The sequence below is a fragment of the Drosophila grimshawi genome, unplaced genomic scaffold (assembly GCF_018153295.1).
Source record: "Drosophila grimshawi isolate 15287-2541.00 unplaced genomic scaffold, ASM1815329v1 contig_311, whole genome shotgun sequence".
NCBI classification, from domain to species: domain Eukaryota; kingdom Metazoa; phylum Arthropoda; class Insecta; order Diptera; family Drosophilidae; genus Drosophila; species Drosophila grimshawi.
This window is the reverse complement of record NW_025063098.1, coordinates 2,964,536-3,036,624: the sequence shown is the minus strand read 5'-3', so window position 1 is coordinate 3,036,624 and position 72,089 is coordinate 2,964,536. Positions and strand designations below refer to the sequence as shown.

Sequence of the window (72,089 nt, the reverse complement as noted above, 5' to 3'; positions counted from 1 at the left end):
ATCTAATTAATTATCAATTAATATATTTGTTTACTTATATGTAATAAATAAACATGTACAAGTACAAGATATTTATTTGTCACTGATTCTTTTTTTTCATTGATTCTGTGGTATATAATATTTTTGTTATTAAAATCTCTCCAAGGGTATATGAAAATTGTCCTATATTAAAGCCAATGTGTTTTGTTTACCTTTAGATGATTCAAATTATTTTGTTTGAGAATATAAATTATTTAATTGATTTATTTATATTTAAGGCGCCGTTTAAAAACCTTTAATATTTACATCATCATATATTTGAACTTTGCATTATGGCTTGTAAATTCTGTTGACAGTGTGCCAATGAGGGTTGCCAAATTCCAAAAACTGTCAGAAAATCCTAGAGAATTTGACAAATGTGAAACACCCAATAACAATCTGCAGCTGTCAGAATTGGGAGTTGAGACCTCGGCGTCAGAAATGAGTCCAAAAAACAAACAAAAAACACCGAAAAATAAATGACATTGACATTTTGAATAATGACACAGCAGCCACTGAAACTTCAAACCAATAGTTGATTGATTCCAGGACTAAGAACTCCAGCAGCGGAGCACCCCAACAGCTGGATATAGCTGAAATCCCAAGCCCAACCTAATGACAGAGATTAAGCAGCAGCTCTTAACTCAATATAGTTAAACAAGTTGACCTGAAGGGGGTCCGCTTGGAGCAACTGCGTGCCGTTTGCCACCAATCGAAATACTAATGAATAATGTCAAGGTGCTGTCAAGTGCATTTTAGACTAATATCATTAGAGAGCCATGCAAATCGCCAAGCCAAGCGGCCCAGCGGGGGTCTCAGAAAATAGCACTGCACATTAAAACACTAAATGAACAGGAACGACAAGGACAACGTTGCCAAGTGGCCATAATCACAGAGGTGCAATTTGAATAAAGAGCACAACACTTGAAGAGCACAGTGCAATTCCAGCTTCCAGTTGAACAAGAAGAAGATGGCCTTTGGGGTGCAAAGGAGCTGGTGGGTGCGGGAGGTGCGGATGTAACTGCAGTGCCATCAACAATAATAAATTTTGCGCACAAAGTGCCAAGTGCAAAATGAAGACAAAAACAACAATGCAATGCGACTGAGAAAGTAGTTGAAAAAACTAAAACTTGCACCCAGACTGTTCTCCATTTTTCTTTTTTAATATAAATTTCATTTTTCTTTTCGCCACGCCCATTCTGCGCGCTTTTCTCCGAGTTCAAGGTGGATAGCTCTGGCTCAGTGGGGCTGTGTCTGCGATGCTTTGAGTGTTGAAAAAACAACTTGAGATTGTAATTAGTTTTTGTTGCTGGCGGGTTTTATGTGCAGCGCGCCCAAAAAGGAAACTTTTAAATTGAACCGGCAATATAACACACCAACCCCACCAACCCTCCACACCATTAGTTCCCTTACAAGCGTCCAACTGACCAAGCAATACAAAATATTTTGCGGTTTTTTATAGCGCCGCCCGCCTCCGAATTGCAAATATGTCTGCGAAAAATCTCATTAAGTATACAAAGGCGAATAGCAAGCATAAAGCAACACCAAAAGGAGAGTAAATACAAATTATGAATGTCATTTCGGGGCAAGAAGAAAAATGTAACTATGTGCCATGCCCCCTAGCAAACGCTTGACTGCTGTGCATACTTGCAACAGGTGAAACCCCTACAGTAAGTGGACCCCATTGCAGCAGTAGCTGTAGTAGCAGCAGTGGGTCAAGTTTGAGTGGAGTTGCGGCCAGTGTTGGCAGTGCCACAATTTGTTGTTTTTACGATAACTGTAAAGTTCACCGAGGTCAGCCAGAGTGGGTCAAGTGTGGTCCTGTGCCTATGCCTCGGCTTGGGCTAACGAGCAGCTGGAGGCGTGGCCAGGACATTTGAATGCCTGATGCCTCGAAAATGAGGCTTATAATGTGCGTAATTTGTCCGCGCTTGTGGGCTCAGTCTCGCATTTACAGTAAACACAACTTTAATAGCACATTTGCTGCTGTTCTTATTAACGCTGATGGCTCCCTAGAAAAATGCTAATAATACGAAATCGTCAACTTTACAGTCGAAACTGAAAGGCGTCCACAGCTCTGCATAATTTTACTTAATTAACTTTCATATTTTTTGTTGTTTTCGAAATGTTAACGCCTGAAAAAGTATTTGAATTAAATTTCAAAGCGAATTAATGGAAATAGAATCACATTTTGAATATGTATTTGAGTAATTTATGAATGATAATGACATGCAGGATTTTGTCTTATTATTAATATTTAATATTTAAACATTATTTTATTTTTCTTTTTAAAATATTACTTCCATTTTTAACTATGACTTCTTACAAATAATTATTGCAAAATGAAAAACAAACTTTAAAATATATTTTTTTTTAAGTCCAAATATTTAATTTGATAGCTTTTCGCCCTTTTCTTATGAGATTTTTGTTAAAAATCACAATATATGGAACAAAGTCTAAAAAGTTTTGACTATGATTAATGATTAACCAAATTAAATGCAGTTTTTCAACTGGCAATGAACTGTGAAGCTGGCCACAAATAGTCCTTACAATTTTTAACATAATATTTGGCAAGAGTTTGCTTGTAATTTGAATTTAATGTGTTATACAAACGCGTTTAAGTATCATAGCTCTTAATCCAGTTAATCTGCTTGCTTTCTTTTATATTACAGCTTTAATCGCATTTCATTTGTTCAAGCATCTCTTTCAACTCTTTATTCACTCCAATTGTGGCACTTGCATCCTTTTGTCTTTTTGTCATTCGCCTCAAGTATTGCAATGAATGGCGTCCTCTTCACCCTCCGCAACTCATTCAACGCACAAACATTTTTTTTTTTTGACTGACCCGAGTGACTAAGAAATGGAATCTGAAATCCGCATAACCATTCCATATCTGAGACATATCTGTGTAACCAGACCACCGCACACACATCCACAGACACATACAAACAAAGAGCTCATATCTTAACGTGTACATTTTCAATTGTGTATCTGTCTGTCTGTCAGTATGTCAGTCTGCCTGTCTGTCTGCTTGACTGTCTGTCTATGGCTCAGTCTGCCAGACTGTCAGTTTGCCCGTCTACACAGCTTTCGCTTCGCACAACCTCAATGTGTTGCAAATACATCGGCAGCAGCAGCGGCAGCATCTCATTCAGGATTCGGCCTTGGCACCACACGCTCTCTGCCCAGGATCTGTGAACTGTGGTGTTTCTCGTGGCACCAAGTCAGCTGCCGTCTTCTTCCCTATCACTTATACCCATTCAGAGTCAGCAGCTTTAGTCGCATTACAGTTACGCTTAAAAGGTTAAAACGTTTTTTTTTTTTGAGGGGCCAACAACTGAGACAGAGTTCCGTAAATCGACTAATAAAAGCGACATTCTCAAATAAAATAATTCTCCATCATTATACCCTTGCAGATGATAGTAAAATGTTGTCACGGAGTCTCTCATTTAGAGAGCACATGCTTAATTAGCCTAAGTGCAGTAGTATTTTAATTCAGCATATTCTGGTCTGTGAGTGTAATTAGTCTTCGGCATGCCGCAGACAATTTTTATTCCTGTCTTTTACTTGATGGTTTGATTTTTGTATGCTTGTATGTGCCACTCATCCTGGTGTGCCTTAATTGAGCCAGTTTCTTTAATTAAACATTTAAATTTTTTAAGCTTGTCATTTTGAAAGACAAACAATTTCAAATATTGTGTGCAGCTTTTGACAGCCATCACAATGCCACTCAAATTAAAAATATTTAGATAAATATATATATATATATATATATATGTATATATTTAATTACATATATAGATTTAAATAAAAATGTAAAATGAAATGGAAAAATTGAATAGCAGCTGAAATGAGCGCGTTGCCAGCTAATTGGGTTGAACCGCAAATTAGCTGACTTAAACCTTAAATATAACTTAAATCAAAGAGTCATGTTTATTTCATTTCAGAAGTGCCACTCAAAAGAAAATTCTTATCAATACAACCTTTTCAATGATTTTATTTACTGAATGTAGAGTTGAGTTAAGTTGTTTCCTTTTATCCATTGAACCATTGAACTGAGCACTCAGAGATATGAAAAAAAAAATGGTTTATTATGGAATGCTCGTCCCATTAATATTATATTTAGTTCAAGAATGCACTAATGATTTGTGAACTTAGCGATTAGAGTAAAATAACTGTCTACTTCGTGCAAAAATGCAGTCAGTTCAATCGTTGCTAAATTGGTTGCTTTATGGACTTCAAACATTAATAATTGCGTTTATCTGAAGAAATATAATGCAAGTGGCTCGAAGTTGAAAATAGCAATGTAAGAAAATTGTTATTTAAATAAGTGACAGGAACAAATGGTTTATAAATTTATATTGATTAATATACAAATGATACACAGGCAAACTTCATTTAGCTAAACAGACTGCATTTAATCACACTAATATGATTATTTAATGCTTAGTTTAAATAAAAGACATTCACTCTAAGTCCACATATAAAGTAAAATAATTTAAAAAAAAGTATAAAAGCATAAATTTCTAATATTTACCGTAGAATATGATGTCAGCACTTAATATGTTGACATCTTGGCAATTTTGATCAGAATTGATAATTAATTATTGAATTATTGTAGTTTATCGTTTGCCAATACTGTTATTAGTTAAGAGCTCATTGTGTACGGGTCTTGGTATTAATACAACATATGATTAATGAAACAAGCGATATTTATAACGACACATAACGATGCTTGAAAGTGATGCGTTCACAATAATCTGTACCGACTGCGTGATGCTGTATTCCAAGTACAATAATAGCTGAAAATGGAAAATACACTTTTTAATTGTGGAGCTATATACTTTATTTATATATATTCATCTATTACTCTATTTATAACTGTCGTAAATTTAGTTCGAATGCGGGAATATGCCCGGCTGTGCTATTTTTTATCAAAGGAGATTATCATTATTAAAGGAGATTATCATTAATCTCAACTCAAAAAAAAATATATATCTCTGTCGTACACACTTTAACTAATATTCTCTTTCTTTCACTTGAGCATAGGGTGTAATAATTCAACGGTAATCGAGTTACACTAACGTCCACACGGAATAGCCACAGTCGACGTCTCTTGCTTCACAGTGTGTGTAGTCTAACATAACATGTATTACCACTGTCTGTAAAGAGACACTTACAATTATATACTTGTGTGGGTAAGTCCATGAACATGGTGATATAAATTACCCACTATGGTTAATAAAGAGAGAACAAGTATTTAGCAGGTGTACATTCAACGTCGTACATTGACCGCTTTAGATATTTACACTCTTGAGTCTGTTGCCGTTTAGACGATCAGCGCAAACAAGTTTGAGTTGTATGGTGAAGAGAATTTACTGTCGAACAAGTTGGGGAGGCAATTTTGTTTCTTTTCAGTGATGATCGTTCACTTTGTGCGCGGTAATGTTCTCTTTAAGTTTTCTCTCTTATATTCAGTTGCTCTTATGTTGTCTCATGTGCGTGCAGAATTGCCATATGATGACCGATCTTGTTTTCTGCTGTTGGCTATTCAACTTCTTTCTTCTTGTAGTGGCGCATTCTTCGAGAGCAACACACTAAGTTGGATCGGAAGAACTTTTTTACCTAACTTTCATAACAAGTAGCTTGACTGCAGGAAAAACTTTAGTTCTGCGTCAGCCATTGAATCGATAAGTTCGGCTTTCTGTTTCTGTGTTGAAATTAAAAAGTGAGATATATTTGTGTTCGTCCTCGCTATTGGTGATTCATAATTACACTTAGAAATTTAAGGGACTAACTACATTGCGCATATAGAGTTCTATATCGGAAGAGTTCAAAAATGTCAGTTGAAAATTATAAAAAAAAAAAATTGATTTGGTTTTGTGTATAAAAAACCAAATTAATAATAATATTTTAAAATTATTTTACAAATAATTGTTGTTTATATCGTAATAAAAATTGTATTTAATATTTGATATAATTTAACATCATTTGCATATTGTATAAATACTTTTCAAATTACATATTATTTTCGCTTAAACAATAATTTATACACATATGTATAGATGGATATTTAAATGCCTATGGGAATTGGCATCAAGCTAGAACCAAGCAGTCGGACGTAACCGATTGTGCGATACTCTGTACCAAGTGTTAGAGCATCTGAACTCATGTGGGAAAATCATTATTAATTAGAAAGCTAGTAATTGTAAAGCTGTCCTTGGTTTTAAGCCCATACTTTTTTTTAAGATCTACAATGGAGGAGTGGTTGCAGTGGGAATACATTTGGCTAGATATTTATAAGAGTGCAAAATATTCAAAGGAGAGCTTCAGGAATCGAACAAGCCTTCTTTCGCAGTAAAAAATAGTATTTTCACTCTATCAAGAGAGTTTATCGTCCAAGTTGGGAGTCTGTTGTTTCAATTGACAGACAGACAATCATTGCAAAGATAGCAGCATATTTTTTCTTCCGTCTGCGAACAGGGTATAAGAATCATTACCCTCACTTGACAGCTTAAGAAAAAAGCAATGCACTGACTGAAGAATGACTAAGAAAAATCACAAGAAAGAACAATGTTAACCGGTTTGTTCGAACCGCAGCGGCAACGGCGTCCGATTGCTATTGGTGCTCCATAAATGTGGCAAAGAAGATTCTGTAGGCACTAAACTGTAAGAGTGCAGTAAAAAAACTAGCAATTTCAAGCTAAGACAAATCACAAAAAGCAATAAGATTTTTTAATAAAACTTCCGTCAAAACATTAGCAAACGGTAGCGTGGTGCAGTTAAATTATACTGTAAATCACAGCTTAATGTTAGAGCTGACAAAGCAGGTGTAATTTTTTAAGACCTTAACATCTCTGCAAATCTTCTTTTCCGTCTGTCCACTACGTGTGCAAAATTCCGAAAGTCAGAAAGTTAGTAAATAAATTTAATTGAAGTACACTTAAATATGCAAATGTATAAATTTTGAATTGAAAATAGGGCAATCAAATACAGTTTAGAATGTGTACTTAGGTATATCGAGTGATGTCATTTCAAAGTCCGCAAAACAGCTTAAATCAATACAGGCAAAAAAAAAAAAACAAAAAAAAAACAATAATAAATAAATAAAAAAAAGAAAGAAAAAGCAAGAGAACTTTCTCCCATATGAATGCTGCGAGGTCGACTGATTTTATTCATTCACTCGATTTTGTGTGTCATGATGTGTTTAGATTTCAAATAGGCGTTTGTCAAGCAATTCTATGATTTTTACCGCTGTAGTTCCAATGTAGTATATAAAACCAGTTATTTTCAGTTTTTCTGTTAGCTTTGGTGTTAACAATTAATTAGAATGCTAATTTATGGTCGGAATCAGAGAAAGAAAATGTTAAGTCCAGCCCACCGTTACCGAAAAGTTGACCCACATCTATTTAGCGATTAAATGCGTCATTTTGAAAGCTCCAACCTTATCTTTTTTATGTGTGTATGGGTGCAGATATATGTTAGATTTCTAAATCAAGACTAGAGACTTCAGAGCAATTGGAGATAGTGAATGAAATAAATGATTTATTCTATTGCAAATATACTAAAACGTTTCCTGTTTCCAATCGAAAGATAGATCAAAGCAATAAATACGAATTGACATAATTTCCGTGCTAATCGAAGACCACACATTTCTCATGTGAGCAACAATCCGACCCGATCAATGGCATACTTAAGCCAGCACCAAACAACAGACATGTGGTTTGTGGCTTCTCTTTATGAATTTTATGCAACCGCCAACAAGTATATCGAGTATTTCTCTTAATGGCAGCGACAACATCAGCGTATAATAATTGACCTGATTATTTTGTGGATTTCTAAGCATTTTAGATGTACAGATGACCACCTCTTCAAGTGCTGGTGAAACTGAACAAGTGAACCTTTTCTGCATACCAATTCGAATGCTCCTGAAGAGAATAAATAAAGAGTTATTTGCATATAGATTTATGTTGATTGTGATATGTACATTGCGCATATGTTAGATTCATCAACATGTTAAAAGAAATTGATAATAACAGAACTTAAGACAACTGTATACAGAAACACAGCGTTTCCAATTCTCTCCAATAGATGCGGTTTTAAGAAGCCGGTTTATTTTGGTGAAATGGCGGTAGGTGTGTTCGCATGTTGGAGTCGGTGTGTATCAAATACCGTTGACTTAAGCTGCGTTCCCAATCAAGATTAAAGTGCATGCACGGTAAACAATTTATGTTAAGACATAATATCTTTTGATGCTTACTACTATAATCCAATTTTAAGAATCCAATGCAGTTAAAGCCATAATTAGAAAGGAGAAATAAAATCGAATTCTTAACAACCAAAAACTACTAACTTTCGAAGACCTTTGCTAGTCGTAGACAACTCAACCCAATTTATGCTTATGGGAGATCAAGCATTTTTTTTTTTGTTATTTTACATTTAAATTAAGTCAACATAATGAGAGAAAAAACATCAAAAGGCATGACTTGGAGTAAATTTAACACCGAAAAGAATACACCGAATAAAACTGTGGGTGAAGGGTATTTTTTCTCCAATTAAATATCATCTTAAATAGCAATACTTTTACGTTGAGTGAAATTTTTTTTTATATTTCTTTGCAACTAAGAAAAATTTTTTATGTAGAGTGAAATTATTTAAAATATTTCTTCGCAACTAAGACAATTCATTGTGGGTTGCGCAGCCAATATTATAGGAATCTTAATTAAGTTAATTACAGTAAAGTGAATTTTTCTCAAAGGAAGTATTATTTAAAATTTTAAAATTTATACGCCGAGTGACATTTATTTTTTAAACTTTTTTTCCCTAACAACTGAGAAAATTCATGATGGGGTTTGCTGTCAACATTATTGGCATTTAAATGAATTTAATTACAAGAATTAGCCAAGGCATTTAATTGTAACTTAAATTATTTGCTGTGTAGCTCTTTGGCCATGGGGCTCGAGCATTTCTTGTGTCAGCAGCTTGCATCTTGCAGCATGCAATTTTAATGTATGGCTTGCATGATGCACCACGCTATCGAAATGTATATATTTATACATGCTTGCATACACACACACACACACACACACACACACACACACACGCACACACACAAAGAGTAAAATTCACTGTTAGAATAACAAGTTTTTCGACCTGTGAGTTCTATTTTTAGTGGATAGTATGCGCTGGTGTATTTACTAGTCAGTGACCAGTCGTCACGGTTGGTAAACGTTGCTAATTGGAAGTTAGATGTGTAAAGAAAACCGAAAGAAAATCCACTTAATGTATGCTTATGTATGTATATAGATTATTTTTATGAGTGTTCCCTTAAGAAAGTACACAAGCGTACATTACTTGCGTCTGTGAGCGATTTTTTGTAAGTCGAATAAGCTGTGGACACCTGCTGTCATTGGCAAATGACAAATCAGCTTTAAATGTTATGGCTTATGGCGACTTTTGAGAAAGTGAAATTACGATGCTCTTTTTTAAGTATCTTTAACACAGAAAAAAAAACCAGTATGTGCGTTACTGTCAAAAAAAAAGCCGAGAGCGCCACATGTACCCAGTTTAATAACAGCTTAAAGCACACATAGACAATACTTGTCTTTCTCTGTTGGGAGCTTCAACAATACTTTGGGAACATCTTAGAGTAAGTCGCCAAGCAAAGATTTTGATTTTGTCAAGTTGCGGGTGCGAAATTTGCGACTAGCATATATATATATATATATATATATATATATATATAGGGTATATATCTGGTCGTGCCCTCTCCACAAAGGAAATTTAAAGGTTCACAACCTTTTTATTATCTTTACTTCCCCACTAAGTATCAAGCATTCTTGTTGGCCATTAACTCAGCAGTCGCTTCACAATTTTACTCACCCAACCAGAACAGAAGTCAGGTCACTCACTCCCCCAAGAGGTAATTGACTTTCTTGTGCTGTTATGACATAGTGTATCTCATAGTGCACAACGGAATCACCGCAATTGAAAAGGTTAACTAAGTTTTAAGACTGGCCAGCCTAAGGTCAATGTTGGTCATTTATTTTTTAATAACTTACAAAAATCAAGGCACAAGCAAACCAAATGCGAACTGACTTTCTATATATTTATCTTAAGAGCCGCCCATTCCTATCATTAGCTGACTTAATATATGCAAAACACATTGAGAAACTTCTTTCTCTGTTTTAGTGGTTTCTATATATCATAAATATTATACGAAACTGAATCGTATTTATGCCATTTAACTCTACAAATAAAATTTTCTAATTTTTTAGATACCAATTAGTCATAGCGGTTTATGGCCATAAATCAACATGTTTTACAAATGCATTGCAATAGTGGTATTAATGGTGTGCGTGACTCAGGCGCAGGAGTCGGCAACTGTGGACAGCAGCAGTCTTGATGTGTCTGATAAGAGCGAAGAAACAACAACAACAGAAATTCCATTGGGAATGGAGACAACAACAGAGATCTCTCCGACAAATGATATACCAGTAGTTCCAGCGATTGCGACTGAGAATCGAAACTCTGCGGTTGATCTCTCGGCCGCCACGGATTTCGAGTCCAAGAATCTGCCATGCGACTATGAGCTCGTTGGATTTGAAATTGTGACTGGGTAAGTGGGAATAAATTATTCCATAAATCATATTTAGATAAATTTTATCTTTAATTTTGGTTATTTTGAACTTTGCAGCTATGTTTTCTCCGCTCCTGGCAGACTTTTGGAATCACTGCCTGGTACCTTAATGTTAACTGACTGTCTGGACATTTGTCTCAAGAACAGGACTTGTCAGTCGGTAAATTATGAGACTGGGCTGTGCGTTCTCTTTTCAGCTAATGCTGATCAACTTCCAGGTAATTACTTGTTCACATTTATATTTAATATGTTTAGAAGAATCTTATAATTAAATTGCATTCATTTCATTTGTAGGAGCTTTAACAAAATCACAGTTTCCTGTGTTCACAATATATGCCCAGAAGTATTGCCACTCAAAAAAGCCATGTTTACGAGCTTGGTACATCGATCGAGTACAAAATTATAAGTTAAGGTCGGAAGTTAAACGCAGCGTATCGGTTTCATCACGGCGGCAATGTTCTGAATTGTGCCTTGACGAGAATGAGTTTACATGCAGGTAATAAAAGGTTTTAAGTACTATTTAAATATCTATATTTAAAATCCCTTGTTAACTTATTACAGGTCAGCAAACTTTATAAGGGAATCTGGTGTTTGTGAGCTTAGTGAAATGGACCGATCGACACTAGCTGGTACGAATGCCTTCCAAGCCATGGAGGGTAGTGAATATCTTGAGAATCATTGCATAGAGGAGCCGAATAAGCTGTGTGAATTCAAGCGATTGCCTGGACGCATTTTAAAGACTGTTGACTCCGTGTATCAGGAAGTGAGCAGCGTTGATGAGTGCCGTGAACTTTGTCTCAATTCTCCATATAGGTGAGCATTAACACAAGTATTTGATTAAACATATTTATATTCTCGATATATTCTCCTTTATATAGATGCCACTCATATGACTACAATGATACGGGTGACATGGTTTGTCGTCTTTCCCATCACAGCCGGGCAACGCTGACAGACGTTCAAGATCCTTACTTGGAGGTGCCCGAGGCATCGACATATGAGCTCGCCTCCTGCTATAATGTGACCATCGAGTGTGGCGGTGGAGAAATGCTCGCTCGCATTCGCACCTCAAAGCTATTCAGCGGAAAGGTGTATGCCAAGGGCTCGCCCAGATCATGTGCAATTGATGTGAGGAGTGCCCTGGACTTTGAGTTGCGCATGAGTTATCATGACCTGGAGTGCAATGTGCGCCAGAGCCAAGCGGGTCGTTATGTTAATGATATTATCATACAGCATCATGATATGATTGTTACCTCCTCCGATCTGGGACTGGCCTTGGCCTGCCAATACGATTTGAGCAACAAGTCTGTCAGCAATGGCGTCAACTTGGATGTTCGTGGCGATCTCCAGCCAGCGTTGTCCGAGGAAGTCATTGTGGACTCTCCGAATGTTATTATGCGTATCACTTCACGCGATGGAAGCGATATGATGCGCTCTGCCGAAGTCGGCGATCCCTTGGCATTGAAATTCCAAATCTTGGATGAGCAGAGTCCTTATGAGATATTCGTACGCGAACTGGTCGCTTTGGATGGCGTGGATAATTCGGAGATAACGCTTATTGACTCCAATGGTTGTCCCACAGATCACTTTATTATGGGTCCCATAGTGAAGAGTGCTTCCTCAACAAAGATTTTGCTATCCAATTTCGACGCATTCAAGTTTCCCTCCAGTGAAGTTGTACAGTTCCGTGCTCTGATCACGCCTTGCATGCCCACGTGTGAACCGATACAATGCGACCAGGAGGACACCAGCGGCGAATATCGATCCTTGCTCTCATATGGAAGAAAGCGTCGTTCATTAAATATAACAGGTGAGATCATTAATGGGTTTGACAGCTCTTTTGTAAACGCTCTTACTACTATTGGAATTCGGTCTTCCATTTTAGCCAATTTTGATATGCGACAGAAGCGTGAATTGAACTCGCCCGAAGAAATGCTACTGGTACAGTCAATACAAATAACTGACAAGTTCGGCTTTGATAAGCAGCAGGGTCGCAAGTCGAATATCGGTGAATATTCTGAGGATAATGAAACTGATTTTAAAACAGCTGATGCAGGACATGGTTTCTGTGTGAATGCCATTGGTGAGTGTTTTTAAAAAAACTATAAAGGTTTATTATTACAATTAAATCGTAAACTAAAAATTGAGTGAGATCTTAAATATTTGTTTATTTTATTTCATTTTCATTATTTCTCATTTTCTTTTTCTTTATGTTATTTATTATTTTGTAGGCCTTATATCTGCAGCAACATTTTTCTTGGTCACTCAATTGGCTATTATTGGCATTTGGACCGTTTGCTATCAGCGCCGGCAGAAACTCCAGTCGTACCAGCACTCGTATTAGACTCTTCAGTTTTGCCCTTAAATCGAACAAGTAAATTTCAACATAGGTGCCAGAAACAATTACCTATTACATGCTTATGTAGCTGCACTCGAAATTTGTCTTGTCTAGTCAGTGCTCGATTTGGGTTATACAATACATTTTTTATAAGTATATCGTGAATTGTTGGTTAATGGATACTAATATTTCAATACTAATTATTTATTTTATTTATCTCTTCAATACTCTACTATAATTTACCATGATTTTCCACACTTATAAAGGCAGTTCGACATCTGTATTGAACTCCCTTTGTGACTTCGGAAATAGATTAAAAGTTAGCTGACATTTCTAAACGATGGTAAACTGTTCATTTTTACTCATACAAGTTATTAATTTCTCTTATTGATCGATAAGCTTAGACAAATGGAGAACTATTCTTAAAGAATTATTGCGCAAGGCATCAATGATGTCAGATGGTATATATAAATATATTATTTCTCATTCATAAATGTATTTAATTTAATCAAAATAAAAATTCTTTAATATATATTTGTTTTTCTCGAAAAGTTGGTGGGATCTAATAAGATAAATGACCGAACACAAAGTGGTCAATTTGTAACAAATCGAGTTAACTTTTAAGTTGTCTTATTTGAGGCTAAAAATATGGACTTAAGTACATTGCTAAGCATACAATAACCCCCATACGTTTAGGGGCTATAAGATTAATGGTATCAATTATGCTGTATAGATTTCTTCGCAATTAATAACACAAGTATCATTTTGCAAATGCATCGTTTCAGAAGAGATATGAAATTTTTAATGTAAATGCCACTCGTTCAATAATACTAGTAAATTAGGAAACATATTTAAAGCTATCCTTTCGCCATCGCGTCCGCCCTTCTGTAATTTCAATAAAATATTTCAATGCAGAGCTGTGAACATATCTCGTGGCTCGCATATAGAAATGCTGCTTATTGGCTTGAGCACCAGTGTTGTTAGCCTATTTCTGGGCGCTGATTAGGCCTTCTATTGTTGGCCAAGCTGCTGAGTTCGCCGGCCGTCGCGCGTATCTCTGCTGCCAGTCAAGTTGAGCGTGGCGTATACGTGATGCCATGATAATCATGCTTATTTACAATAAATCTCAACTGAGGACTTCAAGTGTTGTGAAGTGTTAGCCGAGCACATCTCGCCAAGCGGCTCTGATGATTTATTTAATGCGTAATCTCTGCCAACGCCTGCCTGACAATGCCAACAACGGCATCAACAGCAACAGCAGCAAATACAACAGCAACAATATCATTATAATAATCATTATTTTCGCAGCACCTCGGATTATTATTATTATTTCGCATTCAAGTGCTTTGTTTGGCACCCGCTGCAAAAACAAAAATAATCAATTAATTGTGGATCTTAGCAACGAGCTACAAAGTTTTTGAGTTGACTCGACATAGTTCGCCAACATTTTGAGTCACGTAATTAACTTAGCCAGGACATCAATCAACAGCGAAAGCTGAGCCAATGCTCTGTCTACAGCTGGAGCGTGAGCACTTGAGCGGATAAACATAAATCTGTAAAGTTCATAGTATGGCCACGGCATAGTACCTCGGCTCCAACGTGTGAGGGGGTGGTGGTGGTGATGGCTGGTTGGCTGGTTGGTGGTTGCGGGGCTGGTTGCTGTGAGTATTATTGCGCTTGTCATTATCATTAAAGTGCTGTCACAGCGCTCAGGCACCAATATGAGGAACAAAGCACAGCTGCGACAAGCTGGTATACATAGATATGTATACCTACATACAAATATATATTTGTAGCTATGGATAAATACACTGACACCCACACACACACATACACACAAAGAGTGGGCGGGAGCTGGGCGAGAAAAAGTGTGAGAGCTAGTTGCTAAACGCTTCAGGGCATAAATATTGATTGATTGTTGTCAGACAAAGTTGTTGTCGTTGTTGCGTACTTTGTGGGCCTTGAGCAGGTATCTGTCTGAGGAGTCAACTTTGTGGCTGCTGCTCATCCAACAAGGACAACAACCAAAGCAGCTTAACGAAGCCACGATGCTCTGTCGTCAAACAAATAAAGTCGACTGCCTTTGATCTATGTTCATTGGATGCTAACGTTTAAAATAGAAACAGGTCAATTGAGCAATCATTTTGTATTTATTTCTGGTTTCTTTATGAGTCCAAGAATATTTCGCGTTAAAATTACAAAATCCCAACCAAGAGTATATAAATTATCATAAACAAGTAAAGCTGTTTGCCTTCCAGCCAAAGTAGTTGCTATTCGCATACATAAATGTACATATATACTTTCCTATATATTTCAACATATATGTTTTGAGAAGCGTGCAAATTGCGTTCTTGATGTTGTCACATAGATGCTGCAATCATAAATCATGTCATAAATGGCCTATATAAATCGACTAAAAATAGATGAAGACAGCGACCCTTCAAGCAGCCATAATAAATTCTTAATCGACATTGAGCTGATGGCAGCTTATGCCGGAACAGGACTTAAATGCAATCGAATTGAAAATCAAACAGATGAAGACATTTCGGCCACAATTGCAACAAAAGCGAGCGAACTGCGGTGAACCCAAGTACATGCACAGCCATTTTAACAGCTACACCCTTTGTTGCACCACCAGCCAGAAAAGTGGAAAAAAAAAATATTAGAAAGAAGAAAAAAGAAAAATGAGAATAGGAAAATAAAAGAAAAAGCGAACCATTTCAATGGGATTTACATTTTCCAGCTATTGAGCATTGCATTCGCTTTTAAACATAGCAGCAGAAAGCAGAAAATGAATCGAAATAGTTAAGTCAGCATAGGTCGCGCTCTTTTTCTGGTTGTGGCCCTGGTAGTGTTTCTGGTTCTGCTGCTGGCCATGGACAAAGAACATAGAACCAAAGACCGTGCCGCAAAAAATGTAAAAACTATTAAGCGGCATTAGCCGCGCATTGCTCTCGGTATTTGTGTGTCGTGGTCCTGCTGTTAGATCCACTTCTCATCCTGTTTTATGCTCCAACTCTTCTGGCTCTTCTGCGCTGTAAATCATTGAAAATATTGGGCATTTTCGACATGTCGATCACAATTATAAGTTGGAATTAATGGAGACGTTTTTATTGTTAATCCTTTTTTGGTAAAACAATGTAAATAATTTAAGTATTTTTACAAACAGTGCTTCTAAAACTTTGAACAATTTTGTACAATTTGTTTTTTATTAGATTATTTTTGCTTAAGCGCCAAGCTAGTTCTAGCAAATGAAAAAAAGTTATTACTTAAAAACGTATTTTATAATAGTAGTAATGTCTCATTTTGTCTTTTTATATTTTAATATTTATGTATCCCTTTAATTTTAAGTCTTATAAATTGTAACTTTAACTTTGATTTTAAGCCTATAATATTATTTTTATTTGATCACATTTTATATAATATGCATGTACTTAAATAGTTAAAAGACAGCAAGTAATTTTCATTACAGCGTATTTGCTTACCTGGCTGGCATATTGAGCCAGCTTAGCCTGCTCTTAGCTGCATTTTCCGTCCAACTTTTGATCGAATGTCAAGCCATTTGAGTCAACGTTGGTCGCTTCGCTGAATCGGTGGCATGACTATTTGACTCCGTTCGCCCGCTGCACCACTTACAATCAATTCAGCCACCATTTACACACATACACACATCAAGTCTTAAGCGCAATTTTTTGCTCACATCGGCAACAGGCTTTATATATATGTATGCACTTCCTTTACAGCTCATTCGTTGTCCTGCTGCACTTGCTGCTGCACTTGCAAATCTAATTTCATATTTTATGAAGTGGCGCAGCGGTTGAGCCGCAACACCTTTCGTCCTAGCCATTCTCGACAACTCCTCATTTTTTCCGTGCATTATTTTTACCGTTTGCACCTTGCGGATAGTTTCGTATCGTTCGGTTTCGGTTCAAACGGTTTCATTTCGACTGCAGCAGCCATTGAAATTGAACTGGAAAATCAATTGTTGAGCACATAAATTTGTTAGTACGAGAATTGCACCGTTGGGTAAAATTTATTTCTGAAAATTGCACTCAAAAGCGTTGCGCAAATAAAGTGCACACAATACAAATGCCGGAAACCGTCTACGAATGGACTCTTAAAGACAAGCCATTAAAAATAAAATAAATGACGAAAACAATACCCAATTGTCGTGGCTGGGCTTTAAGACTTGAGGTTTGTTGTCATATCATTTGCTCTCGTCTTGCGTGCCCTGCACTTCATTAGCGGCAAATGGAGAATCTCGGCTGGCTAAAAATGTCAACTATGCCATATAACAAGGAGGGACTGGAATACAAATTGCTGTTGCCTGCCTGCACTTATCTGGGTCTAAAACGATGCACAAATATTTTGTAGACACTTAAGCAGCTCAAATTACAAAAGGGTGCATATTTGCGAGTGTGTATGTGTGTTTGTGTTTGTGTGTTTGTGTGTCCTTACGTGTTGGTGTGTTGAAATATATCAGCAACATTGCAACAGAGGAGAATGGATAGCTGCAGCATTAACGTTTTGCATGAAGGTTCAAGCAGCGCATCCAAACGACTTTCAAAGGAAACGGAAACTCAAATGGCGACATTGTTGAAAACATGCACGTGGAACTTGTTACACAACGCAGCTCCAAGGTGCAGCATTCAGCAGCAGCATCTGTAGCAGCTGCATGAAATCTTTACAAAAGCGGCAATTCATTTTAGCATTTCTTGAATCCGAATGGCAAAAGACGTGCACATGTCAAGTGATTGTGACTCGGCAATGTGACCAGCAAGCCAGCGTCGGCAACGACTTAGATGTGGCATGTGGCAAGGGCCAAGACGCATGAGGTATGTGGCGAGCGGGTGCCAAGATAGCGCTGGCAGCTATTACAGCATACCTGAAAGCATGAAAGGGCTGACAGCTCTTGACAATGACAAAAGCGACTTCCAGGCAGGTGCTTTTTGGGGTTGTGATATTTGGGTGGGGGGGCTGATAAGGGGGATGGTTAAAAGGTTGCCTGTCATTGGCATGGCAATTCCTGGCCAAGGACCCAAACAAAGCTGACCAAAGCTGTAATATAAATGGAACAGTGTGTTGTCAGTGTTACAATAATCACAATAGCTAACTAAAGCAAATGCCTGTGTTGTATAATGCCTTGAGTATACGGTATACGGTATACAGCATGCAGTATATGTCAGGGGAGAAGGAGCTTTAAATGTGTCACCTGCAATAACTGTTGTCTATGTAAAGAACCAACTCCTTTCAATTACTCACAAAGAAAGATTGGTTTTACCATTTTCTCTTAATTATATTACACATAAAGGAAATATAAATTAATGAAAATGGTAATAACGGATCTGAGAAGACTATGCACACCTGACGAAATAAGTCAGATAGTCGTTACAGTCAACTGATCTTACTAAATTAAACTTCCGCTGACTTTTCCAAAATTCATTCCCAATTCTACAGTGATCACTAAATTTCCCTTTGACTGAAACTCCACTAAATTGATATACAGCATAGCTAAGACAAAAACCAAGTGAAAAGCTAAAACTGCACACGTTTCGCTGTGTCTCTCTTTTTTTTCACACTCAGTCAAAAGAGTCGCTCAGCTGACTTAGTTGCGACGCGAACCCGATAAATACAACTCTTCGCAAAAGCTGATCAAGTGTTTAACTCGCCGCAAAAATTTCAAAATTGATCTTTTGGACGGGCCGTTTAGACAACTTTAAGACAGCGACGGCGACGCCGACATCGACGACGTCAACGTTGCAGCGCTGCTGCTCTAGCCGGAAAGGCGATCTGTCAGCGCCATCAGCATTCAGTCGATATTCGTCGCTGGCTCTGGTAACAACACGCGGAAACATTTTGTGTGACGGGTAAAAGAGAACTCGCAACGAGCAAGCGGCTGACATAAAATCAAATTCAAATTCAATCAATTCAACGAGCATCAACGATAAATGATAGGTGTAAATTCAATTAAATTAAAAGCAATTAGAACGCGTCACATCGATCAGTGAATGAGTCAAGTTAAGCAAATGTGCTGTATATATACATATATACATATATATGTACATATATAATTGTTGTTGTTTGTGGCCCAATCTTTGGCTCTAGCTGTTGGCTAATTGTGCGAGTAAAAGATACAAAAACAAAAACAAAATCAGCAAAAACAGCAGCAGCAGCAACAACAACAACAACAACAAGAGGCAACGCTCACATTTCGCATGCGCAAAGTTTGTCTAGTTTTTAGAGGTGTATTAGTGTATCTCCACCTGCTCGTTAGTGTTCGTCTGTGAGTGTGAATGTGTGTGTGTGTGTATGTCTGCCTGTCTCAATCTTTGCTCAATCGCAATCTTTGGGCACTGCCAAAACTGGTTAACTAAAAGCAAACGTGTTCTTTACGTTTGTTGACTTTGCAATCGCAAAACGACCCGAAGTTACTCAGCAGCTCAACGACATATATACAAGATACTTACACACGCACACATAATACATAAGTATTTTGTTTACATTTTGTGTGCAGCAACAACAACAACAACAACAGCAGCTGCATTTATAAGAACAGGTAAGAAACCGCAAACCGCAAGCCGCAAACCTCATTACAATTGTAAAAGCGCGAAGACCTTGCGAAACTGCAACACAATCTCAAGGATGGTATCAACTTCAGAATATGATAATCCACAGCATTACAACAACAACAGCAACGACAGCAACAGCAGTAAGCAGCAATCACATCAGCAGCAGCAGCAACGCAGGCCGCTGCTGCTTCGTCAACGACCTGCTCCAATTCGATTTATGCAGCCCAAGGTCAACGGCAACCAATGGCTTTAAAATGCAAACTCAGCTGAAGCTTCACCTGTGGCTAAAAACTTAAATGAAGCTGAAGATATCCAACAGCAACGCTGAGATGGCTGCTTCTTATGTTGTTGTTGTTGTTGTTGTTATTGTCGTTTTTGTTGGCTTGCTTCTTATAAGCGTTTTGCTACCCTGTGGCCCAATATGGCTTGACGGGCTATAATAAATTTTAATGAGCGTATGTCAGGAACTTGCATAACTTTCAGTGACACTCAAAAGTTGCTTAACTATATTTTTAATTATTTAAAAAGTTTAAATATATATATTTATTTTATATTATATTATAAAATTGCCACAAAATTTGTTAAGTGTACTTTATTATTGAATATTTATTCCAAATTTCACAAAATCATTTTTATTACATATTATCGCTCTTCTGCTGTGCAGCGAAATTCTCAGTAATGATATACTGCGAATTCCACATAATTTCAAAGTGATGTCTCATCTGTGTTTGGCTTAACCAAATAAATTATTGGTGAAGGCTGCACAAGCCGGCAAAAAAATACGCTTGAATTTAAAATTTATTAAAATATATAGATACATAAATATATATATATGTGTATATATAAATATAATATTCTTGTTACTCACGAATAAGTTTTGCTCTGTATTTATATTTGACAATTGATAAATTAACTCATAATTAGATTGTTTAAATGGATTTATGCTCATGCATTTCTAAATACTTTTAAATTCAATTTAGACGTTTATACAGGGTATTTTGGCTTTCGTGCTAGCTTGCTCTTGCACGCGAACTTGTTTTTTTTTTTTTTTTTTAATGCTGTTGCTGCCGGGTGTTTTTTATGAATAAGCCAGCTATTGTTATAGGTCCACTTGGAACTGGATTGTATATCTGTGAAGGGTATTGTGACTTAGTCAAGGTATTTTGAATTGAGGAAAATAATGAAACTGCTTACTGCTCACTGACAATACAAGAAGCAAGTGGAAATAGTGCAGTTTACAATGGTGATTAAATATAATGTTAATGGCCAACTGATAGAGTTAAGAGTGTCTAGACTGCTCTTGAGAGTTCAATGAAATTCCTTGAACTCTGTGAAAATGCTTTGGTCTAGTCTTGCGTTCATACTATCTGTGTCTTCGCTTGTCCCTGGGTGACTGAGTGGTAACGATTAAGTTCGTTGTTTTAAATACGGCACTTAACTTTTCGCTTACACACAAACCGCAACAATGAGAGCAACTACTGTAATAACAACAACAAACGCAATAACAACAGCAACTACAACAATTACTGTAACCGCATTACTTGGCGCAATTAAACCGCAAAGCTGTATACCTGGCTTACTGCTGGCTGTTCAGTTGGCTCATTTGCCTGTTTGTTTATGGCATTTCAAAACCCAAAAAAAAAAAAAAACATTTTACACGCATACCCCTTTAAAAAGCGGTTAATTTTGTAGAACGTTATAGTCGCATTATTTTGGCTTGCGTAATTAATATATTACGCAATGATTATGCCTTAAAGAGTATTAAATTTTCGACACCTCTTCCGATTCGTTATTGCTTTTGTGGTTCCGGGTCCTTTTGGCATTGGACGTGGTCAGCGTGCCTTGGTTCGCCTCATTTAATTATTTCACATGAATTGCAGAAAAATGTTTATTACTTTGTCTGAGTCACTTCATAAAACGGTAAGCATTAATGCCCGATAAGAACGAAAACGAAAAATTAAAAAAAAAGAAATCAGCAACAATATTCAGCTTTTGTTTGCTATGAGTTTCGATTTTAACGATATTTTGTCATTGTGGGTCTTAAGTTTGACGAACCGGCTTTTTGCATTTTACCAGTCACTCTCATGTGAAATTTATGTTGATTATGCGATATATCGATACTTATTTAATTACATTATTTGCATAGTAATTTGCACGTCCGTTCAAGAAGAAATATCAACATTATTGCAATGTATTTACATTTTTATGTTCAGTTGATTGGGATTTTTGAATGTAATATTAAAGGAAATTTATTGTACAACCTTACCATATAATGTAACACTCCATGCAGAAATAATTTGAAGGCAAATTTACATATATTTAAACTGTTACCTTAATTAATTATGCATTATTTAATGGATTTCTGGACAAATTGAAATTAGTTTGTCTTCTCTTTTCCCAAAAATGTTAACTATTTCGGAATGTACTCGAAGAGAAATGAATTGAACATTTGGCTAGTTTTTGGCTGCAATCAATGGAATGCGTCAGCGCAACTAAAATTCATTTATTTTGCGTTACATTTCCCTTTTTAAATTTGAATTTTGCATGGACTGTCAGCACGTTTGCCTGCATACCATTTTTATTGAATTTTCTGAAGGCGTTGTGGATATTTTGGCCATTTGTTTTGCCGTATTGGCAATTGATTTATAAGTAGTTCAAGCAGAATTAAACCACAACAAATGAATTTTTTTTTTAAATTAAAAAATAAACATTAAAGGAAATATTTATATATATATGTGTGTGTTTATATGAATATAATTATTCAATTAAAAAGACCGCACATACAAATTACCATTTATAAAATGACAGCGTCCACAGGTAACCGCCAATAAAAATAATCAAACCAAATACAGTATGTAAAAAACTTAAATGAATAAAATATAAATAAATGAATTTTCCAAACGGAGACAGGAAACCAAATTGCATTTTATGAAATGTGTCCAATGATAAATTACATTTGTTTATTTGATTTAATTTATAAGCCTTTCAATGTCATAATGAGTGAGATAAAATTGATGAGCGCAAAGACAAACAAACCACGGGCAGAAACTACTCTGTTGGAATACATAAATAATATGACTGATATGCGATGCATGCTATAAAAATGGGATAAATAAAGAGAATTTACGTAAGATAAGCTGCTATTTAAACAATTCACACCCAAACTTATAAATGAACTAATAATTAACTTGCTTAAAAATCGATGAATTACTATCTTTAACATATTAAATTAATTATTTATTATATTATTTATTAGTTAAATTTTAAATCATTTGCATTTATTATCTCTTCAGCTGTTGCGCAAAAGATAATTACTAAATTTTAGCATATCATGCAATACCCAATCTTTTAAATGAGCTTATAATGAACTAGATTACCAATATATGACTTAGTGGCTATAAAATATGTATTTTTGTCAATGTTTAAATTTTTAATTTGCATCTATTAATTGTTCGTCTGTTTTTATTAAAGTTTATCAAAACATTCAATACTCCGAATTGTGTCTGTTAAGTGAATGGGAATAGTTAAATGATAGAACTCACTCCAAGTCCCAATGCGGAATTAGCCGCAATAGCCTGAGCGATAAACAATCAGTGAATGCGAAAATAGATTTTCCAAGTCATATTTTCTTATGCCTAAAAATACGGAAATCGTTCGGCAAAATGTTCATAAAAATATGCAAAGTTTTTGCATTTATCCCACAACGACAACGACAACAACTAAGCCACTTGTAAGGCAATGATGAGGCGCCACGATACGCATTCAAATTGCCACGCCCCCTACACAGATTTTGTGTGTGTGTGTGTGTGTGGCTGCGAGTCTTATATTTGACACATTTGCATAATCTGAACCAAATCTTTGGTAACAAGTAATCGAAAATAAATTTGCATGACAAATAGCGGCCAAGGCAAAAGTGAACATAATTTGGGGCATGTTGTGGGTAGCAGGACATAGTCTGACATACACTCAACAGAAATATGCACTTGATGCGCCATATCAAAAAACGTACAAGAAAATATTCAGAGCTACTGAGAGAGACAGGGAGAGAGATAGACAGACATATAGAGAGAGAAAGAGAGAGAGAGGGAGAAATCAATTTATAGAGATGCGCGACTTTTGCATTGAAGCGTACACAATTTAATCACAATTTAAATTGAAAATTCGCAAAAAAGCAAAGTGGAGTATTTTTTTCACTCTCTTCGGTGCGTATTTGTATCAGCAAATAGACAAACAACTGGCGTAGCCCGGTGGCGACAGCCAGAGCAAAAGCAACGTCGAATAATTGCCAAATATTTGCGTACATATGTAAAAGTAATATTTGCATATAAACAGGCATATGTAGCCGATTTTCATTTGATGTTGCCACGTTTATTTTTTATTTTGTTCGTAGGTGGCCACCCACCCCCTAATTTGCATACTATTTTAAAAGGTTGTCTGAAATTCTTTTTATTGCCACCTAAAGGTCCATAAAACATACGTGCATATAAAGTGAGGCTCCAAAAGCTGTGATTTCATTTAAATAATCGGGAAGCGCTTGATATTGATATTTGTGCATCCTGAAAAATACATATATTTGCTGGTAATTTGTGAATCGTTCTCAAAGAACCAACGCGGTTTCAAAACTAATGCTTGGCTGCCTATCATTATGAAAATATTTTATTCTCAGCTGCTGACAAGTGCTGAATAATTGAAGCTGGCTCATTTGAGAAGCCAAAATCAGCTTACAGCTAGTGCCGGACCAGCTCAATTTGAAACTTCAACCAATGCCAAGTTTGGAGTTTCAACAAACTAAACAAATAAAAGGAGAATAAAAAAAAATAAAGTCGCCAAGTTGAGCGTGCTCGACTCGGCGATAGCCTGTACCAAACATATATGTTTTTTCATATTAGACCAGATTTCAACAAAATGTGCCATTTATGTGAACCCTTGAAATCAGATTCTGATGATTATTGCAAAAGTTGCAAAGATCGCATAAGGGTGGAAAATAAGGTTCAAGACAGCAGGAAAAACTTGCATGTTTTCTGCTATTTATCTGTCCACAGCTTTTCAAATAAATCCAACATATGGGTATGGAATTTAAAAGCTTTTTAAATTTATTCTCAGCCATACAAGGCTATGCCAATTTTTTTATAGTTGGACTCTTCCTTCTTTTTTATTGTAGCATGCATTTACATTTACAAGCAGAACAACCTTTCCTTAGATTTTTTGTTGTGTATAGGGCATTTGAAAAGCCTAAAATAACGATTACTCACCAAGGCCGAAAGTGTGCAAACAAAAGCTGAAAAGTTGCTCAAAAGATAGAAGAGGAGTTTGCAAACCGAAATCTGAGACTTCCAAGCGTAACTGAAAAAGAGCTCAGAACTGGTTGTCGTTGTAGTCGCATTGGATTTCACTGAAATCCGCTCAACTGCAAAAACTGTGTCAAATGCATTCTAATCCGTTTAGATATTATTATATTTAATTGCTAATTGTTATGGTATACAAAATTTGGTGTGCAAAATTTATTAAAAGCGCTTCTCGTGCACAAAAAAAAAACCCTGAAAATTTTACACTGTGAATGATTGTTTGTACAATTTGTCCATGTGTGCAATTAAATAATAACTCTAAATTGTTGTTGTTTGTATTGTTTGTCATGGTATTGAGCTCCGTGTGTTAATATCTTGATTTTGTTTATTATAAATAAATACAAATCAATTAAATGCATGAACTTGCATAAAGCCGATGAGTTGGTATTAAACATATTGAAATTACTATTCATGTTGGATTGGCTAGCTTTAACTGCATGTGTATTTGTGTGTGTGTGTGTTTGTTAGCTTGTGTTAGTTAAATGACAGTCTATGCGACATTCATAGCGGTGCAGACAGTCGTTGGCAAATACGACAAATATTATTGCTCATAGCACAAAAACGATGATATAAACCAACTGCACAAAACGATAAATAAATATTATATTTTATTGGCTTTTGATTTCGCAATTGTCCTGCAACTGACCTTTTTTCGTTTATTATTTTATTACAGCAGTGTTCTTTGCAATTGCGCAATGCAAACTACGCAGCATTTAAAAATAAAATCAATATTTTATTAACAGACATTTGACATTTTATAAATTTACAAAATACATATAAGCACATTTTTCACAATAAATTGAAATCATAATAATATGTATGTTTTCGTCTGTCAAATTGATTGAAATCCACTTTCTTCAAAAATTGATAATTTATTTTATAATTTATTTATTCTAATTTCTGTGCTTTAAATTTTTCAAACATATAATTTGGTTTATACCTCGCTGACATCTTAAGACAACAACACCGACAAAAAAAAAAGCAATAAAAGCCTTTAAATATTTACACACTCACACAAAAGCACAAATAAACAAATACCCATACTTCCGCACCATCCTGCCGCACAGACGCATCCTTCATGCTCATATGCAAATAAATGCTAAACACTCTGGAGTGTGAGCGCAAACAGAGACGTGATGCGGTTGTGGGTTTTAGTGAGGGGCGCGGTTCGTGGGAGGGAGAGGTAGTGTGTACATTTGTACCGCCTTTTGCTTGAGTGCTTTGGTTTGCCATGATTTTCTATCGAATGCGTGGCTTTTAAGCAGCATACCCCCATGGCGAATACTTGATGGATTTCAACCAAAAATTCAATGTATGCAATTCCGTACGCTTTGTTTGTTCTTGTGTTTTGTTGTGCTATGTTCTGTTGACTTCTGTAAGTGACTGACGGTGTCAGAGAGATTTGTCTACGTTTGCTTATTCCCCAGGCCCATACATAGCCGAGCCGCCTCATATCTTTTTCGCACCACTTCTCTTGTAACAGCAGCCTGTGTCTTGCCTTTGTCACACAAATAACAGCAACACTTTCGCTGCTCTGACTGTGTCAGTGTCTGAGTCTGTGTCTGTGATTGTGTCTCTGTTGCCATATGCATGTCAGTGCTTGTCTAACCCTGCCGCCAGTCCCGACCCCAGACGCAGTTCCGATTGCAAACTCAATCCCAAAGCGTAACCTGAAACAAGCCCAAGCCAAACGCAATGCACTTTATGTTCTAATCCTGCTACTGCTGCCAGCGTCTCGAGGCTGTTGCTCCTTCTCAATTCTCTCTCCCCTCTCACTTCCTCTCATTTGCACTGCCGCAATTGCTTTTACTGCTTCTACTGCTGTAACTGCTGTTGCAGCGATTGTCAACGTCATCATCATCAACGCCTGCCCCTGTTGCCACTAATCCCTGTCAGGGTCCTGCCGACTCTTGTACTAGTTGTTGTTATTGTCAAGTGCAAATGTCTCTGTAAAATATGCAAAGACATAAATATTTCAATACGCCTGTCTCTGTGTTTGCATTTGAGAAAAACTACAGCTACAGCCCGTAATTGGAGATGAGCTGAAATCAGTGTATAAATGACTTTGAGACTTACGAAACTTGTGATCGAGTTAAGTTATTGCTGAGCTGTATACTTCAGATAGTTTTCTATCTGCCAGCTAGCTAGATTAAGCTGTTGAACTTAGTTCAAAGTTTTCCACTGACTAAAACGATTTAGAATTGCTCATGTGAATTGATTGGCTAAGCAGGAAAATTAATTACTTAATAATTATATAACAAAAATAATAACAAATAACACCCTATTAAGTCATAATATGTTACATGTTTAAAGTTCAGTTTCCAATCCTCACGTAATTTTAAATCAGTTCATTGTCCAATTGCAATTGGCGATCTTGACCTAGACCATTAACTTTAAGTCGCAATAAGCAATTAATTAAAAGTGTTATTTATCATCGACAATTTGTTGCATGACAAGCAATAAAAAAAGAAAACAATTACGATAATGTATCTGAAAGTACATTTGATTTCACAATCGTACCATTTTTCCACTACAAATATTTTATGAATATTCAAATGACTTTTTAAATATCGACTGAATTAATGTTTGAAACTTCCATCACTATTTTAGAATCAACTTCGCCCTGGACCAGTCTCAGTCTTTCTTTCTGTATTGTGTCCAGCTTGGGATCATGCATATTATTTATGGGTGTTCCAAGGTTAATTTAACAGTATGAGTTACAAACGACAGAGCACAAACGGTTGACAAACTGACCTCAGCCAATTGCATATGGAGTGCGCATACCAGATTGAATTTTTAGCTGGCATTTACAAATATGTACAAATATGTATACAATGGACCGAATCGAGTATTTTATTGCATATCTGAGCAAAGGAGGGTTGGGGAGGGATGAGGTCCCATTTAATATCATCCCTAATATGCTTATAAATTACATGCCAATTTGTAATAGACAAAGCTGCAATCATTTGCATACTTGATGCGGCATTGCTGACGTCGTTGCCATTGTTTTCAAACTCCGATTTGTTTGGTAAACAATGAGGAAAATATTCACTGTCAAGTTTGGGCGGTAGCTCATTTCGACTCATATATACACACATTTCTGAAACGTTGATTTGTAGTTATATACTTTGGCTGTTACTAGCCAGATTGTTTTTCTATCGAAACTATGCAATCAATGCGCGACCTTTGTTGGCTTTAGTTTTATGACAGTTTTGTTATAGGCAGGTTGACTAGCAGCTTGATTTACGAAAACCGGTTCGAGACACTTAGCCAATGACTGAGTGCAATGAAACTGCCAGTTGTTTTTTTTTTGTTTGGGATCCACACTGTTGAGGATGCACTGACTTGCCCCTGAGTTCAACAAGCTCTGTTGACTCTCGAGTGCAGGCGTTCAAAGTCGATGCACAAACTACTTAATCCTCAAGTGAACAAAGCCAATAATTGACAAATAGCTACTAATTTCAGAAGCTCGAAGTGCACATATCACTCACTCGGTCGAACCAACTAGTAAACTAGTAAGCTGAGTAAAGTTGCGTTTGGCCGATTGCAAATTACTGATTCTAGAGTTCAATAGCAACAAGGTCGCGACTGGCACTTGAGTGTGTGGTTAGCCTCTTAAACACCTAGCATTACTTTTGTAATTTAGTTTTATTATATGCCATTTTGTAAATTCTAGACGGATCGCTTATTAAACACTGGAAAAATAATGTGAACTGCATGTGAATGCAATTATGGCGAAAATCTATTATTTTTTAATGATAGAGTAACACACATACATATTTTAAAACTAACAAGTTTTGGTATACTGTTGATCAACTTGATTACAGTTAAAAGTTGAATTAAATCCTATGCTAAGTTCTAATGAATTTTATTTTTTTGGTACATTCTCGAATGTAAGTGTTCCGCTTAACTGCTTTATACGGCTTAACTGCAACGTTTCGCTAGACTGGCCAAGTGCGATTGTATCTCATATCGATTGCATCGTTGCCCATTTCGCAGTTGACCAATTGAACCTTATAACGGCAGCTACAAACTGGAAATTTGAAACAATTTTCAATTAACAACGCTGAGTCATGAAAAATCAGTTGAGGTTAACACAGTCACAGAGAAAAAGGAAATGAGAGAATGATAGAGACAGTGCAAACAGAAATGCGAACATAACGAATTGCAAATAGTACATTGTAAAAAAACAGCAATTACTGCATATAAAATTGACTAATTGCGTTATGACAGCTGCATTTGCATATCAGTGTAATAAACCAAATACTATAACTATGCAGATTAATAGCAAATTGTTCTCTAATTACTTGAGTTTAAGTGAGTACTCAAATTGTGCTCAGTGTAGTTCGGTGAAATTCGCAATCAGAAAATAACACGGAGAGTTAACAAAGTTGCGCCAAAGCTCAAAACGCATAAAAGTATGCTACGGGTAATGAAAACGATATGTTCGTCGGTGTATGTGTGTGTGTGTGGGTGTCTGCATTTGTGTGTGTGTGTGCGCTGATGGGGATGGAGCAGATGGTGGCAAGATGGGAATGTACTAACCATCCGCAAACTGTTTTGTAGCTCTGTATTGAAATGGCTTAATCAATATTACAGCACAAAATGTTGCCAACAATGGAAAATAAAACAAGCACGCTGTCAGGGTTATTGCCCGACTAGGAGATATCCAGTAAACAGAACCACAGATTACATTATCAACAATACAAGCAGCAGTGTATAATCATTCAATACCACTTAGGTATAAAACCCTTATGCTATGTGCAATGGATATAATCCGTTCATGTTTGCGTCCATGTTTCACAATTGTGCGCACAGTTTGGGTTTACGCATATTACTTTGCTTTGTGAGTTTATTAAATATTTGAAAAAAATTGTAATGTGATTACATATGCATTTCTGACATTAGAATGTTTTCTGTATATACTACAACTACATATATCATTTACATACAAAATATTTAACGAAAATTATTTACTCGTAAATCTCACAGAAACCAGACTCATGACAAAACTTCAATGATTATTTAGTAACTAATGGCTCGTAATAATTGCGGTTCATGTTGGTAGCACACACACACATACACACACACACATACACACACACACAGAGACAAAAAAAAGAAATAGGCTTCATTTAATACAAATGTGCTTGGCAAACGACCAACCCAGAAAAACACCAAAACACGAGGCGAGCCAAACAAATGATCTACACACACGCATACACACACACACGCACACATGCACACATGCACACACATGTTTTGGACTTTGTAAGTGGATGTTCAATTTTGCGTCTGCTGTGCTTCATTCGTAAACAGTCAATATTATGTGAAAAATATTATTGTATTTTCGAATTGTAGTTTGCAGCTGTGTTTCTATTTTTAGCTTTTACTGAGTATTTCATGAGTTTATGTAGCTTTTGTGCATTTTATTCGTGTTTTGGGGAATGCAGAGGAAACGCAAACAATTCTCTTGCCACATTTCTTGCACTTTCTTCTAGCCGAATTTATCTAAACAGCTCTCTGGAAAAATACGCAAACTATTTACGATGTACAAAAATATTTTGCTACACATTTGCCTGAAACATCAGCAAATGTTTGTGGAGAGATGTGGAAAATTATCTGTTAACTATTATGGAGATTCGTTGTGTCTGTATGTGATGGTGAGGAAGAGTGAGTCAATGGAACTCGCCTATTACTAACACATGAGCGCATTTTTTGGTATGGGCCGGCAAATTTTTGCTGTTAAATTTATTGAGCGTAAAATTTTGTGCAAATTTTTTAGGGCCAACAAAAACTGACCAAACTATAGAGGCTGACGAGAGTACAGAGGGAGAAAGATATAGCACTATAATAGCTTTGTGTATGTGCAAAAATAAATATAAATATTTATTACCCAGCGAAAAGTGAGTTCTGTGAGGCAAACTTTGTTCGTTCTAGTTGCTAGGCTCTGGTTGTTCTGGCACTTCAAATGCGTTTTATATGTAAATGAACTGGCCCAGCAAGTGTGTGCCAAGAAGAGCCATTGACCCATTTTATATTGTGCCTTAAACTGTGCGTAGTTATTTACAAGATAGCCCTTAGATAGCACTTGGAGAAACTAAAAAAGCAACCAAAGCAATCAAATGATGCATTCAAGCGGCTAATGACGCCTAATTCTCAAATAACCTAATGCAGAATAAAGCGCCAAAAAGCCTATACACAGATTTTTGAATTCAATTATAAAGAAAGCTTTATAAAAATCTTAAATTTATTTATTGATACAGATTTTATAAGTGCATATAAAATTGTTGTTTTGTGGACTTAATAGAAAATTCGCTTGAACAAAAAAATACGGGTTTATTTCGAATTTATGAGCTTGTAAATAAATATTTTTATATGAATATGTCTTGAATATTTTAGCCATCAATGTTCATCGCAAAAAATAATTGCTAAATATACAATAATATTTTACAACTTTTTTTATAAGTATATTTAATAATCGTTATACGGTCGAGCTCTGAGGCGAATCTTTGATCTGAACTGTGACTTTGATTACGTCATGATTAACATCTCCATGTGCACTAAAGTTTATGCGAACGATAAACATTTACTGACACCATAAACGCTCAGATCATTGCATATAACATAATATATATCCTATAAATATATTTGGGCCACCTCATATAAATGCAGTAAACCAGTAAAGCTGTACAAATATGTGACTCGCATTGCAATAAGCCAAGACGCAGACGAGTTTCGTCACTTATAGACTTATTTACCTGGCGAGCCAAGCTGTCGCACCTTTTGTTAAATATATCTCAAAGACATTGAATACACTCACCAACACAAGTACCTGGGCGTGTGTGTGTGTATAGGCGTATTTACTCATGTATTTCTATGGCTAGACAAACGCCAGGCACCAGATAATCATTTCATTTTATAACTTTTTTATTTTCCCCCTCCGCCCACACCCAACTTCCAAAAAAATAAAACAAAAAACTTGTGAGTTTTCCTTGTCGAGCCAGCATTGTGTCTGTTGCTCTTCTTGGTGTATTTCATTTTATTGCGGTGCTTATATTTGTTGGCAGGAAATACCTTTGTGCGCCCGTCTTCGATAGATACAATCGCAGCACGCAACAATTTGCACTTCTTTATGTTGCTGAACTTCAAACTTAGTGTGTGAGTGCCCCCTACAAGTGTTTTGATTGTGTGTGTATGTTTTGTACTTTATTTATAAACATATTTTACTTTTCATGCATGCGCCCAGCTGATCCAGCCCCAGCCCAGCCCCCACTTATAGGACTGTTGCTTTTGAGCCTTGTTTGTGATTTTTTTTTTTTGTTTCCGCTTCACTTGCCTGCCAAGTTAGCACCTGTTTCGGCAACCAGCTCTGGCATCTATAAGCATTATAGAGAACGGATACAAATCTGTGCTGGCGATACCTGATATGGATTCGTTTACGTCGAGACACGTGAAAACTTTAAAAGATTTACGGTAACCAGAAAATTGCCGGCACGGTTGTCTGACTTCAAATTGTTCACGTGCCGTTAGCCGTTTTATTACAATAAAAGATACTTTTATCTGTTTAGATACACTCGTAGTTTGCCAACACCTTTTTTTTATTCGTATTTATTTTTTATTTTTTCTCTAAATTATTGCACATAACTTTCTTGTTGTTTTTACAATTTGCAAGCACTCAAAGATTTGGAACGTGTTTGTTTGTTTGTATTTGTTCAAGGTAGTTTTCTTTGCTTATGTATGTTTGTATGTGTGGACTTTGTTTTACAGTTGTTTGATTAAATTTGTGGTTACTATGGAGCACAGATTGTCCGGTGCTCCAAACTAGAGCCAATCAGCCAGCAAACTCTTAGGTCCACCCAGCAAAAAGATAAATAAAGTTTTAATTAGAGGCATGTGCAAGTGGACAGCACCACAGTTGTGGCGCAGCAGGCTGGGCATAAAGGTTAGTGGTTATTCTGAGAACAGCATGCAAATTCAATTAAGGACAGTCTACCTAACCAAAATGTATCAAGGTTTTGCACAGCAAGTAAAATTATAATATCTGTAAGATCTGATTAAAATCGGCTTTGTTTTCAGAGCTAAGTAGCGCAATAAAGGAAACGGATGTTGATCATTTTTTATGAGCCAATTACAAGACTTGGTTTGTTAACTGATTGTGTACGCGTGTGTGAACATTTCTGTTGGGTAGTTTTTTCCTATTGTTATTAAAATAAAGATGACAAAGTAAAAAATGTGATTGTGAAAAACCGCTCAATTGGGTTTTAAGTAAATACATACATATGTTTATAATTTGATCTTGAAAAATTAAAGCTACAAAGCTACGCCTGTGCAATGAGTAACATGATTTGTTGATATTGATTAAGTTAGTTGAGATCCAAATGCGATCACTTATCTAACAATTCTTATTATTATGAAATGGACTTAACTGAAAATTGTTTAATGTTGTTGATGACGTAATGACAATGTAATTAGTTCGCAATGGGATACAGAAAGTAGAATTCCTTGAATTGCAGCTTATCTTGTGTGGCCAACAATAAGTTGGCGAAATCAGCTACTTACATGTTTAAAACAATATTTCGTAATTGAAATGCTGCGGGGCAGCTACTGACTTGCAGACACAACAAAAAGACAGGGAGACATAGAGAGACATAAAGTGACAGGAAGACTTCTAGTAACCAACTGAACATTTGCAGTGACAGCATTTGGCCAGGCCACTGCTCATGAGCTTGCTCTTCCTCTCCAACCAGCCGCTCCTTCCCTACACAAAGCACACACAAAAGTGTGGCCGTACCAAACCGCACCGGCAACCCACCCACTCGACGCCTCCCCACCCCTCAGCCCCTTCCTGGCTACAGCCGTACACTTGTGCTTACAATTTTGCCAGCATTGCAAGCGAGCTGAGCAGAAATTAATTACATTGAAGTCATTTATCAAGAAAGTTTATTTCTTGCTGCTGGCCCCGAAAAAGCCAAGCTAACCAAAAGCGAGGAGGAGGCGTAGCCCGAGCCACAAGGCGTCAGTTGTTGTTTACTTTTGGTTAGTTATTTGCTGTTGTTATGCTTATTTTTATTTATTTGGCCAGACCATTGTTAGTGCGAAGTAAATCAATAAATGAAACGGAGCTTAGGTTACTCTATGTAGTATATGGTATATTATTTTTCATTATTTTTGTTCGCCTCTTTGGTCATGAGGTTTGGCCAAAATAATTGCAAAACTTTAGCGGCAATTCGCAAATTGTTTGCTGCATTTTCGATTAGCAGAATGTCAACTTGAAATGTAAACGAAAATGGAAATAAAAGGACAAATGCTCGAGCATTTTTGGCCAAATGGCCGTTAACCCGCCAGGAGGTCAACCATCTGGTTGAGGCCATTTTGAAAATTTCATTTCACTGGCTGCTAGAAAATTGGCAATAGTCGAACAACTTTGAGCTGCCAATACATGGCAGCAATATCCATCACTGGCTAACTGCATGGTACTGGCCAAAAGCTTGGCCATATACAAAAATTGGTTTAATCAACTGTGAAACAACTGCAGTAGCACTAAGAGCAACAACAGCACCATCAGCACTGGAAAAAATAGCCAATAAAAAAATACTGACAAGTACGGCAATCGTTAGAGCTTGGCCGAGTTAGACGCGTACTGACAGCGACGATGCATGGGTGGAGTTGGCTCCATTTACGCGAGCTGCTGCGTGGGTCATGTCATTCTAAAGCTATATACATATATATATATATATATATACAAATACATATCGCTTCGCTTCATTCCTGTCAGTGCAAGCCAGTCGCAATAGCCAACTGCAAACGATGCCGCGCAAAGAGTTTGCCAATTTGAGTTTTATTTTTTTGTTTTTTATTTCAATATTCAAATACTCGCAAATGTTCACATCGATTTCAATTCGACATTTGCAGCCAACGACAACAACAACCAGAAACATGGAAGCTGAAGCCGATGGGGTGCCGCCAACGGCGCCAGTTGCAGCTGCAACCGCTGCAAACAGCGATCTGGACTTGGCCGCTCGTCGTCGCCTTTTCATATCACAGCCATCGACGCTGGCGACGCGCCGACAGCAAGCGGTCTGTGTGAGGCGCGCCCACAAGATGTATGGCGGCGGCAAGATTCCAAATATTGTACTGGACGGCCTCAATATGACAGTGCCCAAGGGTTCCATGTAAGTACTGATAAATATCACTGTGAATGCCAGTTTGTTAACCATTCATAATTAACACTTTTAATCATTAACAACAAACGTTTGAAAATAACCTTTGATTGTATTGAGACAACCCCAGGGATGACAGATAGAAAATTGTATTGTATGGTTTTTTTTTAGCAATGTTCTTGAACTTTTAGTGGCTTGATTAGACAAGATATAAAATAACTCTATTAAAGTTAATAGTAGATATTTCGATTTTAAGAGATTATAGTATAATAACTCGATTTAATAAGATGGTGCTATAATTGATAGATAAAATAGACCTAAATTTAAACAAATCTAAATTAACAACGAGTTCAAACCCTATTCGCCGGACAAATTCTTTAGATCAATCAAAAGTGTGACCATTTCTAAATTTGTTACTCGCTTATGCAAATGCAAGTGAATTTTGTGGTCAGTTGGGCACTTCTACAACACTATCAATTAAATGCAAATGGAAATGCAACATGTAAGCCGTCTGGTTTGTTTATATGTCTGTGTGTGTGCGCGCGATCGAATGTTTTCTTTAAAATGTTATTGACCGCATTTAACACTCAAATTACTGTCGATTTGGCGTTGCCAAGCAGCAAATGAGGCGATGAAGATGAAGCTGAAGTCGACTACGCGATGTCGACGTCGACAAACGGTAAGTGGGTCAATGTCAGCACTTGAAAAACTGCCAAATTAACACACAAAGTTATAGTTACTGTGTGTGTGCGTGTATGTGTGTGTGTGTGTGTGTGTGTGTTTACGTGTCTGAATATGCTAATATGACTTAACCAGACGTTGCCCAGAAAAAACGTCACAGTCTCAGCAGCATCTCGAAACTGAAACCAGTTTTGTAGACAAGACACAAACCGCAGTTGTGAGTGCTGAGAGAGCGTGCTGCAGCGTTGCCAGACTTTCGAGTCGTCCAACAAAAACGTGAATGAACGATGCCGCTCACAAAAGTTTGACCATGAAATCATCGAAGCGACAGCCTTGAGGCGGATGTTTGTTTTGCCCATTTGGTGAGATATTTCACACAACTTACAACACACACTGACGCACCAACTGACAAACAGACTGACAAACTGACGAACAAATCTGTGAAAAACAAAAAAACAACATAAAAGCAAACGCGTTATTGTGGCCACTTCAAGAGTGTTACACCAAAAACTAACGACCTCAAAAGGGCAGGCAAGCAAAAGATGGAGAAAAAATAAGCGAAGAGAAGAAAATACGGAATTAAAACGAAAAACTGTCCACGGCGCGTTAGTGTGAACAAGAGACTTAGCACAAAATATGTTGCCACGTCTCACCCGACTGGAGTTCGTTCTCCCAGTTGTAGGTCGTCTCCTAGGTCTGTTGTGCTCCATAAGAAAAGAACAAAAGTAGAAAAGAAGACTGCGAAAACCCAAAATCTAAAAGTTTCAGGGCCCTTTGTAGGCGCGGCTGTACCAGCTCGTATGTGTCCGTATTTGTGTATCTATATCTTTATCTGTATCTGTATCTGTATCTGTACCTGTATCTGTATCTGTATCTGTATCTGTATCTGTATCTGTATCTGTATCTGTATCTGTATCTGTATCTGTATCTGTATCTGTATCTGTATCTGTATCTGTATCTGTATCTGTATCTGTATCTGTATCTGTATCTGTATCTGTATCTGTATCTGTATCTGTATCTGTATCTGTATCTGTATCTGTATCTGTATCTGTATCTGTATCTGTATCTGTATCTGTATCTGTATCTGTATCTGTATCTGTATCTGTATCTGTATCTGTATCTGTATCTGTATCTGTATCTGTATCTGTATCTGTATCTGTATCTGTATCTGTATCTGTATCTGTATCTGTATCTGTATCTGTATCTGTATCTGTATCTGTATCTGTATCTGTATCTGTATCTGTATCTGTATCTGTATCGGCGTATGTCTCTGTTGACTGACATTTGTTTTGTTGTATTTATGTTGGATTTTTTTTTGGGAGGGGGGTGGTGGTGTCTTGAGCGGAAAGCCGCCTCCAGCGACAGCCGGATACATCAGCAAAGCCATCTCTGACTGCTGTCAATGCCGCTTGACGGCCGCAATAGTGATAAATAATTGTATGTTGCTTGCTTTATTTGCAATGAATTATATTGTTTTTTTATTTGTTCACACGCCACAAAAAGACACCAGAAATCATTATATACATACATTCAGATACACACATATTAATTTAGATAGACAAGCAAGACAAGTGTTGACAATAAGCACTTAGGATTGTGCTGGAGTGTTGTTCTGCGGTTTGCCAAAATTCGCACATAAATCACGCCGTTCTCGCATAAATAAAGTACGTAGAAATTACGCGGTTTTCCCAGCCAAATGGTGAATAGGGGCAAATTTATAGTCCTCCATTCAGTGTACTTGATTTGCTAAATTGAAAAGTCTGGCGGCAGTTTTAATTGAATAACGACAATCAGTTACCGATGACCCAATAAAAATTCCAGCGAAACTGCAATAAAAAGGAAAAAAGATTCCATCTACCAATAAGTGGCAGGCGTCAATAACGTAAAAAGTTAAAAAAAAAGAAAAATCAAACAAAAATAGCATAGTCGAGAGAAAATACATGAATAAAATTAATAAAATAAATTCGAAACAGACATTCAATTAAAGATTTAACACACAAAAGTATTCAGTTACAACGTTGGCTCCTATAAATTATATTTTAAATTCTTAAATAAATTATTCGTTGAATTTTCTTGTAAAAAAAGTTTAAATATTTCAACTGAATTCAAGTGGCTTCCTTTAAGAGCTTTAATTTGCACATCCTCTTAAGGCTCTGGGCTATACTAATAAATCAAATCTGATATTTAATTTACGAACTCAATGTTTTTACCGTGTGGTTTTATAAATCGAAAACTAATTCCACAGTTAAATTCACTTAGATTTATTTAATCACTGGACTGTGTAATTTACTTATGATTACACAAGCCGAATGCCGCCAAACAAAAGCAATTACTTATCCGTAATTACAGAGCGAAAGTCCACATTTGATGAGAATGCGTTGCACTCGACTGAGTTCATGGAAAACGACTTGAGGAATTACAGATATCCAATATGGAGCGTAATGTACGTCACAATTAAATACACACTCGCACATACACATACAATTCACAAAGTACAAATTACAGCTAACTTATCGGGGCTTGAAGTACTTTCAATATTGCAAACCAAGCACTAGGAATTTAATATTTAACTCTGTGTGCTCACACAAATTTCCCGCAACGGAAACTTTTAGTAAATAACTGAACTAAAACTGACCAGAAAATATGACCACATCAGTGCATCCGGGGTCTGCAATTCGTCTGAAAATATCCCCTAAGACATTTATTCAGGCAAATCTGAAGCCACTCTAATAGGGGCATTTACATACTGCATAGAGAAGGCAGAAGGGCAACTACTTTACTTGGAGCACCTTATCTCTTTTGCTGGATGGGGATCACAATTAGAACCTGTGGCATATACGAATTTTCTGAGAAATATGTTCTATGCAGATATATGTCAAAAGATTAAAAGCTAGTTCTCAAAACATAAGTTGATGCACTTTTTTCTGCTCCTTAGCAGGCTTTGACTACATGAAAATCTTATTAATATTCCTGAAAGAGCATTTTGACGTCGACTTAAATTAGTTTCACAGTTTTTGCTGGCTTTTGGCAATTGAGTTTCGAGTGCTGTGTTCTTTTTACTTGTTGCTCCTTGCCTTGGACCTGGTCTGTCGACCACAAACTGTAGGCCGGGCCATTGATTGCCATGTAATTTGTGTGGTAATGACCTTTTCGACATGATTTATACATGCGTTTTTCTCAAATTGAAAATGGTAGTTTGAAATTGACTAAAAAAAATGTAATGAAATTCTGTCAGCCAAAGAAGCAATTTATTCCTGTCCTTAGCCTACAAATATTAAGAAAATGTATATTTCAAGTGAGTAAAACGGTTTGGAATGTCATACAAGATGAACTAAAAATGCTTAGCAGTAACCGCGCCTCGACTGCAGCATCCATTAACTTGATAAATAACTGGAATTTGTGCACCGCATAATACAAACACAGGTAAAAACTTTGCTGTTATTTAGCATTGCACTTGCTCTCGAGTGAACTGAACAGGCACTGCAAAATATGGCCAGCCAGGTAATACCACTGCATGGCCATGGCCAACAGTAGTAACAACAATAAACAACAACAATCAGCAAACAACAACAATGGCATCACGAAGCCGCCATTATGTTGACGTACGACAGAGCGAGCTGAGAGGCGGCCAGAACAATGGAAAACACGAGCGTTGAATCATTTTACACGCTGGCAAAAAGGACGCAGCGACCGGCTGAGCTCTGAGTGCCAGGCCTCTCCATGTTGGGGTGGGTCCAGAGTTCTGGGCATTACAATGCTGCAAACCAGACACACACACACAGACACACATACACACCTAGTGGCAACATGGGGCAGCAACACGAAGAAACATAATGGCTGCTTACAATTTGTGAACGAGCATAATGCGAACATTACATCCGCGCCATTGTTTCTTGCCCCAGCCTACACTGTCAGCCCGCAAGGGGTGTGGCGGAGTGGCTCGGCAAATGGGCTGCAGGCTAAATTAAATTAAAGCTGTTTAGGTGTAATTGGTCGTTGAGAGGGGTCACGGCAAGACCCAGGGGGCGGTGAGAGAGCTGCTTTGAGTGGGGCTTTTCGGCCAAAAGGGAGATGTGACCCTTTTTTGGTTGGGCTCGACCACTACAATATATATTGCACCAACCATGAAAATGGCCAATTAATGGTGCATGAGTCAGGCCAAATTGAGCGCGCACACACAATAAACAGGCCATACAAGAGATTATCAAGCGACCAGGTCGCAGACCTGAGATTTTCAACACTCATGCATATAATTCACTTTTTAATTGACACGAAATTGTTATTAAATAATAAAAGCTTTCCCAATGCTGCTAGTAATTAGTTCGTTAGTTGCACCATTCTATATTAACAACGCTATTGCAGACTGAAGTTAATTGTTATGACTTTTTTGCTGTTGCTGTTCGTTTTTGCATATTAGTAACAGACGTAGACCGCCTTACAATTCAATGAATGTATCAATATATAAGTATATATAACGATCACTGGCATTCAAGTTGTGTTGCATAGTGCCGTTTTTAGATATTTGTCTGGTTAGTGTGACTTACAATCAACTAAATGGGAGCGATACTGAAGGAAATAAATTATGGGTTATTAACTACACACATCCAGCATTTGGCGGGCGGGTTGGTCCTGATTGTTCCCCATTAATAAGAGGCTTTACAGTGGTGCAAAACATGTAACTTATTTGTCGGCAGAATGCGATAATAAATGAAATGAGAGCACACACTGAAAAAATAAACGGAATAATTTACAAATCAACTATTTCAACACTATGCAAACACTCTCTTTTCAAAATTCCTTGCAAAATAGACTATTTCACTTAATGCATTTTAAGAACATGCCACATAAGCGATTCATGTTTACACTGTAAATGACAGCTATTAATTAAATTTATCCTACCTTTTTCCTAGGAATAAATCGACTGAATAACGCATGTGTCTATGTAAGCTAACAGTAAAACATTTTCGAAAAAAAAAATACAAAAACCCTTCAGAGAGCTAAAGCACTTCAAGTGGAAGCGATGGCGTGAACATAATTACATTTTAATGAATTTCATATGAAATTAATTGAACTTCCCACTGTCAGTATACAGGAAAAGGTATACATGTGTCTATACAAACACCTCGTCTTGAGTTATCGTAGGCGCCTGACGCTCATTAGTCAGTTTCGTTGTCTGCCTGTGTGTCTATATGTGTTGAGTGAGTGTTTGTTAGTATGCTTATTAGTTGCAGTCACTTGAGTGTATAGCACCAGCAATTATATACAAAACCTACTTGCAGGCTGCCCATTTGAATGTAATGATTGAACGAAGGCAAAGTGTAAGAGATACATTAACGATACATACACATATCATAAGCCACATTCAGTCGCTTGATTGAACAGTTTGTATTTACTTGAGGTCAACATCGTGTTTCATAAGCCACTAATTGCATCCCTGATCTATGCATATACAAAATATCTAAATATATATATTGTGGCAATCAAATAACGTGACTTTCACTTGAATTCAGTGTGAATCAATACTGCCATATACATAGCTGTTGCTGTTGTTGTTTTTGGTCAGTGAGAACACCTTTCACATTCGTCTCATTTGCTGAAGTAAACTTGATTCTGACTGCCATACAATCATCGCACTTACACCGATTTATATCTGTGGACTACTCAAATTATAAAGCATTTCAGGGTCGCCCAATTTGTTGTGATTGCTCAATTCACTCACTCCAACGACCATTCCTGTTTTTTCTCTCTCTGTCTCTCACTGGACAAGGCAGGCTTGTAAATTATTGAGTGCTTTTCGATAGCGTCATTCAATTGGCATATCAGTCAATGCTCGATTGACTTACTGACTGGCTAAATGATTAGCCAGGCCCATTTGGCTGCTCACGCCTGGCTGGCTTTTGTATGCCTGCGTTGCTGCAATTCGCAGTCAAATTGAAACACTCAAATTGACTAACTGACAAGTCCATGGCGAGTCATAATTCTAGTTGATCGATCTATCGGCTTGCTCTGATTGTATATTTTGTCACGTCCTGTAGGTTATTGAACTGAATTAATTGCTTGAGTTCTCGCATCGATTTGTTGGCTTCTTAAATCATAAAGATTAAGAAGTTGGTATCCTCGAACTTTTGTGCGGCTGCAAGCAAAGCAATTAGGGCTGGGCTTAATTTTCGTATAATATTCAAAAGGCAAACAGAAGTTAAACAAGCGGCTCAGAGCCAAGACCAGAATGGTTGCCTATTAAAAAGCGGAAATTAAATTCTTTATGGCTAATGATTAACCAATAAGAGCAACATGGAACGGAGCAAGACGACGAAGAAAGAATGAAGCAAAGCCGTACAAAGAGGCCAACACAAAATGGAAGGCGTTGGTGGGTGGAACGGCAACGGTACTTGAAGCCTGAGGCTGGCAGACGCTTCAACGCCCAACTGTTGTGGCATATAATTACCAAAGTGGCCCTTTGGCATAGGCAACTCGACTGTCTGGCAGTCTGAGTGTCTGACTGTTTCTAACCGGAAGTTCAACAGCCGTTGCAATAGCCAGGCTTATTAGTCAAATTAGGCAACAGTCGGCTGGTCGGCTGCCTGGATGCCCATTTAGATGTGGCCAATTGAAGCGTCAAGTGAGTGACGAACAACGGTACTCGGCCGCAGCGAGTCTGTAATGAAAATCGATTAAAAATGGCGCAGAGTCAGCGCCGGGAACCCCAGCACATAATGGCAAATTAATTGTAAAGTGTGCTCCCATTTTGCTTTGGTCGTTGCCTTCGCAGTGTGGCCATTTGAAGGATTGAATGCGGCATAAAACAATAATTAATTGATTGAATGTTGTTTGGAAATGGCGAAATGCCGGCAGCAAAACCCGTAACCATCAAGCAGCAACCCGCGACCAAATCAAACTCCAGCCATATGCCCCCCTTCAGCTAAGTGGCATAGAAAATTAGTTTGCCCAAGAAGTGAATTTTCTATTCTCTTCCCTACAGGGTACTTGGATTTTAAAAAACAATTTGCCCTAGTTAAAATATAATATAGAAGGCTTAAATTATCTTTCATTGAAAACTAATTACTGTGCTTAGTATTTTCTAACGATATACAAATTATACAAATTATATATTTTTATTTTAAATTAATTCGAAGAAATTTATTAACTTTGATTCGAATTCAGATCAATGTACGGCATCTGGAGACCGATAACCTCTTGCTGAAATTAAATTTGAATTAAGTGTTAAACACTGAATATTCCTGAGTTGTTTAAGACTGGAGCAATGCCACGTTCTCGGGGGTCGGGTTAAGTCATCTCAACTCTGCAATTACAAATCGGAATGTGAATTGAAATTCAAGCAGCAATTACCCGGATCGAAATGTGAGAAATAGGACGGGCCAGTGGAGCTTCTGTTGCTGCCGCAGCTGTCCTGTGAAGGACATTACGTGCCAGGGACGTTGACAGACGGCTTTTGAGTGCTTGCCGCAATTAGGCATCTAGGAATTCAATTTACTTTAGCGCATCGCGTGCTCCTACCCAGTTCGCGACGTATTTGTGTTTGTTCTTCTAATCCGATGTTTAAATGATTGAATAATATGATTTCGTCTCAAATCTCAACAGCTACTTCATTCTCAAACTACTACTCCTTCAACTTTACTTAGTTTAGCTACTGCTCCCACTCCTGCTCCAGCTGCTTCATCGTCTGCTGTCGCACTGTCATCGCTCTGATTTTGCACTTAATTTGCTTAAGCTGCACTTTATTTTTAGCCCGGCCATGTCTTCGCCCCCGCATCTGTCAATGTTTATCCGTGCTGGCAGTCTTTTTTACTTATTGCGGCCGCGCACTTAAAATGTTGTTAATTTGCAAACGCTGCAGCACATCAAGCTGTCAGCGGGGCATGTGGTACGGAGTTGTACACCGCCTGCTTGGAGTGCAGTCTGGCCGTCAATCAGACAGCTAGAACGTTCATCCCTCAAAGTGCGGCAGCAGCACTGTTTAAATTAACAATAACACGCCGCGAAATACGGCAACAACAACAAACAAGTAAGAGTGCTGTAGTCGAGTGAGCTCGACTACGATTTACCCTGAACGCAGCTGTTAAATATATTCTGCAACTATTGGCAAATTTCCCTATAATATGTTTTGCACCCAAATGTGAGCTGGCACTGAAGAGTAAAAAAACAAATGCAGCGCATGTTTTTATTCACAAGCCCGAACTGATCCTAGCTGACTGGCAACAAACACTTGCATATACATACATAAATACATACATTTGTACAGGCAATCGAAGGTAACGGGGCTCTGCAGAATACACACAAAGAGATATTGACGCTCGCGTCGATTATCGTGCCATATTTATTAAAATGCTGATAGATAGAAGATCAATAGGAGAATATATTTTCGACCTATCCGATCTTGATGAAACTTGGCCAGTTGATCAATAAAACTCATGTGCATATTATATATTATTTAGAAGATTCTGCGTATAAAATTGTAGCATTTATTGCTATCGGAAATTTAAATGTATCGATAATCGAGAAGCGGAGGTAGTTATCGATAAAAACAAGCAAACTTGATCTGCCTCTGGTATAGGAGAACCCATATTCCAAGTATGAAGTTTCTAGCTCTTATAGTCTTTGAGACCGACAGACTGTTATCGCTGATCAAGAATCTATATACTTTATAGGGTCGGAGATGCTTCCTTCTACCTGTTACATACATATGCACAACACCAGTATACCCTCTTTACACATTTTCAGTGTATAAAAAATTGTGGGGCAGATTACTGTTAAGGGTCCCGTGTGGAGCCTTATAAAAATAACCACGATACAGGGCATTACAGCGGAAACGGAAGTGTGCATTAACTATGCGCGCTTGCAGGTCTGGCTACGTGCATATGTCTGTGTGTGTGCGTGTGTGTTTTTGGTGCGTCTGTTGGTCGCAATTAGCAGCGCACATGTGTGCGTGAATATGTTTAAATATTTTCCTACAGCTATATAAGTAATTAAAAGTCTGTGTGTTGGTTTAATAAGCTAAGCGCCCAGGCGCACTCATACAGCATCATCGTATCAAACACAAATACTGGCAGGCAATAGGTGAGGGACACCCACTCAGACATTCACACACACACAAACACACAGCTTCCGCTGCTGCTGCGACATTGTTTTCCTGTTTGTGTGTGTGTTTTTATATACAACTTTTATCATATTTGCGCAACGACGCTATCTGTAATGCGCTGCAATAACAGAAACTTATAAATGCCTGTCATAACTGAAAAATGTATTCACTATAAGCCCAATTATTCTTTTCAATTGATTGTAAAACTGTTTGCTAGCAATAATTTAAAGTTTAAAACGCAGCTTTTTTTAAATATAAGTAACTTCATCGACAAGTATTTTTAGACACTCTGTGCTGCACAGTCTTTAATTAACCTTGCCACATGTCGCAAGCATGTTATGCCTTTGCACCACTTTCACGTAACTGTCTGCAGACCCTACAAACTGAACAATGCAGCCAATTTGCCCATTCATTCGTGAGTAGCATAATGTGGCCACAATAAACACATAGACATATACACATACATATATATATGTATAAGTATATTTAAATTTATATATGATATATGTATATATACCATTTCGAGTCCTCAGTTACGTTGACTAACATCAAGTGCCTGGCGGCATTTGCGTTGACCTTACTTTCAAAATGGCGTATGCGCAACATCCGCTGAATAATATATGCGGTATTTTAGTTCTATACATTCAGCAAGTAAATATGTGAAAAAGTGAGAAGAGTGTGAGTTCCACAAAAGGTAATTAAATTTGCCATTAAAATATAGTTGGTAGCATATTTATTTATTGCTGCATGCCCCGGAGCAATAGCCATGATGGTGAAGATGATGACTGTTTAAGCACGCGAGTTAAATGCATTTTCTAATTAAAATGAAATTATGCGCATAAATTAAATGCGCATTAATTTTGAATTTGTTTTGTCTATTTATTTAGTTTTGACTAGCTCGCGCCCGTTGGCTCAATAACAAATTGGCTACCCTTTGTGCTAAATTGTTAATTACATTGCACACACACACACACACTGAGAACGCAATACATTTGTACGAATTTGTAAAATGTCAGCAACGACAATAAAAGTGCAACCCTCTATTTGGATACACAATCAGGTAACGCTTCGCGTGCAACAGACAACAGTTTAGTATGCCAATAGATCAGCAGCATCTGAAATAGCAACAACAACAATTTAGATATCAAAAAAACTGTAATTAACATATGGAAAACAACAGTTGCAGCAGCAGCAGATGCCCCGAATCTGTATCTACGCGTGTCGCATGCAATTTGCAATCGAGCTGATTGTCGTGATTTCATTTAGCATTTAAGCACGACAAAACAAAAGCCCATGTGCCCATACACTGTGATTTTATTTAGCATTGTTTAAATGACATATTGCGCTGCACTTATTTACATTGAATATCAAAATATTTACGTTGAATCCCGATTGCATATCTCCAGTAAAAAGCTGTAATTAAGTGTGTTGTGACTATGAATAACCATGGCAAATATTTATATGCCACTTATTAAAAGTTCGGACGGTTGTTATAATATGCCATATCAGTTATTAGCATATGTGCATATATATATATATATACAATATATATAGCATATTTCGTGAATGTTTCATTATTCGAGAGCATTGGTTGTTTTTATGACAGCAACCATGATATCGATAATCTTTATATTTCGGTTTTAATATTTTTAAAAATATGTTTCTATGTGCAAACCCAATAACCTATTTCATGCCTCGCATTAAGGAGTAGCTTAGAAAAAACAAATAGAGTTGAGTTAAAAGCCGCCACGTGCGCTGCGATAAATTGAGCTTAGCAAAAATTTGCTGTTTCAGCATTTTTGATTTGTTTGCACATTTTTACTGCTGTACTCAATGACTCACACTCTGACAGTTACTGTATACATAAAAAAAACATATCTATATATATGTATCTATATGTATAGTGTTAGTGTTCGCGTGTCCAAACTCTCAAGTGAGGCGACTGTGTGTGTGTGTGCCTGTGAGCGTAGTTGAGCGCGAAATTAATGCTGTCCTTGAATTTCTCATAAACTGCCAATTCAACGAAAAGTTTGTGACAACAACAACAGCAAACACACAAATACACAAACCTATACACAGTCGTACAAGCAACATACACAAAGTTGTGCTAAAGTTCATTTGCCGGCAACTTCTTTTTAAAAGCATCTTAATCAGCAGTAAATTCACAACTAATCAGTGACTCCATTGTCTAGCTGTGTCTTTGTTGCCTGTCTCTGCCTGACCGCCTGCCACTGACCGCCCCCGTCCTTATCCCCATTCCCATGCCATATCAATTGAAGTGCCAGCTCACATATTTGTAACACGCGCATTAGCGCTTTGCTTGCTCAGTGACCAAGCGACCAACTTATTGCAACATAATTGTACGTTGCGAACGCTGCAGTGCATAATAAATTCGTACCAAGGGTCGTATGAGTTATCTTGGCAACAGAGATGCGCCCTTAGCTGGCTACCAAGCAAATCCCGATGATATGGCAAAATATAATTAATGTGTATGGGATTAATATTGAGACACAGTGCGTAATTGTTGGATACAGATATATCCAATTGGGTTTCAGTGATAATAAGTGCTGCCATAAAATGTATTAGGAAACCAGTTTCGCATAACAATGAATTGGAACATGACAAAGTTCTGTGCAAAATATTATTAGTAATAAAAATAAGCATATTTGGAGAAAAGATACTTAATAAAAATTAATTATTATTATTTTATGAATAAGTACGAACATGAAAAGGAAAAATAAATACTGATTAATTTGTTTCAATTATTATTTACAATCAGTCAGCGGACAGTATAAATACAAAGATCATGACGGGATTTAATTTATTCTTGTGAATCAATCAATATGCATTTTATTTTATATGACGGGATTGATTCTGTTCTAGTGAATCAATCAATATTTATTTTATGATATATATTATTTAACTAATTTGTTGAAATTACTTAGAATTTAGAAGGAATGATTGAAAATATTACATACTTTCAGGTGTTAAGCTTAGTAGTAGTATCTTAGTACTAGTATCTATTTCAAAAGATGTATCTATCAAATTCAAATATTTAATCTAGAAACTGCTCTCTTGAAGACTTCATTAGCCTGTAAGTCAAGAATGCCAAATTCTACACTTTAATAGGAATGTAATTGCTCATCTCTATGTGCAATTTTTTTATTATTAAATTTTCATTTGGGGTGCTTTCAATGTCTGAATTGGCGCATTGAACTTTGTTTTAATTATGGTGGAAGACAGCAGGCGCTGGACACATTGGACATAGACTTTGTTTGCGCTCTACTTGGCTTGTACTGGCTTGGCCTGGCCTGGCCCTTGGCTTAATAAATTGCAATTGTTTGCGAGATAACTTTGCACCCACGCCCACTTTGGTTTGTTCCCCGTCGTTGCGGCTATGGATTTTGTAATTGGTTTTGGCTTTGCCCACTGCATTTGACAAACAATAATCACAAAAAAAAAAAAAATGCAAAAAAGTTTAGCATAATGTGCAGCAAGAAAGAGCAAACAAAGTTTTCAGAACATTCAGTCGCAGAATGGACTTTTGTATGTGCGGTTAACGAAGCAAATAGACAAAAATTTAGCCCGAGAAAGTTGTAATTTTTGTACAGCAAGTAACTGAATACAAATATTGGCCGTAAGTTTCATAAAGCTAATTGTTTTGTACGCACCCAGATAGTCTATGGATGCACTTAAATCTCCTACAAACTCGATTTGAGCTTTAAATTTTAAATTAATAACTAGCAGCAAACGCAAACTTAATAAAAAGATCAAAAAACAAGATAGCTCTTTAAATATTATGGTGTAATGTGAAAACAATGCACAATTCTATCATGACCGAAACATAAGCTTGACTGAGGCGAAAACCAAATTGTTTAAATAATAGTTCATAACAATACACATGCACTTCGCATCCCACTGATATGCAACAGACAGATAGACAAGTAAACAACGTAGGCAGTGCTGAATAGGGCGTGTCAGGGGCGGGCGGGAAAGGCAACATTTTCTTCATTTGTCTAGCAATAATTGTTGGTTGCTTTACCCTACATATATAAACGGTGGTAGATAATTTTGAATATTTGTATTCCATATTGGTATCTATGACAGTATATTGAAAAATGGAATATGGACGAATGTCAGTCCAGTAGAATCATCGTTGACAATTTTGAATCAATCTGTTCTCCAACAGTATTTAAAATTAATGCGATCTGACTGTGGCAGCGTGTCTTAGGTATGCATAAGGTGGCATCTAAGAGTTTTTAGCTTATATATTTGCATTAGCATTAATAATAATAAAATACCCCGGTAAATAATAAAATGCTACATTTTTTCAACTCATGCGATTGCTTTGCTCATAGGGTATCTGCTATTTTAGTTCTCTGGCATCGAATCATCTTGTTGTATTTCCGCTTTTGTGTACAACTGACCGCCAGTGGAAAAACGCTGACTTTGTCGACCCAACTCAAACAAAGGCGAAAAATTAATATTACAAACAATATGCGTGTTTTTCTGCTCTGTATGAAATTGTTTAAATAATTTATAAACATGTGCAACATGTAATCAGACAGCTCCTGCTATTGCGTATTATGCTCTGAAAACTCTGCCAGTCATAAAAAAAAAACCCTTTCAAAACACACAAAACTCTAGTTATTGTTATGACTCAAGTCAAGGGGTCAAGTGTTGTTTGTGTGTATTATGGTCAGCACGTACTACAACTGAATGAGTAACTGTGACTGTAACTAACTCAAACTGTAACTGGGCAAGAACTCCAACTGTATCGCCAGTCATACACCATGACTATTTCCTCCTCCACTTCGATGTCTCTTTTGTGCAAGCAAATTTTAATTATTAGCATACGTTCCGGCGCAATGGCAGCTACGCCTTCTGAATTTTATGAGCTCTGTGAGTTTTATTTCACATTTCGTATGCGTAACGCGTACGTTTTGTGTCTCTAATTGAAAAAAATATCAAGCATACTAATATTTTGACGAACTTTCGGACAGCTGCAGAACGTATATAAGCAGCAGCTGCTTCAAATAGGTTGAGCTGTTGTTTTACGTTAAAGTTTTGAGCTTAAAACATCTGTAGATATTTAACAATTGTAAATCATCGGAAAGTTTTGCCAACTATTTATTAATTTATGCAACTACATGTGGAACTGCTTTAACTCCGCCTCAAGCCACTCAATATTTAAGATCGACCTTAGTATTCCTGAGCAAGAATAGCGCATGCAGTCGCCTGTCTATACGAAAAGTTTAACGTTTAATTAGACAGCTAACAGACGGGTAGTCGCTCAGGTAAGTCATTCAGACTTGCAAATAATGCTCTTAATTTTCCACGGAAAACTACAAACTAAGCTTCTTAATTAAATACGCATTACCGTGCCTCTAATTGCCTCGGATATGCTGTTTTAGTAATCATAGCAACAACAACAAAAACATGCAACCGAAACAAAACAGGTAATTGTTGAAGTCGACTGCAAAAGTTTTTGTTGCGGCGCGTGTTGCAGTCAATAAAATGTGCTGAGAAATAAGCAAACATTAAATTTAATTATCAGCCGACACTTTGACCTCAGACAAAGTGACTAACTGACAGTGAAACTGACTGGCAGGTAGACACACATCATGATTATTTAAAATGCAATGGATCTATAGTTAATGGTAAATATCGTCGCGCTAAATCATATTTAATTAATAATCATTTCAATACGACGTCGGTAGCAGGCATATGGCAGGCACTGTAGTTAGCTGGCATGCCATAAGCTAATTCAACGGCTCAAATCATCAATCACTGCAGTGGAAATGTTTAACTTTGCCAAGTTCTCAGTGGAAGTATCGGGCTGTGCACGAAAAAGTTTAATGGCTTACCAAATCAACGTGGTAGTTTGTTGGTGCCATTTGACATTGCATGGTTTCTTGTTGTTGTTGTTGTTGTTGCTTCTGTTGCGCTTGTATGTTGGCAGAAAAAGAGCAATGGCGGCTGGCTAAAATATGCGCACGCCGCAGGTAATTTGTGACTTCAAATGGCTTTTTTCTGCAGCGTAGCAAAACAAATTTTTATTTTTTCTTTTGGCATGCCGTTGCCCATTTAATGCTCGATGACATTTCCCCTTTCTACAGCGGGAAATTTATGCTTAAATCGTGTGGCAATATGTAGTTGCATATCTAATGCAGAAGCAGTAACACAATTTAGCAAAGGAAAACGAAAATAGAGATAAGTTGATAGTTGTGATTAAAAGCGGGCAATACTTGGATAAGAGACGGCAACTAGAAAATTGACAGAATGCTTGCAGTTTTTTAGAAATAAGAAAAAACGCTTTTCCTAGCACGTCGTAGATTGCGGACCGGAGGTAATCTGAAGACATTTATAATGTTTTTCCGTGTTGTAATATTATTAAGTTTGAGTACAGCTTATGCAAGTTTTACTTATAATCTTTATATATTCCGCATTTGTGTAGTTAAATTGTATTAGAAAGAGTGTCATGTGTAGCTAGTTCTACCTGGATATAACAACTTATAGTAGTGTTTCCGATCCGGTTGGTTACGTCGTAATTACTACTTTAAGAAAAATAATTGATATATGTCGAGTTTGAACCATATTATTTTAAAACTTAGGCAGTTTAACTTATTCAATAATTTTGTGTAAGTAATGAGTTGAGATCAGACAGACAAACGAAAATCGACCAGGGTTGTGATGGGGTCAAGAATATTTAGTCTTTATGAGGTCGGAGAACTCTCCTTCAAACTCTACGAAATAAATAATAATGCCATCGACAAGGATATAATATACAATATTAAAGACTGTCTTATATCATAAGCATCATATTTGATAATAGTCTAGCTGTACAAACTATGTCACAAAGCATTAATAGTCTCATATTCCGAAGCATCCCAGTGCATCGCAGTCCCATTTTCAATACTTGGGGAACATTTAAGTCAAGACTTTCAACTTTATTTATGCTGTTCGCAACTCTTAAACTTTCGCGCTTAAATCATAACTGTGCTTATTGTTTTTCCTGATGCTGTTGTTGTTGCTGTTTCTTTTGCTCTTGTTTGACTGCCAATGTTTTGGCTAGGAGCTGGCCATAGTTGCGCTCTTATTTACCCCTTTGGCGCACAGTTTGGCTTATTCAAGTGTGGCTTTTTCATGTGCACACTGCGGAGTCACTTTGACCTGCATGTTATTCATGGCTAAGCCCCATATACACACACACACACACAGACACACAGTAGCTAGCTTTCTGACTGCACACCACAGTGAACCCAATCCCAACAGCCAAACCAACAATTTTCTAAACTTGCGCGCGCTGCGCATTTATGTAGTAAGGGGAAGGCGTTGGCCTGGACGCGAAAATGGACGGGGGGTGGAGGCGTGGGCGTGTGGGATGGCAGCGCTCTAAGCTGTGCTAAACATTCCCTAAATATATTTTGCAACAGCTCCTGTGCACACACACACATTCAGACACACATACTATTCCGAGATAAGCGGCGCACATACCACAGCCAGGACGACAAGAATAGCAGCAAAGGGCACCGCGGGCTGCAATGAAACTTTTTGCACCTGAAAATTTTTACAAAACTATTCACAGTTGATTTTTCACCTGATGCTTTTCATAGACGGTGTGCATGTGTGAGTGTGCTTATGCCTATGCACCTGTGTGCGTGTGTATAAGTGCTTAAAATATTTGTCTGCTTGGCTGTTGGCGAAGCTGTGGCATGCCAGGCAGCCCCATCCAAATGTCTGGCTTCCCACGAACGGCTCGCTCTTTAGGATTCAAGTTAAATGTAGTGCCTTTACTGGACCAGGTGAAGTGCTCCAGTGCCCCATCAGAGGTAGCCAATTGCATTGGGCGCCCAACATTTTATGGGTTTCATGAATCCTTTAAGCTATTCCATTTATTTACATTTTAAAGTTGTTCTGTTGTTTATTATAATTAAAATTGAGTTACAAATTTTTGTTTTTGTCTTTAAGCATATAACATTTTACGAAAATACAAAATTGTTATGGAGCATGAAAATATTGAAATTGGTTTGGAAAATATGTATTTGGTTGGACTATAAAATATAGCAGATTACAATATTTGATGCCCAATTCACAAGTCACAACTAGAATCTTTAAATCATACATTCCTTAAAGCACACAATATGTGGGCCCATTCCATGAAACGCTCCTGTCTCACTATCATAGATATACCAACTAGTGTAAGCATGCATGTGTGCCGTCCTATCTTTATGCATTTTATTATATAAGCTTCGACATTAAGCTCGCCCTGCTCACCGACTCACTCTTCTTTCGCCTGTAGCTATGGTCTCCTAGGCGCCTCTGGCTGTGGCAAGACAACGCTGCTCAGCTGCATCGTTGGACGACGGCGTCTCAATTCGGGCGAAATTTGGGTGCTGGGCGGACGACCTGGCTCCCCGGGTTCCGGTGTGCCAGGTCCGCGAATTGGCTACATGCCACAGGTGAGTTGAACGGCAGATGCCTGAATATTTCATTCGCTTTTTATTGCCCTGCCGGAGTTGGCTTCGTTTGCTCGTAACTAAATTAAATAAATGCAATAAAACGTTAAAAGCCAGCATTCGCGAAAAATGTGAAACAAAAGGACCCACAAATTCAAAAAAATAAAATAATATAATAAAAGTTTTAAATGCTGCACAGCACAAAACTTTTAATTTCGGCAAAGCGAAATATTATTTTCAGTCCCCGGTGCTCATAAAGCTGCAGTGCTGGAATTAGACAACGAACCGTATTTTCCTTTGTGTTTTCGCTCCGTATATAAAATAATTCACTTTTTGCAGGAGATAGCTCTTTACGGGGAGTTCACAATGCGAGAGACTTTAATGTACTTTGGACTTATTTCGGCCATGCCCCGCAGCGACATAGAGGATCGCACCGAATTTCTGCTCAAATTGCTCAATTTGCCACATGGCTCGAAAAATGTCAAGAATTTGAGTGGCGGCCAGCAGCGTCGGGTGAGCTTGGCCGTTGCTCTGCTCCACGAACCGGAGCTGCTCATATTGGATGAACCGACAGTGGGCGTGGATCCGGTGCTGCGACAGAGGTACGTATGAATATACAATATTGTTGCGAGGGTGGCTCAATTGGTAGTTGCCACTCAGCACGAGTTGTAGCGAATATATATGGATCTTTTGCGAATTTGTATTTAACATTTTGTGCCAATTATATCAGAATCGGTAGCTAAAGTTAGTTAGTTGGTTATTTGCTCAAGTATATACAATGTATAAGACTATATGTAAAAGTAATTATTAGAGTAGAAAAGATAGTTTGTCATAATAATAGAACCATTTAAATTTCCAGCATCCCGTATAAAATTTTATTACGTGAAAGGTATAGACTAGCTTTGTTTTTTTTTTTTTATAATAATAAAAGTTAATCGTAGCTAGATAATAATGACAAACGCGTTATTTGCTAAAACTTTAATATTATTAAATTGACCTATTTATGCTTATAAATATGTCCATTAATTTGTATATAAATTAAAGTTGGTACAAAGTACTAAACATTTTGCTAGGTTATTTTTATTGATATCCAATCAAATATATTAACTAAAATAAGACATGGTTAATCCGTTTTAAATATTGATTATTGTATTAATTCCGAAACCCATTCCAGTCCCATTGTAGGGCACTATTACTATTACCATTGTAGGACACTATTACTATTATAGCTTTACTTAAAGAGCTGTGTATAGATAAAATATGTTTCATTTGAGACTTTCAATTGATGAGCACTGATTGACTCTTTATCACTTTTGCAGCATTTGGAACCATTTGGTGGAAATCACAAAAAATGGTCACACTACTGTGATAATCACTACGCATTATATCGACGAGTGTGCCCAGGCGCATATGGTAAGTTCACATAGAATACATATAGTTAAGTTGTGGGAAGGGTGATGGGAGTGACGATGTGGAATGTGGGATGTGGCAAACAGGCAAGTGTCAATGGCTTTTTGGCGCCCACGCATTGTTTGTACACTTGATTTATAGTCGGTGCTTGCACGTCTATTTGTAATATGTGGCGTATGAGCAATATTATGCGCTTCAGCTGGCTCCGGCTGGCAAAGGTGAAAGCTCAGACGTAAGTCTCCTAGCAACTCTCTCCCACATCGCTTATCAGCTCAAGCTCAAGCACAAGTGTGCGCTGTCAACACGCGGCGCTAAGTGCTTCCTTCTGGTGGGGCATGTTTGGATGGTGAGGATGCTGTGCGGTAGGTTGGGGTGGGGTTAAGACGGCATGTGGGGTCTTTTCGCTTGGCAAATTTGTATCCTTCGCGAGCTGCAACAAATCTGTGTCATCTTTCGAAAAAGTACAATATCACTGGGCCGTTGTCCCACTGTTGACCCATGGCCATGGCACGATTTACGAGGCATTTCCGAGCGAGACACATTGCAAAATTTACTTCAGATTTATTTATGTTGCCAATGCGACGCACGATAATCAGCCAGCGAGCGAGAAAGAGATGCAGACAGTGCGTATATGTGTGTGTGTGTGTGTGTGTATACGTTAGTCATTTGCTGGCCTCTGCCAATGCGAGTGGCAGACAATGAACCATGCCAGCGACTGACATTGCCAGTAAAAATATGGAAAACAAAAAAATCCTGAAAAATACAGAAATAACGCGTGACAAAGCGCACAATGCAAACGCCCGTCACAATGGACACTTAGATAGACAGATCCATATATAGATAGACCAACAGATACCCATGCGACACGCACAGGATATGAACACTCAGATACTCACAGACACACACTTACACCAAACACGCACATATAAGACAAACAAGCAAATCCTCACATGCTTATGCTGGTCAGGTCCGAGTGGAAGCTAAGCTAAAGCCGAGTCTGCAACATATATCAGTGGCAAGTCCCAAAGATTGATGCAAAAGAAACGACCATAAAGAGTTGGCAGAGGTTGGAGAGTAGTGAAAACAAGCAAACAAATCGACACGTATGTATATTCTTTATGCTAGGCATATGAAATCAAATGATTGATGGCCCTGCGATTTATAATATTGCAAAACTCGGATTTATTTAGGTTCTGATCAACACTTAAATGCGGCTCAGCAATTTGGGGCCTGATGTGATTTTTGTTTACATTTTGTGGCGTTTTAAGTGACTCTGCGATTAGATACTTGGTGTGCTTAAATCTGCTGTACTTACAGTGGTTCAAGTTAAAAGGAAATCACTTGAAAAATACATAACATAATAGGTCGTCCGTTATAAGCTAAACTAGACACCAACAATTGTAAACAGTTTTAGTCTTATATTTCGTGATACTGTAGGTAACATCTTTAGTGCTTTCTCCAGATGAAAACCAACAGCAGTTATATTTTTACCAATATAATAGCTTAAATTTGATATCACTCAAGCCCCAAGCAACCTCATTAAATTTTAATGAACGTCGAAAAAAGTAGGTTTTTTTTTGTATATGTCAAACATTATTATAAGGAAAATATGTTCAGAAATTGAATTTAAATCAATTCCCAGCGAATGCTATTAAATTATGTAAAGCAGCTTACTTGGTATATCTGTATTTCAAAGTGCTGTTTCAAAGTGTGCTCTTGAGCTCGTTAGCCAACTGCTTAACGGCACTTGCCACACACGCGACAATCGACACACTCATGCAACAGCTGTTATACGGTTGTTGTCAGAGCGACGACACCCACACTCTGTGTGAATCATTCCAGTAAAGAGTTATGGCCAATAAACAAAATCATTGTGCGATTTGGCTTACCACAAAACGTGCTGGTAACCTGAAACGCACCATAGCGTCCACAAAAAAAAACATGGGTCTAAACCGTAGATTTAGGGTGCGGTTAATCAAACCGCAATGCGTCGTCCATTGAAATGCGTCTTTAATGCCAATTGTTCTACTGAGCTTTGGATCATAAAAAAATTCCAAAAAGTAACAGCGCTAACAGCCTATGCTGGTAACAAACTTTTGACCAGTCTTTTGTCTGTCTGGCAACTTTGGTGACAGTGTTTAATTGCTCATATTGAACACGTGTCGTCTCCTACAACAACAACAACAACAACAACAACAAAAACAACAACAACAGCAGCAACCGCACCAAGATTTACAACAATAACAAAGATTCGGTTTAGATTGTGCACGCTTGAGTTGACTACTCGTATTATGGTCGGCAGCAAATTGCTTTTTCAGCTTTGTCACTTTTTCGTGCCACGTTTTTGTTTTGCCGCAGGTTGCGCAATACCCAGCGCACAGGCCAAGCTCGAAGGAGTCGTCCTGCAGCAGCACAGAATTTCGCCAATTCTGCACGTCACTTGGACTTCAGTTGTCGTGCGACTTTTCCAACTGTCCAGCAGACTTGCTCATTTTTTATATGTTTTTTTTGGTTTTTTTTTGTTGTTTTTTTGGCTTTTTGTGTGTGAGTGTTTGTGTTTTTCTTTGTCTATTGTTGAGTCAACAGAATTGCGTGGTGGCAGCAGAAGAGCAAATGCATAGACACTAAAGCACTTGTGTGAGTATTTGTATAGTTCACACACATTCAGGCACACCTATATTTAACTAGTCTGAGTTGGTGCTCGTGTTGATTGAATGGGAAATTTCCATTGACATCTAACAACAGGCACTTGGTTTGTTCCGGCCCGTTCTTTTGGCCATTTCACTTGATCTGCAGGCGCCAAGTTGGCATTTACAATTTATTATTATTGCACGTCAAACGTTTTACAAGCTGAAAATTCATTTTTGCTGCAAATTTATGTGCAATGTAAACAACTAAATTGATGAGAAATAATAAACGGCGATTTGTAAACCGTCTAGCACAATCATAAAATAATCGCTAAATTTTTCTATTAAAGAGGAGCACTATAAGTAATTTTCCATATATTTCTGAGCTTGTCAAAAATTATTGGACTATTTGGAGTGAGTTCTTGAAACACTTTATTCAATATATAAATATAAATATTAAACTGGAATATTTCGCATGGATCTACGCAATCTTTAGACAAAATCTTTGCACGAATATTCACAAGCAATTTGGATTTAACAGATATAAAGGGTGTATCAATGTAGAGGTCATATGAGTATCAGTTGAGTGTCGCAAAAGAATATCGGCAGAAAATTGAGATCTTTGGGATTCTGTTTTTACAGTCGTTCGGGAAATATAGATTTAAAAAAAAACGTAAAACGTGCGTATCGTAATATGAAATATTAATAATTTTTTTTATTGATTTTTATATTGATTGGTTGCTTTACTTGCAAAAGTCGCCTATTATATATAATAAAAAACAGCCACGGCAATGTCGCATAAAATTGTCAATCAATGTAACCGCAATTCTCACAGAACCCACAAAAAAATGAGGCCCACGCAGATACATACACACACACACACGTACACACACACACACACACACACGCGCACACACACACACGTACACACACACACACATACGCACAAGCAAGCCGTTTGACTGGATTCGCTTTATTTTTTGTTCGTCATATCAGCAATTATTAAACTGTTCGTTTGCACTTTCCGTGCTGATTTCGAAATATAAAGTCTTATTTTGATTGCTCGAATTACTTTTTTTCTTATTAAAAGGCAACATGCGGAAAATTACGCGACAATAAAGGAGATGCAGCACAGAAGAGACAGCATACTATCAGGGACACTAGGCAATCACAAAAAAAAAAAAAATAATAAATAAAATAAAATGTAAAAGTTAGAAACAGAAACTGAAGCAGCAACTGAGCAATCTAAGAGTGTTGCAATCGCTGCAGAAAATGCCAAGAGTGCAAGACGGGGTGAGGGATGGGTGAAAATGGTCGCAACAATATATCCATCAAATAACGTTACGCTCCCTGATTTCATTTATTAGAGCATAAAGTGCTACATGTACAACTGACTAATGCAAATGGAACCCCCGGCTCCCAATCCTCCATTTAGAACCGTGGCCACAGTTCTTTCTTTTTGTTTTCGCCAACCATTTCCCATGAGCCAAGCCAACGTTGACATTAAATTTAGGGAGCAATGTCTGTCAAAAAAGCTACAGAGAAAAAAAAAAGAGAAAAGGAAGAGGACAGAACCAAATGAAACGCCATACTGTCAGTGCAACACAGTTAGAGCTTTAGTTGCAAGCTGGCTGGGCAGGGATGGGTGCCACATTGTATCCAAGCAATATTGACACAAATTTCAGGCGTTGATGGTCTGTCATAATATGGTGCCAGCCTTTGATGTGGGTCGTACTATTTTTCAGTATGTATGTAAACGTCTTCCATATCCAATGACCCTGCTAACAGCCATAATGGATATGGAGGTGTACCATATAAAGACGGAGAAAGAGAGAGAGAGAGAGTGTGTGTGAAAGAGATTGATATATACACTAAGGACAAAAGAAATTATGAAATAATATGGCACGATTTCCAGCTAACAGTAAGTGAAATTGGGGGAAGTCAAGAACTTGAAGTTGCTTAAAATGTGAGAGAAATCTATTTTCTAATTTTCGTTATTTTGGTTGAAGCAGCAATCTTGAGCATTTAAAATGGCTTTACTTAGTTTTTATATATTCTATTACATTGTAAACTACATAACTTCCGTGGTGAAAATATATAACGAATATTTTTAGCTTCCAGAAAAGCTTTAAGTTCATTTTCTGGTTATGCAAATAAGAGCAACCCTTCACTGAAATATCTGTAAAATTCAAACATCGCTCCAGGTTCCGCCCATCCGCCTCGTCGTATATCATTTTTCAATTTCCTTTTGCATGCTTGCAAGAAATTCAAGAGAGAAAGATTTGGATTATTTTACGGAATATTTACTACACTTGCAGATTTTATTGCCATGCAACCTCAATTTAATTCCGACTAACTAGTTGCGTATGAAATTAAACAGACCAGACCAGCAACATGATTTTTCTAATTTGATGCGAGACATTTCACATGCAAAGTTTATGACTAGTTTGCTTAGCATAAGATGGAGCATAATTCAAAATGTGCAGCAAGTGTGCTTGTAGCTTAAAGTATCATGCTTCCCCCACAAATACCCTCATCGCCTCAGAAACCAACTATAATGTCTTTAAGGAAATGAAATTTAAAGAGAATTGCATTTGAAATTATAGCTTAAGCTTAATGCTTATCACATTCTCGACCATTAGAGTGCAATTGGCTGTTTAAGGAAGTTTGTGCCTTTCTCTGTGCTGCCTGGAATTCAATTAGGAAGTTAATTGGTCGTTCCATATACGTATTACCAAAAACAACAGCCAATGGACAAGCTGGAGGAAACAACCGATTTCCGGCAGACCGAAGACTGAATCAAATCAAGCAGCAAAACTTTTCTAACTAGCAAAAGTCTGTGTGCATGGATTGGTTCATGTGGCTGTGGCATATTTAGCATAGAATTTCCATGTGCAGACGCAGAAGCTACTCATGTGCATGCCTAATGAAGCCATCCAGAGCGTTGGAATTGATGAGGCAGCAGTTGGCTTTGAAGATGTTAGCCAAGTTCTGGGATGGGCGGTAAAGTTTAGCAGACAGCTGGAGTGGCTGGACCAATGTCCACAAGTTGCTTTCTACTGCGATGCTCTGTATGCCTGGTCATGTGCGGCAGAGAAATCAATTAACTTAATTTCCGCACGTTGCGACAAAGCGGCATTGGGATTAGCAGTGAGCGTGTCGGCGTGGGAGAGAGTGGGCGTGTCCAACGCAGGACAGTCAATAAAAGTTTTGAACGACAACAACAGGATGTGCATAATTCTGTCATTGTACAAAGACTTAGAAACTTTGGCACATAACAAGCAAAGAATTGACAATGCGCAACTGAGAAGGGGCATGGGTGAGGGGGGCAAGGTGAGGGGTGCCGGGAAACACAAGTACACAAAGTTGTTCGATGTCAAAGTCAAAAGTTTAATTGACTTGGCGACACTTTTGCCTCAAATCCAAATTCGAATCAATTTACTTGACAAAGTGCTGTCCTTCCTTACAGATTGGTCTGCTGCGTGGCGGCAAAATGCTGGCCGAGGAGTCGCCCACTTATCTGCGGCAACAGTACAACGCCGAATCACTGGAGGATGTTTTCCTTAAGCTATCCGTGATACAGAACATGGGCAAGCGACGACGCTCCTCAATTGCACAGGAGATTGTGGAGCAGGTCACCGTGCCAGCCATTTCGAATCCAGCGCTGGACATGTCCGATGAGCAGCATGCCGCCGAAATCTCTGGAGAGTTCGGTGATAATATATCCATGTCATCGGCGGCGCGTGATCCCATCAGCAGTACGGCGCCCGCTGCACCACCCTTGCCACCGGCGGAGGATATGCCCACATCCATTTGGTACAAACTGCATGTGATGCAATCGCATCATTTGCACGCGCTCATCTGGAAAAACTTTCTCTGGATGATGCGCAACGTGGGGTAAGCAACGGACTAACTAACTAGCTGGGTAACCAGAACCATCAACTGACTAACTAACTATCTGCTGCTTGCTCCTCTAGGATAATGCTGTTCATAGTGGGCCTGCCAGTGCTGCAGATATTGCTGTTCTGCTATGCGATTGGTCATGATCCCACTGGCCTCAAATTGGCTGTGGCGAATCACGAGATGTCCGAGGAAATGATTATGCAACAACTCTGTCCCGTGCGCTCCGGATGCAATCAGACTATGCTCAGTTGCCGTTATCTCGATATGCTTGTGAAGAACAAGAGCATGGTCCTGGTGAGTACATGCAATGCAAATTACATTTTGCCCGGGTCGGGTGAACAGGAGTGATGGGTGGTGTTTCAATTGTGCAATGAGAAATTGCTGCTGGCTACTACAATAACCACTCATGTTACTTATACAATTGTTGTTGTTTTTGTTGATTTTGTTGTTGTTGCTGTGACTGTTGCTGTTTCTGTTGTTGGTTATTGAAGTACGTTGAGACGACGGTTCGACCCTGCCGGCCATTCGTGTAATTTATTTCAATTTGTGTGGACAGCAAAGCTGGTCAGCTACAGTGTGCATGCTCTTCCATCTACTACACACAACGCCTGGCAATCTCAGACCCACCTCCCCCTTACCACACTCCTAAATCAACTGACGGAGTCCCTGAGCACCGTGCGAGTCCCTCCTCCTTGGAGTTAGCACCGTCTTGGCTGTTGTTGTTGTTATTGTTGTTGTTGCTGTTATTGCCTTTGGTGTTGGCGCACACAAATTACAGCTGCTTATCTTTGGCAACAACAGTTCGGCAGCAGGGCACTTGGGCAGCTGGGCAGTTGCTGACCGGTCGAGATCATCAATAAAGTTACTTGCTGTGGGCAAAAATAGTAGTTGAAAGCCAGCCCCAGTGCAGTGGAAATGCCCTTCATGGCAATTTATTGCAAATTACGCTTCAAAAACAATGCCGCTATTCTTAACTAATTTGGGCACGAGCGCTATCGGATCCTTCAAGGCATCCAAGTTACAAAATTGTCATTCACAAGAAACATCTGTTGAGTATTTTTTTAGTTGGAAAAATGATTTTTTTTATAATATTTAATTATAGTTTATTTCTTGAGATTTTTTAATATTTAGCAAGTAATGAAACCATGTCCATAAATTGCCATTGTTTTTGTTTATATATTTAAAATATCTGTATTTCATCTAAAGTCAAAATTTGATGACTTTTTTAAAGCTCTGAATGCTAAATTACAGGCTACAAGAAAGGAGCATTTGAGTAGGAGTGTATTTTTTTGGGTAAAGCAAAATCCACGATCGGCACTACTAATTTAGTTTTACCTCCGACAACGATCATAAAATGATGGATACATACCAGCAAATTTAAAAAATTAAAGCGAACTTCAACTGTATACATTTAAAAAAAGATTTGGGCATGACCTGCTTTAAAAGTTGCTACAAATGTTGCCTCTTTTAAAAACAATACAATAATAATAACAATAACAAGGCTGCCACGCCATATCAACAACAATGCATACGGCTCAACTGCCAATTTGCGAAGCTGACCCCGAAGCCAAAACTTTTGCTTTGGCAGAAATATTGAAAAACCGCTTGGTCAAACGCCGAAGCCCCTTATCATTCCGAATTTGCGTAAATTTTAGCAAAGATAAGAAATAAAAATAATATAAAATACAGAAAAATACTTGGCTTGTGTATCCTTGCAACGCATCTGCTGCTCTTGTTTTTGTTGTTTCCACTCACTGTGTCTCCCACACCTTGCTAAGCAGGGGCCAAAGTTAATTTTGCCCAATGAACAGCATATCAAGCAGACATCAGTACGTGGCCAGCAGCAACAACAATAACCAGAAACGATAACAACAACATTTCCAACGGAATATCCTGCACTCCACAATTTGTACCCTAAAGGCGGCTTTCGCATTTGCTGAAATTTGAATTTTTCACCGCTTTTTTCGTTGCCCGTTGGCTGCTTCAGCCTTCTTGCGTATTGACAGCAATTCAATAATTCGCTTGCTATCAGCCAGATGCCAAAAACAAGTAGCTACAGCAGCTCCTATATGCCCCAGCTTCAAGGGCAAAAAACACAAAAACATTTTTTTAAGTCTTGTGTTCCTTGTGGTTTGTCGCCTTAGATCAAAGGCATTCAGCTTTTGGGCTCCCTTATCTAAGTGCTATAAAAATCGGTCTTTATTTTTGGCAACCTTTTAACCGCAACCCGTAGGCTGAATTCTGGCCCAGTCAAAGCCAATGGCAACAACTTCTGCCCCTTGGGCACTTTTGGTTTTTAATTTATGCCCAAAACGGGTTTTTGTGCGCTACTCAATCCTTGTTGTTGTGACTTTTAATTAAAAGTTCATTAGGCGTGACAACGCTGCTCATTAGGCGACTTTTGCTGCTTAGTAGATTGGTAGGGGTAGCTGCGTGTGGGGTTTTGGGGGTTTGGTAAATGCAGTGCGTTTATTGTTGCACTTGATTAGCGACAAGCTTTAACTTTAGGTAAAAACCTTTTTGTTGCGGTTACTTTTATGGGGAAGAAATTTTGCGGTTAGAAGTGAAACCGAAAATTGCGCAGCTATGAAAGAAAGTTTCACCTGCTCTGGTCTTAAGCTCATTTGCGTAGAGCTGCAACCTGCTCTGGTCTATGGATATACAGTTTCTGCTTCTCCGCATCGGCAATCTTATTTACCGTCCAAGCTAACTTTATTTGCGCATAGTTTGTGACTGAAGTTTGTCATAAACAATTTTGAACTTAAGGTTCAGCTAAAGCATAAAAGTTGTCAAGATAGGTAAATTGTTTGACTCTTACTGCGCCAGCTGTTGGAAGCAGGAAATGCGATTAGGTTGATTCTACATTAATTGTTATACAATTTAGGTTTTTAGTTTTTTTCTATGTAACTCCCAATTGCACTTTCTCCAATTGTTGGTGGTATTCTACAATTTAATTCTTAAATTTGTACTATTTTAAAGAGGATTATCCAAAAGAACCCTAATTGTCAATAAATTTGTTTATATGTTCAAAAATAGAGCTCAGTGAAATGCTTAACAAAACTTATACAATTAAGTAGGGCAATCGACAATCGATAGTTTTACAACGCTAATAAAATGAGCAGCTGGCGCTATAAATTTATTAAAACTATGTAAGCCATGTTTTAAGCCGACAAATTCGATTAACCATTAAATCGAATGGAGCTTATCGACGTGTCGAGCTCTCCAACCACATTCATGTTTGTAGCATGTGTGTATGAGAGTGCGTGTTTGTAAATGACTTCATTTGTCTAAACATTAATGCGGCAATTGCGTAAATTTCACGCCTGTTGTTTTAGAGACCCTTTTGGTTTAAATACACACACACACACACACACACACACACACACACACGCATACGCAGAAATACACACAGAAGTTTTGTAACCACAAAATTGCTCAAGCTTAGCCCAAATACAAATGCCAATACATGTGGCAGCAGTTATCGTTGTTGTTCTTCTTATTGTTGTCTGTGGGTTATTGTATGTACATAAGTGGCTGACAAAACTTTAGGCAAAGTTCTGGCCCAAAAAGTTGTTGGAACCAACTTAATCAATGTATGAGCACTTATACGGACTGGCTTAGGCCCAAGGATATGCGGGCAACAAATTTCTGTTTCCACTCTCCGCTCTGAGCTTACACTTCATTATTTATTTTGCGTATTACACAGAAGCTGTAAAAAAAAATTGAACAAAAAAATTCAGCGCAATGAAAATGTAAAAGATAACAAAAACATATTGTTGTTGACAACAACAATACGAGAACAGGAATAACGTAACAATAACGTTGACTGGCAAAAAGCAAGAGGCGCAACGCACAAAAGTAGGCAACGCATATTGTATTGCTGGGTTGCCTTGAGGATCTTTCTCTAGTGTTGTTGTTATTCCTGTCGTTGTTTACAGAATTTATCGCTTGACGCAAAGTACGCACATTAATTACTCGGAGTTACTTTTATTGTGCTGCTACAACATGCAACAGACAATGCGACAGGAAATGAAGCGAGATACAATAACTGTAGCAGCAGCAGTAACAGTTACAGTCAAAGTAACTGTACCAGTTACACACAGTACTCCATATACAACATATAACATATAACAAGAAAGAAACCGCCGCTAAGCCTTAGACCCAGTTCCCTGACATGCGTGACTCAATAATTTAGCGCCGTTGGCTCTTTTAATTGCACAACAACAAACAAGAATAAAAGGCGCCTAGTCATGCTGCCGCTTCACACTCACCCACATAAGTATATTTACCAGTCGTTCTGTGCTGCCTTCGGCTGGGCAGGTGCATTGACTTTTTAAGCTAATTGAATGGGCAATTGATTGACTGCTAGCATTTGCCGCTTTACTGACTTGATTCACCCATCTGTCTCTCTCTTTCGCTATCTCTATCTCATTCATAGAAATATGTGAACGATGATGAAGACGCCTACGAGGAGGTGCGGCGGGGTCGCGCCTGGGCCGCTCTTGTCCTACAGTCGAATTACACCAGTTCCCTGGTCGAGCGCGTCGAAGAGGGCCGATACGCAGAAGATGCCACCGTGGAGGCATCTGATTTGGGCGTGCGCATGGACTGGTCAAGTAAGTATTTTAATTGAGTTTTTATTTGAAATTCAATAAATTCAGAATATTTCTTTGAAATTATTGGACAGCATTCATTGTGCAAGTTTTTTTAGACAAGTTTTAGCTTTCAAATTGAAATAGCTATCGATTTATAAAATTAATTTGATCTGTCAACAATTTTTAGGGCCGGCAAACAGACACAATATTAATGATATTTTATTGGTCTGGCAAGCAAAAAGTTTTGCTATTATAAAAAGTATATTAATTTAAAATTTTGTTTTACACAACTGCTTCCACAGATCAACAGATATCGACTCTGCTGTATCGTGACTTACAGTACACATTCTTCAACTTTGTGGAGGCCATTTTAATCGATTGCAACCTGAATCCAAAGCTGGGACGCGTCCCCGTCGAGTGGAAACAGCCTATTTATGGCTATAGGGACCCGAATTTCACTGACTTCGCGGCGCCCGGCGTTATACTGACCATCATCTTCTTCTTGTCGGTGGCGATCACATCTGGCGCGATGCTGATTGAGCGCAACGAAGGCATGTTGGAGCGTTGTCTGGTTGCTGGAATAACGGGACCGGAGATATTGCTCTCACAGGTGGTCACACAGTTCACGGTGATGCTGAGTCAGACAACGTTTGTGCTGATTGTGAGCTTCTACTTTTTCGAACTAACATTGGTCGGAGACCTGTGGCTAGTGGTGGCTCTGTGCATTCTGAATGGACTCTGCGGCATGACATTCGGCTTTGTCATCTCATGTGCCGTGGATACGGAACGAACGGCCACATATGTGGCAATGGGATCCTTCTTGCCCATGGTGATGCTGTGCGGCATCATTTGGCCCATTGAGGGCATGTATCCGCTGCTGCAGATTGTCACCGCCTTCCTGCCGCTGACCAAGCCTACAGAATCGCTGCGCTCGATACTGCAACGCGGCTGGGGCATGGATAATCCCTCAGTGTACAATGGATTTATTTCAATATCATTGTGGGTGGCCGTGTTTCTCATAATCACCATTCTGATGATCAAGTTCAAGAAGGGCTAAACTAGTTGGCTCCCTAGTTGTAAAAGCTATGATTTTACTAGGTCGTAAGGGTAGCTGTTAGAGTCCGTTAAGTCTTCTTAGCGAGTGAATGTCTCTTGTACAATGTGTTAGTCACCCTAATTACTATATATGTTATAAATGTACACTTAAGGTTCCGGATGTCACATGTTCATGGAAATGTTGTGCCTTTTATTCTTAAGATTTCATATCACTTTTCGCCAATCAGCTGTCATCAAACAATTAACATTTGACAATTATATATGCTCATGCTCACTCACGTCTTACACTGGTCGATATAAACATTAGTACGTATTGTGAAAGTTAATATCAAGGTTAATCTTATTAAATTAGTGCTCTGCATTTTATTATCACTTTTAGATACGGATTATGTAATAAAATGTGAACACAGTAAATCTGAGATGTTCAAAATAGATACAAATATCATTATGGTTCTAAAATTTCCTGGATAATTTCCCATTTAAGGTGACTACGTAAGTATGTTGTCGATAAGCTTTAAACGGTTTTCTTTCCTGGTCATATTGACAGAATTTGTAATCATTAAGAGTGAACTTTAAAATGCAGTTGGCAATGCTTTTCATTATAAGTCAAATTGAGGCACTTTGTGACCTTTTTCAATCAGTCCTTGATTTGGCCAATATTTATTTACAGAGAACAGCTGCAATCAAACGTTCTCCCCCTGACATACTCAACTGTCAGTCAGCTCGGATGCTGGTCACATTTGCGACCCGCTCCCCTTCGGAAGGTGGTTCTTAAACATGCGCATTATTTGTAGGTGCATCGCCTCCAACTGTGTGTTGTGGGATGGGGCGGGGCATCTGAGCTTGTCAGCAAGCTCGTTTTCGACACATTTCACATTTTGCGGCAAAATCAATTAAACCGGAAATGCATGTAGCCAAGAATAGAAGTGGGACAGCGTGGCCGTGCACCACGTGCAGCATCCGCTTAGCACAAGAAATCAACTTAACAAGCGGACAAAGTGCCAGGATGGCAAAAGGATAGGGAATTCATCCTTTGTTTCTGTTGCTGCACTGATCGAATGTATGGTGCCAGGCCATAGAAAAACCAGCGAACACACCCTGACTGCAGGGCGTTTTGTATGCATATGTAGGTCAGCTCACATGGGCTGGACTTGGCAGACCATAGCTGGAACTTGTAACTTGCTCCACATGTCGTCCGTTTCCGTGACCCGGACAACGACTAGAGCCACGACTGTGCTTGCCACAGCATTGATGTGCACTATCCATCTCCATCTTCATCTCCATATCTATGCGTCCTTATCACCCCATCACTCAGCCTCCAACCTCCAACCATATTCCATCAACTCAATGAGTTGCCGTCGCAAATCAGTCAGGCAATGCGAAGGCGACTCCTCGTCCTGGTTGACCGCTGGCCCTCGATTGGACTCTTAGATGTGTGTATTTACAATTAGATATCCGTCAGATATCGATAACGGAAGCAATTGCTATTATTTTTCACATTTTGTTTGTGTGTGTGTGTGTGTTTGTATTTGGGCGCCATCATTGATTACTTGAGTGCAGCCGTCAGCTACACTCGAGCACACAAATTGGAAAATTCAGCGTTGCTGCTGGTGAAACTCATTTTCGATTTCATGTTCGTGCTGGCAGCGGAAGGAGGTACGCACTTCTTTCCACATAATTGAAAGTTCAAACTTTTCGACTTGCCGCTGAATTAATTTTTCAACTTCATAATTTCACGTGCCCCGTGAAGCCTTAATAACAGCCATACAGACAACCAGACAGCCAACCAGTCATCCAGCTAGCCAGGACCGGGCAAGGCATGGCAGGGCAGGGCGGAAGGCCACCATCACTCAGCCAGCCAGTCAGTCAACCAGTCAGCCAGATGTCTACAATGGCTCTTTGTTTGTGGCTGCTCCTTTTGCTGCATTCGCAATCGCGCTGAACTGCTGCTCTTTCGTCGTTTTCGAGAAGTGTTGCTGCTCTGCCAACACGAAGGCGTCTTAATTAATTGCTCAATTAATTTAATGTTCAGCCAGCATCTGCCTGCCTTACTGCCATTCCGCCAACCCCACTTCCGAGAGACTTGTTTAGCATTCCAGCCATTTGCTTTGCTGTTCAAAATGTCAATTGTCTGTTCATTTCAATGGGCTTCAGTATCACAAATGTCAGCGCGCAAATGTTTTGTGCTTCTTGGCATAAATCTGTCTGTTCACCCCAGCCATATCCCTTTTCTGGCTTGGGTCATTCAAGCAGTCTCTAAACAAATAGGTCACCTTTTCGCGGTGGCATTTTAATAAAATGTAATTTCAAGAATTTGACTTTAAAAGTCCTCTTACACTGTTTCCCAATTTCTGGTGGTTTTGAGGAGCTTTCTAGAACAAAGCTTTATATGAAGTCTTAAGCACAGTTATAGAGAGTATAAGAAAAACCTGTCTGTTCAAATTGAGAGACGGCGTTCAAGATATACAAACCTTAACAAAAAAACATATTTTAAAATTAGTCTAATTTAATCGATCAAGCTTAGCAAAATATAAATTTGCGCGCTGGTATAAATCTGTAAATCTTAAAAATTAAAAGACTTATTAAAATTCTTCAGTTAAATTAGATTTTAATATTAAAATTGTTACGTTCAGGTAGGTGAAAATACAAAATTAAATAATTAATTAAAATTAAAGAAGTAATAAATGTCAACAAATTATGTAGCTGAAAAAACTCATTTCGCTTAATCAATTTTAAAGAGCTACGTGCTAATATTGGATTTTCTCAGGCTATTTTTAATTGTAACTTAAATCAAGATGGAAAATTTCTAACTTTTTCACTGAGTATATAAAATTAATTAATTATTTACGAACATGTCCATCACATTCAAGTGCGGATGCTTACACTCCTGCATAGTTATTATATTTTTCAGATTTATAAATTTATTGTTGTAATTATTTTGGTTTATTTTTATGATTTATTTTTTTTTGTAGTGGCGTTGACCCTTAATTGTTTCCACATGCCCAGATTGTAAGTGTCAACTGCAAACTCTACGTAGGATGTTGAATGTGCAATCAATTTGCAATTGACTCGTGTGTAATTTCATTGTGCTTGTTATTGCATTATTTATATGCATTAATTGCCACTTAATCAGCAGAGAGCTGTTTGTATATCTGTTAGGGTTTTTATCATGCTGATGTTTTCTTTTTTTTTGTTGTTGTTAATTTGCCATCATCAATTTGCGCGATTGGTGATGACAAGTGCCAAAATCGAAGAAAACTTTAATTATTTAATCAATTAGCAGAAATAACGTCAACAAACACGCTCTTGTGCAGGCACTTTATTGTTTTAATGACAGGCATTAATTATTTGTGGTATATTATGAGCAATTTGTTTAATTTAGTAACGCCACAACGACAACAACAACATTTCATTTCATGTATTTTCCGTTTCCTGGCATTGCTGTGTTTCTGTTTTGCTTTTGATTTTCACTTGGCAAATTGTATAATGAATATGTCAATCAATTTTCCCACGATTTGCCACCAAAGTGTATGCCATACAGATGTCCTGCCCGGTTGCTGACTCACACACATACCACACACCACACACACACACACACACCCCCTCACCCACATACAAATACAGATAGCTGCCTGTCACACTCAATGCCAATTGCAAATTGAGTTCATCTGCTGGCGGCAAATATTGACATGACAGACACATTTTTATTTTATTTTATTTGCATTTTTATTTCACTCTTTGCTCATGGTTTGTACTACTTCCCCACTCTCATATTATATATATATATGTGTATATATAAATTTTTTTTTTGTACATCTTCATCTTTGCTTTGGCTTGGTACAGCCCAGAAGCAAGTTGTTGCTGCCTTTTTATAGCTTTATCTCGTTGTGCTTGTGCCTGTGTCTGTGTTTGTGCCTGTGTCAGTGCCCTTGACTGACGTGTCTCACTCACTTTCTGCAGCTGCTGTTTGCGCCACTCTCGGCGTGCCTGTGTCCTGTGTAGGTGGCTCAAATGACATATTAATTTCCAAAGGGGAAACGTAATAATATATAAATGAAGTTGTCGCCCGAGGCATGAGCCAGCTGCCGGCAAAACCCACTTAGACATACAATCGCATGCAAATAGCTGACGAAATCTAAATAAATATGATCTGGCAAATCAACGCCTTTGTATCGCCCCAAGGGTTGGGGAGATGAGGCGTTGCTGACTGGCTGTCTGTTAAGGGCTTACACATGCCATTACTCATGTTTCGCGTATGCCAGCTATTTTCGCTTGCCTTGCAATTTGTTTGCCAAAGAAATTAATATACCACAATGTTCATACTAAATATGTACAATATATGTGGAATTTTGGCGTATTTGATGAAGTTGTTGCCACGCACAGATCCGGCGCATGATAATGCTGTCAGCGTACCACAAGACGACGCAAGAGAAAAAAAAATACAACAAACAAAACAAATGCCAGGCGCCACATGGTTCGCACTTTCATCAATCATTCTTCGACACTGCCGTATCCACGTGGAAGCGCCAATAAGCCAAAAAGACTGAAGATAGGGCGAATATAAGGACTGCCAAAATGCCGGTCGCAACGGTCCAGAGCTCAATTGAAAAGGCATTTTGAAAAGCATCATAACGATAAATATTTTATTGTAATGTGCTTTGCAATGTTTACATGCCGGCTGCGTCTTCTGCACATGCGAGGGCAGTTCAAGAAATTGGTTTAAGTATATATATACTGAAGAAATAGGTGTCAGATTTGTGCTGTTCCAAATGTTTTAGTTATCAAGATGCAACCACAATTATATGTTGTTATTTTGATTTATTTATGTTCTATTTGTTGCCATTACTTTCAAAACAGCCCTCACTTTTGCTATAACTGTTTAAGCAGCATGTATTGCCATTATTTTCGCAGACGTTTGCTGCTGCTGCTGCTGCTCCTGTCTTTCAATGCATGGCTCTCAATTTGCAGTCGCTGCTGCTGTCGACGACGACGGCGACGGCGCTTTCACGCTGTTGCGCGCGCTTATGGGCAACACTTAATCGGCTTCCGGGGATATTTGGGATTTGGGACGGAAACCCATTTTGTGTCAAGACGCAGCTAGCGCTGCTATTTTGCCATCGGTTTTTTTTTTTTGCTTTTCGTTTTTTTGTTGGCAGCTTTTCATTTGGGCATTTTCCTTTGGCCGCCCC

At 38.0% G+C, this 72,089-nt stretch overlaps 2 protein-coding genes across 2 annotated transcripts; both read left to right on the top strand.

Annotated features, from left to right (window-relative positions):
* The first annotated feature begins 10,295 nt into the window (after positions 1 to 10,295).
* Positions 10,296 to 13,139, top strand: LOC6563316. Its single transcript, XM_001990519.2, has 7 exons — positions 10,296 to 10,636; positions 10,715 to 10,875; positions 10,952 to 11,153; positions 11,219 to 11,470; positions 11,536 to 12,467; positions 12,543 to 12,740; positions 12,889 to 13,139. The coding sequence occupies exons 1-7, from the start codon at positions 10,335 to 10,337 to the stop codon at positions 12,999 to 13,001; spliced, it is 2,160 nt and encodes a 719-aa protein (XP_001990555.2). The 5' UTR covers positions 10,296 to 10,334; the 3' UTR covers positions 13,002 to 13,139.
* A 6,379-nt stretch (positions 13,140 to 19,518) lies between these two features.
* Positions 19,519 to 67,303, top strand: LOC6563317 (ABC transporter G family member 20). The gene is made up of 9 exons (XM_032737080.2): positions 19,519 to 19,551; positions 34,825 to 35,084; positions 53,153 to 53,312; positions 53,649 to 53,911; positions 54,629 to 54,722; positions 60,816 to 61,243; positions 61,324 to 61,543; positions 65,688 to 65,865; positions 66,147 to 67,303. The coding sequence occupies exons 2-9, from the start codon at positions 34,849 to 34,851 to the stop codon at positions 66,899 to 66,901; spliced, it is 2,334 nt and encodes a 777-aa protein (XP_032592971.1). The 5' UTR covers positions 19,519 to 19,551; positions 34,825 to 34,848; the 3' UTR covers positions 66,902 to 67,303.
* The last annotated feature ends 4,786 nt before the right edge of the window (positions 67,304 to 72,089 follow it).

Bases quoted from the DNA above. Each gene is read 5' to 3' on its own strand.
- LOC6563316 (XM_001990519.2), top strand. From the start codon at position 10,335: ATGTTTTACAAATGCATTGCAATAGTGGTATTAATGGTGTGCGTGACT. The intron at 10,637-10,714 runs GTAAGTGGGAAT...TGAACTTTGCAG, and splicing joins GGATTTGAAATTGTGACTGG to CTATGTTTTCTCCGCTCCTG. The intron at 11,471-11,535 runs GTGAGCATTAAC...TCCTTTATATAG, and splicing joins TGTCTCAATTCTCCATATAG to ATGCCACTCATATGACTACA.
- LOC6563317 (XM_032737080.2), top strand. From the start codon at position 34,849: ATGGAAGCTGAAGCCGATGGGGTGCCGCCAACGGCGCCAGTTGCAGCT. The intron at 61,244-61,323 runs GTAAGCAACGGA...TTGCTCCTCTAG, and splicing joins TGGATGATGCGCAACGTGGG to GATAATGCTGTTCATAGTGG. The intron at 61,544-65,687 runs GTGAGTACATGC...TCTCATTCATAG, and splicing joins AGAACAAGAGCATGGTCCTG to AAATATGTGAACGATGATGA.